This window comes from Lolium rigidum, chromosome 5, assembly GCF_022539505.1.
Source record: "Lolium rigidum isolate FL_2022 chromosome 5, APGP_CSIRO_Lrig_0.1, whole genome shotgun sequence".
NCBI lineage: Eukaryota > Viridiplantae > Streptophyta > Magnoliopsida > Poales > Poaceae > Lolium > Lolium rigidum.
In genome coordinates this window covers 76879495-76950774 of record NC_061512.1, presented here as the reverse complement: position 1 = coordinate 76950774, position 71280 = coordinate 76879495, and the positions used below count along the sequence as shown (strand labels likewise).

At 46.0% G+C, this 71280-nt stretch overlaps 5 protein-coding genes across 5 annotated transcripts; 3 read left to right on the top strand and 2 right to left on the bottom strand.

Moving 5' to 3' along the window:
- The first annotated feature begins 18381 nt into the window (after window positions 1–18381).
- On the top strand, window positions 18382–24761 carry LOC124651696 (protein STRICTOSIDINE SYNTHASE-LIKE 10-like). Its single transcript, XM_047190740.1, has 2 exons — window positions 18382–18760; window positions 24100–24761. Exons 1-2 carry the CDS (start codon window positions 18382–18384, stop codon window positions 24759–24761), a joined length of 1041 nt encoding a protein of 346 aa, XP_047046696.1.
- Window positions 24762–26961: 2200 nt separating this feature from the next.
- On the top strand, window positions 26962–27841 carry LOC124658370. Its single transcript, XM_047196719.1, has 2 exons — window positions 26962–27071; window positions 27275–27841. Exons 1-2 carry the CDS (start codon window positions 27031–27033, stop codon window positions 27543–27545), a joined length of 312 nt encoding a protein of 103 aa, XP_047052675.1. The 5' UTR covers window positions 26962–27030; the 3' UTR covers window positions 27546–27841.
- Window positions 27842–28081: 240 nt separating this feature from the next.
- Window positions 28082–29890, bottom strand: LOC124653205 (protein TRIGALACTOSYLDIACYLGLYCEROL 5, chloroplastic-like). The gene is made up of 4 exons (XM_047192273.1): window positions 29756–29890; window positions 29595–29639; window positions 28530–28562; window positions 28082–28432 (listed from the first exon to the last, which is right to left on the bottom strand). Exons 1-4 carry the CDS (start codon window positions 29793–29795, stop codon window positions 28254–28256), a joined length of 297 nt encoding a protein of 98 aa, XP_047048229.1. The 5' UTR covers window positions 29796–29890; the 3' UTR covers window positions 28082–28253.
- A 2166-nt stretch (window positions 29891–32056) lies between these two features.
- Window positions 32057–35085, top strand: LOC124656127 (protein TRI1-like). The gene is made up of 2 exons (XM_047194929.1): window positions 32057–32392; window positions 34789–35085. The coding sequence occupies exons 1-2, from the start codon at window positions 32057–32059 to the stop codon at window positions 34906–34908; spliced, it is 456 nt and encodes a 151-aa protein (XP_047050885.1). The 3' UTR covers window positions 34909–35085.
- Window positions 35086–50031: 14946 nt separating this feature from the next.
- Window positions 50032–54824, bottom strand: LOC124651843 (probable WRKY transcription factor 3). Its single transcript, XM_047190873.1, has 4 exons — window positions 54264–54824; window positions 52412–53064; window positions 52194–52334; window positions 50032–50697 (listed from the first exon to the last, which is right to left on the bottom strand). Exons 1-4 carry the CDS (start codon window positions 54672–54674, stop codon window positions 50412–50414), a joined length of 1491 nt encoding a protein of 496 aa, XP_047046829.1. The 5' UTR covers window positions 54675–54824; the 3' UTR covers window positions 50032–50411.
- Window positions 54825–71280: the final 16456 nt, after the last annotated feature.

The following is a 71280-nucleotide window of genomic DNA, read 5'->3' as shown; positions in this document are numbered from 1 at the left end:
CTCGGGTGTTACGGAAGCTTCGTGAAAAATAGGATCTCGGGCGTTGATTTCGTCCAATTCGAGAATATTTCCTTACTAGGATTTACGGAACCAAAAACAGCGAGAAAACGAGAGCTGGCCCTTCGGCATCTCGTCAATAGGTTAGTTCAGGAAAATGCATAAATATGACATAAAGTATGCATAAAACATGTAGATATCATCAATAATGTGGCATGGAACATAAGAAATTATCGATACGTCGGAGGCGTATCGGCATCCCCAAGCTTAGTTCTGCTCGTCCGAGCGAGTAAGCGATAACAAAGATAATTTACTGGAGTGACATGCCATCATAACCTTGATCATACTATTGTAAGCATATGTAATGAATGCGGCGATCAAAACAATGGTAATGACATGAGTAAACAAATGAATCATAAAGCAAAGACTTTTCATGAATAGTACTTCAAGACAAGCATCAATAAGTCTTGCATAAGAGTTAACTCATAAAGCAATAAATCAAAGTAAAGGTATTGAAGCAACACAAAGGAAGATTAAGTTTCAGCGGTTGCTTTCAACTTATAACATGTATATCTCATGGATAGTTGTCAATGTAAAGTAATATAACAAGTGCAATATGCAAGTATGTAGGAATCAATGCACGAGTTCACACAAGTGTTTGCTTCTTGAGGTGGAGAGAAATAGGTGAAGCTGACTCAACATAAAAGTAAAAGAAAGGTCCTTCAAAGAGGAAAGCATCGATTGCTATATTTGTGCTAGAGCTTTTATTTTGAAAACATGAAACAATTTTGTCAACGGTAGTAATAAAGCATATGTATCATGTAAATTATATCTTACAAGTTGCAAGCCTCATGCATAGTATACTAATAGTGCCCGCACCTTGTCCTAATTAGCTTGGATTAACACGGATTATCATTGCATAACATATGTTTCAACCAAGTGTCACAAAGGGGTACCTCTATGCCGCTTGTACAAGGGTCTAAGGAGAAAGTTCGCATTTGGATTTCTCGCTTTTGATCATTCTTCAACTTAGACACCCATCACAGGGACAACATAGACAACGAGATAATGGACTCCTCTTTTAATGCATAAGCATGTCAGCAACAATTAATATTCTCATATGAGATTGAGGATATATGTCCAAACTGAAACTTCCACCATGATTCATGGCTTTAGTTAGCGGCCCAATGTTCTTCTCTAACAGTATGCATACTCAAACCATTTGATTGTGAAAACCGCTCTTATTTCAAGACAAGACGAACATGCATAGAAACTCACATGATATTCAACAAAGAGTAGTTGATGGCGTCCCCAGGAACATGGTTATCGCACAACAAGCAACTTAATAAGAGATAAAGTGCATAAGTACATATTCAATACCACAATAGTTTTTAAGGCTATTTTGTCCCATGAGCTATATATTGCAAAGGCGAATGATGGAAATTTAAAGGTAGCACTCAAGCAATTTACTTTGGAATGGCGGAGAAATACCATGTAGTAGGTAGGTATGGTGGACACAAATGGCATAGTGGTTGGCTCAAGGATTTTGGATGCATGAGAAGTATTCCCTCTCGATACAAGGTTTAGGCTAGCAAGGTTATTTGAAACAAACACAAGGATGAACCGGTGCAGCAAAACTCACATAAAAGACATATTGTAAACATTATAAGACTCTACACCGTCTTCCTTGTTGTTCAAAACTCAATACTAGAAATTATCTAGACTTTAGAGAGACCAATTATGCAAACCAAATTTTAGCAAGCTCTATGTATTTCTTCATTAATAGGTGCAAAGTATATGATGCAAGAGCTTAAACATGAGCACAACAATTGCCAAGTATCACATTATCCAAGACATTTTACCAATTACTACATGTAGCATTTTCCGTTTCCAACCATATAACAATTAACGAAGCGGTTTCAACCTTCGCCATGAATATTAAAAGCTAAGCTAAGAACACATGTGTTCATATGAACCAGCGGAGCGTGTCTCTCTCCCACACAAGCATTTATTCAAACATAAAACACAAAACAAAAACAAACAGAACGCTCCAAGTAAAGTACATAAGATGTGACCGAATAAAAATATAGTTTCAAGAGAAGGAACACGATAATGTTGTCGATGAAGAAGGGGATGCCTTGGGCATCCCCAAGCTTAGACAGCTTGAGTCTTCTTGAAATATGCGGGGATGAACCACCGGGGCATCCCCAAGCTTAGACTTTCACTCTTCTTGATCATAGTATATCATCCTCCTCTCTTGACCCTTGAAAACTTCCTCCACACCAAACTCGAAACAAACTCATTAGAGGGTTAGTGCATAATAAAAAATTCACATGTTCAGAGGTGACACAATCATTCTTAACACTTCGGACATTGCACAAAGCTACTTGGAAGTCAATGGAACAAAGAAATCCATCCAACACAGCAAAAGAGGCAATGCGAAATAAAAGGCAGAATCTGTCAAAACAGAACGAGTCCGTAAAGACGAATTTTAAAGTGGCACCAGACTTGCTCAGATGAAAATGCCCAAATTGAATGAAAGTTGCGTACATATCCGAGGATCACGCACGTAAATTGGCATAATTTTCTGAGTTACCTACGAGAGAATTAGGCCCAGATTCGTGACGGCAAGAAATGCTGTTTCTACGCGAGTAATCCAAATCTAGTATCAACCTTACTATCAAAGACTTTACTTGGCACAACAATGCAACAAAACTAAAGATAAGGAGAGGTTGCTACAGTAGTAACAACTTCAAGACACAAATATAAAATAAAAGTACTGTAGCAAAATAAACACATGGGTTATCTCCCAAGAAGTTCTTTCTTTATAGCCATTAAGATGGGCTCGGCAATTTTAATGATGCACTCGCAAGAAATAAGTAGTTGAAGCAAAAGAGAGCATCAAGAGGCAAATTCAAAACACATTTAAGTCTAACATGCTTCCTATGCATAGGAATCTTGTAAATAAACAAGTTCATGAAGAGCAAAGTAACAAGCATAGGAAGATAAAACAGAGTGTAGCTTCAAAAATTTCAGCATATAGAGAGGTGTTTTAGTAACATGAAAATTTCTACAACCATATTTTCCTCTCTCATAATAACTTTCGGTAGGCATCATGAACAAACTCAACAATATAACTATCACATAAAGCATTCTTATCATGAGTCTCATGCATAAAATTATTACTACTCCCCACATAAGCATAATCAATTTTATTAGTTGTAGTGGGAGCAAATTCAACAAAGTAGCTATCATTATTATTCTCATCATCAAATATAGGAGGCATATTGTAATCATAATCAAATTTATCCTCCATAGCAGGCGGTACTAAAAGACCAATATCATTATAATCATCATAAATAGGAGGCAAAGTATCATCAAAGTAAATTTTCTCCTCAATGCTTGGGGGACTAAAAATATCATGCTCATCAAAGCCAGCTTCCCCAAGCTTAGAATTTTCCATATCATTAGCAACAATGGTGTTCAAAGCGTTCATACTAATATGTTTCCATAGGTTTTTTAATTTTCGCATCAAACCATCCATGTCTTAAATCAGGAAATAGAATAAGAAGCTCATTGTTGTCCATTATGCCTAACTAGTGTAAACAAGAAACAAAAAGATGCAATTGCGGGATCTAAAGGAAATAGCTTCGAGCGCACACACAACGGCAACGAGAAAAGTACTTAGTACCGGGACCGGAGTATGAGTGCCTTTTACCTTTCCTCCCCGGCAACGGCGCTGAGAAAAGTGCTTGATGTCTACGGGTGCTTCTATTCTTGTAGACAGTGTTGGGCCTCCAAGAGCAGAGGTTTGTAGAACAGCAGCAAGTTTCCCTTAAGTGGATCACCCAAGGTTTATCGAACTCAGAGAGTGTTGACGTCAGAAACCCACCGGCGGGCAGCGACTGGTCAACACCGTAGAGCCGGGAACAACTAGGGCTGCGGCTGGCCCCAGTCCCTCAGAGCGACGGCCCGCAAAGCCTCCCCGGTCACACGTCCGATGCTATCGCAAGGGCGTGCCACCCGACCTATACCCGGTCGGGAAGGTGTGGATGATGCCTCGCTTAGTTTCCGCGGGGCATACATGTACACGTTAAATACGAGCCTCGATCGGCTCTCGAGTTATCTCGTGAATCGGCTCAAAGAGCCGATTCACCCATGATTCGTCCAAGGTGGCCGAATATATGGTGGTCCTGCTTGATCAAGATAAAGCTAATGAGATCTACGACGATTTAGGGTTTTCACCGCATAATCGGATCATCCTACTCACGATTGGGCCTCGCGCTCGCGTACGGTGATCGTAAGCCGATCCTAGACAGGGGCCTAAAAACCAACACGAGGTTGATCCTCGGAACGTCCTCGTCTAGGGCTAGCAAACTACACCCTACACGCCGCTGGATCCTCCAACCCTTTGTAAGGCCTAACTATTGCGGATGTTAAACTAATCCTTGAAGAATCAAGGAACAACCGTAACGGATCAGATCTACTAAATAATGACCAAGCGGGGTGCCGCCCCTACACCTAAGATGAGGTGTAAGGGCGGCTAGATGCGCAAGGGTTGCACTACTGACTGACATATGATGCTAAGAACAATGCAAACCCTAACACATCTAAGATAACTACGTTGCTCGCCATCAAAAATGCTTCAGCACGAGCAACGCATGAACAACAGGGGCAGGCTCGTGCTGCCTAGATCGCAAGATGCGATCTAGGCAGCATGGTGCTTGCCGGAGAAACCCTCGAGACGAAGGAGTTGGCGATGCGCCGAGATTTGTTTGTGTTGAACGTTGGTTGTTGTTTATTTCATAAACCCTAGATACATATTTATAGTCCGTAGACTTTCTAACGTGGGAATAATCCCAACCGTGCGCGAGGCGAACTCTAACTAACCGACACGGAATCTACTATGTTACAGATACAAGGGCAAACTAGCCCAAACTTTGCACGTAAGGCCGATTCACGTATTTCTTCCATATATCATCTTCAAGCCCATCTTGATCGCGGCCCACCTCTGACTTGGTCAAATTCTGGTGATAACACATGCCCCCCTGGTTTTGGAAATGACATTTCCAAAATCATTACGCCTTTCCTTCGTCGGGTCATGTCATGGCAGAACAGCACTGCCGCAGATTCTTCCATCATTTCATCTCGCCTCCTTGGCTTCTCTGCACGAATTGATAATTTCGGCACCACACCCTCGAGAATCGTCACGGCATTAAATCTCCACTACACCCCCTTCATGTATCTGTGCCGAACGGTTCGTCACTTCATCCCTTTGCTCTGTTCTTCCCACCAGCACCCAAAAAACCCTCTTCCCCTGTAGCAATGTCTTCCTCCTCTTCTTCCCCCTCAGGCCTCCCTCTCCAATCGTCGCCGAAGAACAAGAACGAGGACGACCTCCACTCCGGGGCGAACCCCATCTCTTCCGACAAGGAGAAGAAAGAAGGAGCAATGGAGAAGACCAAGGCCTCCCCCTCCGCCAGGCTCCCGCCGAAGAAGCGCTCCCGCATGTGGGCGGACAGCGAGGACGAAGATGATGACGAGGAAGGAGAAGAGGAGGAGGAGGAAGATGATTCCTCCTCTTCCGCTGGGTATCCGCCGACGAAGCGCTTCCGCGCTTGGGCGGACAGCGAGGATGATGATGATGACGAGGAGGAAGAGGCTCCGGCCAAAGGCTGGGACAACAGCGATGAGGAAGCCTCCGGAGGTAGCGCCGGTGGCAACTCCGATGCCGACGATGATGCTAGCGAGGACTAGCAATGTAGGACCAGTAACCCCTGAGCACTCGGCTCTTCTTTTGTTCTTCTTCGAGCAGTCGGCTCTTCATTGTAAGAAATGCCAATATTAACGAAGAATTTCTCTTAACTCGATTTCGCCGATTGTTAATTTGATCACAGCTCAACAAGCCGATGGTAACGCATCGGTAACATGCGGACCTTGCCCAAATCCAGATCCCCAAACCTCCGACCGAATAGGTCCAATCCGCAGTTACTGAACGTAGTGTAGCAAGGGGTCCTTCAGGGCAAGCTGCCCCCCGAGCCTTAGTCAAGGCGAGAAAGGTAGTGAGCCAGCCAAGTGTGTCGCCATTGGTCTCAAATCATAACGCAGAGCCAGCCGATTTCAACAAAAATCGGCTTCCCAAAGCAGAGAGCCTTCAGGGTGAGTTGCCCCCCGAGTTTCCTCAGTGCGCCTCTTCGTCTTTGCAGGTCAGATCGGCTCCCTTCCTTTGGTGGATCTGATGCAACCCACCCTTAACCTGATCTGTACACCCAATTCTGCTCTTGGCTTTGTTCTTGAAGAGAAGATCTGAGCTATTAAACCACTCCCTTGAGGAGTTCTTTCATTGGGGTCTCTCTTCGTAGCTCACTTCCTGTTCCACTGACCTTCTGGTTAGAACAATTGTACCTCTTGAGTCGATGGCCATGCATCGGCTTTATATTCTTCAGGCGATGTCTGCTGCATCGGCTGTGCTTAAATTTTTTTGAATTTTTTACGGCCGATTTATGTGTCGGCCCCCATACTTGATACTCCTACTGCATATCCTCGTGTTTTATCCACCTAGGTGCCCCCCGAGCCGATTCTGTCAAGAGAATTGATGGTATCGGCTCTTTAGGTAGTCCCTGTTGGGTCAAACGTTGAACCCAGGCAGAATGGATGGTGAGGATAATTTTGGCCGATTGCTGGAATCGGCCTCCACGTTGCTGGTTCGATGAAGGTTTTTGTAATGTTCCTCCATAAATCCTTGGGGCCGATCTCCTGGATCGGCATCGCCACGTTTGCTCGCTGATTTGCTCCAACTACATGGCTAGGCCAGCAGATACGACCAGCCTAACTTCATCCTCTGTCACACTGATGCGCTCGCTATCGTCCACTTTGAGTGTATCGTTTATTCCTCGAGCAGCAAACTCCGCCGGGAGGATGAACACCATGTTTGTGCCAGCCGATGTTTCATCATCGGCTTTCCTTTGCTTGGGGCGCCACTCTTTTCTTTGTGGCCGACCTTCTTCGTCCAGGGTTCGCTGAATTTTGGCGGCCAGGTCAGGCCGTGCCTTCCTCAACGTGTGCAAGTATAACCTTTCGGCTTCTTCTAACGCACGTAGTCGCTGAACCCTTCGCTTTTGGGAGCGGCTGAGACCATCAGGGCACCACCTTGGCCGGTGGTACCTGTCTTCTTCTTCTTCCCCCTTGTCTTCTAAATCCTCGAGATCTTCCAACCGAGGGGACTCAGCGTGTTTGCTTCGAGGCGGGAGAGGCCCTAAGCGTTGGAACACAGACACGTTGGCCGCCTCCTTCTTTTTCTGGTTACATTCTGTGCAATTGCCGATTGTAGGCAATCGGCTCATTCCTGAATCCCAGCAGTGTCTGAAGAAGGGGCAGTCCCAATGCCTGTCCATGTCGTCTTGCTCCCTCGACTCTTCCTTGGCGTGGCGCTCATATCGCTCCTCATCGCGATCATGCCGACGATGTCTCCTGTCGTCCCTAGTCAGACGATCTTTTTCATCATCGTCGCTTGTGTCGCCGGCGTTGGTCATACTGACTCACATACTTGTTGAGGAGGTGATCAGAGAGAGGTCGTTGATATCTTATGTTCTTCACTTCTCCCTCTGTGACGTAGCGCTTGCCGTCTTGGCGGAGCCGATCGGGTGGAGCGGCTTCCTCTGTGTCTTTGCTATGAGAGCAGCTGCCCTCATCCCCGTCCTTCTCGGAGTGGTGTCCAAGCCCTACCATGTTGATGTCGCACGAGAGATCTGGCTGGCACCCTCCATGGTAAGTATACTCCACCATGTTAACGGCGGGGAAGGGGTGTGTGTCGACCTTCATGGCGTACTGGTTGAAAATTAATCGTCCATTTTCTATCGCCATTTGGATCTGCTGACGCCACACCCTGCAGTCGTTAGTGGTATGGGTGAACGTGTTATGCCACTTGCAGTATGGCTTTCCGTTCAGCTCCTGCACCGTAGGAACCTTGTGGCCTTCGGGTATCTTTATATGCTTCTCCGTGAGTAAGAGATCGAAAATCTGCTCAGTTTTAGTCACGTCGAAGTCGAACCCTTTTGGAGGGCCTGGTGGCTTCACCCATTTGCAGGATACGGGGCCTGCCGCTCGAGTCCATTCAGCCACTGCGACCTCTCGTTCTCCCGCAGCACCTTCATCCTCGTCTGCGTCAACCATGGTAACCACGCGCTTGAATTTGTCCTGGTAAACATCTGGGTGGCGCTGTTCATACGCTGACAGCTTCTGCACCATGTGCGCTAATGAAGGATAGTATGCTTGGGAGGCCACGTCCTTAATCGATGATGATAGACCCACCACCGCCAACTCGACTGCTTCTTTTTCACTTACGTGAACCGAATAGCATCGGTTCCTCACGGTCCTGAAGCGCTGGATGTATTCTGACACCGTTTCCCCGCGCTTCTGTCGCACTTGTGCCAGATCGGCAATGCCAGCCTCGGAAGCCTCTGAGTGATATTGCTCATGGAACCGCTCTTCCAACTGCTTCCAAGTCCTGACTGAGTTTGGTGGCAGCGATGTATACCACCCGAAAGCCGATCCTGTGAGGGACTGTGCGAAGAACCTCACACGTAGCTCGTCTGACGCTGAGGCTGCGTCACTGACTGCGCCAAATATCGGCTCACATGCTCGATGGAGCTGGAACCATCTGATCCACTAAACTTTGTGAAGTCCGGGAGCCGATATTTGGGTGGTAGCGGGATCAATTCGTACTAGTTGGGGTACGGCTTGGTATAGCCGACTGTCTTCCTTTTCGGCATCATGCCGAACTGATCTTTCAGAATCGTACAAATCTGATCCGCGGTGATGGCTGAAGGTGTCGAACCACGAAGATTCGCCGGGGTGGCATACTTAACCAGCCATGCTTGTTTTTCCGGTTCGAGCCGATCGCGGAGTTGGGCTCTGGAGGTTTGTCGGAGTGGCGTATTTAGCTAGCCACGTACGCTTCGGGGTCTGCCCCCGACGTCCCTCTGTTGTTCCGAAGTCCCCGCCGTTGCGGCTCGGTTCGAGAGTGCCCAGGTACTGCAGTCTGGCACGTATGCGCACGTGTATCCGTGTGGGATCTCCTTGGGCGCCTCATGTAGAAATTGGTAGTCACTGGGGTCACCACCAATCTTGTAGACGACGTAGGCCGATGAGTTCGGCACTTCTGGCGCTGCCAAAGCGAACGGCAGCGGGGACGGGGCTCGGGTGGCACCTCTCCTTGGTGAGTCCCCGAGCTGGTCCCGACGGAGAGTACGATGGCTCATGATTTCTCGGATCACGCGAAGAGCGACACGCTCCAAAGTGTTCACCGAGGCTCTCGAGTGGCGGTGCGGCGAATGAGCCACCATGAAGTTGATCTCCTGACGCGGCGACTCGGTGCGTTCTTCGACGGGGTGGATAGGTCCACTCCATCGAGCGCGCCTTCAGGCGAGAACCCCTTCCACCTGATGCCATGGGAGCGGGTTCTATGGAAAGAGTCGATGAGGTCGGCTTCGAGGACTGCCTTGATCTCGTCATACTTCTTCTTGAGCTCGCCAGTCAGATCCTCGTAATTGACCGGAGTGCTTTCCGCCATCTCAGATGTAGATGGCGATACGGTGGATGTCGAAGATGTGTCCCACCGGGCGTGCCAGAATGTGTTGACGTCAGAAACCCACCGGCGGGCAGCGACTGGTCAACACCGTAGAGCCGGGAACAACTAGGGCTGCGGCTGGCCCCAGTCCCTCAGAGCGACGGCCCGCAAAGCCTCCTGGTCACACGTCCGATGCTATCGCAAGGGCGTGCCACCTGACCTATACTGGTCGGGGAAGGTGTGGATGATGCCTCGCTTAGTTTCTGCAGGGCATACATGTACACGTTAAATACGAGCCTCGATCGGCTCTCGAGGTTATCTGTGAATCGGCTCAAAGAGCCGATTCACCTATGATTCGTCCAAGGTGGCCGAATATATGGTGGTCTGCTGATCAAGATAAAGCTAATGAGATCTACGACGATTTAGGGTCTTCACCGCATAATCGGATCATCCTACTCACGATTGGGCCTCGCGCTCGCGTACGGTGATCGTAAGCCGATCCTAGACGGGGCCTAAAAACCAACACGAGGTTGATCCTCGGAACGTCCTGTCTAGGGCTAGCAAACTACACCCTACACGCCGCTGGATCCTCCAACCCTTTGTAAGGCCTAACTATTGCGGATGTTAAACTAATCCTTGAAGAATCAAGGAACAACCGTAACGGATCAGATCTACTAAATAATGACCAAGCGGGGTGCCGCCCCTACACCTAAGATGAGGTGTAAGGGCGGCTAGATGCGCAAGGGTTGCACTACGACAACATATGATGCTAAGAACAATGCAAACCCTAACACATCTAAGATAACTACGTTGCTCGCCATCAAAAAGGCTTCAGCACGAGCAACGCATGAACAACAGGGGCAGGCTCGTGCTGCCTAGATCGCAAGATGCGATCTAGGCAGCATGGTGCTTACCGGAGAAACCCTCGAGACGAAGGAGTTGGCGATGCGCCGAGATTTGTTTGTGTTGAACGTTGGTTGTTGTTTATTTCATAAACCCTAGATACATATTTATAGTCCGTAGACTTTCTAACGTGGGAATAATCCCAACCGTGCGCGAGGCGAACTCTAACTAACCGACACGGAATCTACTATGTTACAGATACAAGGGCAAACTAGCCCAAACTTTGCACGTAAGGCCGATTCACGTATTTCTTCCATATATCATCTTCAAGCCCATCTTGATCGCGGCCCACCTCTGACTTGGTCAAATTCTGGTGATAACAGAGAGGAAGAGGTCAAAGATATCCCTCTCAAGCAACCCTGCAACCACAAAGCAAGAAGTCTCTTGTGTCCCCAACACACCTAATAGGTGCACTAGTTCGGCGAAGAGATAGTGAAATACAAGTGGTATGAATGAATATGAGCAGTAGTACGGCGCCGAGAAAAGTGCTTGCTGGCGTGCGGTTGATGGTAGTAATATTGCGGGAAGTAAAGATGCGGTAAAACGAGTAAACAAGCAGCGATAGCGATATTTAGGAACAAGGCCTAGGGATCATACTTTCACTAGTGGACACTCTCAACATTGATCACATAACAGAATAAATAGATAGATGCTAGACTCTACACCATCTTGTTGGATGATGAACACCACTAAGCTGTGTAGGATTACACGAACCCTCAATCTCGGAGTTAACAAGCTCCACAATATTCAATGTTCATATTTAAATAACCTTAGAGTGCATAACAGATCAACATAACCAAACCAAGTACTAACATAGCATGCACACTTGTCACCTTCACACTACGAAAGGAGGAATAGATCACATCAATACTATCATAGCAATAGTTAACTTCATAATCTACAAGAGATCACAATCATAGCCTACGCCAAGTACTACACGATGCACACGGTGTCACCATTACACCGTGCGGGAGGAATAAACTACTTTAATAACATCACTAGAGTAGCACACAGATAAATTGTGATACAAAACACATTGCAATCATAAAGAGATATAAATAAGCACTTCACTATGCCATTCATAACAGCGAATAAGTATTCTGTGAAATATAGCCTAAGAGACCCACACGGTGCACACACTGACACCTTTACATACGTGGGACAAGGAGTCTCCGGAGATCACATAAGTAAAATCCACTTGACTAGCATAATGACATCTAGATTACAAGCATCATCATATGAATCTCAATCATGTAAGGCAGCTCATGAGATTATTGTATTGAAGTACATAGGAGAGAGATGAACCACATAGCTACCGGTACAGCCCCGAGCCTCGATGGAGAACTACTCCCTCCTCATGGGAGACAACAGTGTTGGTGAAGATGGCGGTGGTGTCGATGGAGAAGCCTTCCGGGGGCACTTCCCCGTCCCGGCGGCGTGCCGGAACAGAGACTCCTGTCCCCCGGATCTTGGCTTCGCGATGGCGGCGGCTCTGGAAGGTTTTCTCTGGTTTCGTCGAACGTGGTAGGGTTTTCGCGACGGAGACTTTAAGTAGGCGGAAGGGCAAGGTCGGTGGAGTCCTGGTGGGGCCACACACTAGGCCGGCGCGGCCAGGGCTTGGGCCGCGCCGCCCTACTGTGTCCCCATCTCGTGGCCCCACTTCGTTTCCTCTTCGGACTTCTGGAAGCTTCGTGTAAAAATAGGCCCCTGGGCGTTGATTTCGTCCAATTTCGAGAATATTTCCTTTGTAGGATTTCTGAAACCAAAAACAGCAGAAAACCGCAACTGGCTCTTCGGCATCTCGTTAATAGGTTAGTGCCGGAAAATGCATAAATATGACATAAAGTATGCATAAAACATGTAGATATCATCAATAATATGGCATGGAACATAAGAAATTATCGATACGTCGGAGACGTATCATCTAGCACTTAAGATTTGTTTGGTGATTGTTACTTCGTATTCGTTTATAGACGCTAGTACCGAAGGCTTCTGAGAGGAGGAAGTCTTCTACGAAGAAGAAGAAGAACACTTTAATCAGTACACCAACCAATGCAAGCTAATACCAATGCAAGCTCTACTATTGCCAAGTTACTACTGCAAGAGACTATGGCACTAGTATTGGTATTTAAAGTCTTATTCATCCAAACCCAAGTTTTGTCTTGCTTTAACTTTACTTTGATTTACCAAGGTATACTTGTTGTAGTAAATTTGTGTACAAGAGTAGAGTATCACCAGAGCTTCAAACTTAGTCTAGAGAGCTAAAACTTAGTTAGCACCCCTCATGATTAGTTGCTAGTGCTAAACTAAAATTGACTACTCTAGACGGGAACTTGTGAAGCAAATGATTTTGAAAACCTTGGAATGATGATTCATTCTTGAAAGTTTTGAAGGTGAATATGACTTTTGGTGAACAAGGTGACTCTTTGACAAAAACTGATGGTTGGGTTCGGATGCGATACCATTCCAATTTTCAAGTACCCCCACAATACCTGAATCTGGGTAGGGCTTAACTGGAAACTTATGTATTTTAGTATGGGTTCCCTCTGAACAAGCGTCATAGGGGTTACGCCGAGGCTGCCTCCGTTGAAAGTGAAATGACGTGAAATGAGGTGAATGTCCGACCCAAGCCCTGTGCAGTTCCCAGGATGGCGGTTTGTCATGGCTGGGAGGCCAAGCACATGGGGAGAGGTGCCTGTAGTAGGGTATGTAAATGAAAGGTTAGGATTGGTAGTCCGCACACTGAGTGTGATAAATCAGGGCCAGTTACCCCTGACGGACTATTACAATTATTGTGGCACAAGTGTACGACCTCTGCAGAGTGTAAAACTATTCGAATAGACGCATCCACGGTCATGGACAGTTGGAAAGGTCATACTGTTCCGCCATCAGAACTTTTCAAAAATGTGACTGGTGACTTGTGACTTGAACTTGAAAGGTGAATTTGACTTGATCACAACAGAGTTGTGGAATGTTCCCACTTGAGTTAGTTAGGCAAATAAAGAGTCTTTTACTACTAAGTGCTTATGAAATAAAACTGGGTGGATGCAAATGAACCTAGAGCTTAGAACCCCCTTACTATAGTTGATATTGCTTACACTAGTATTAGTTTGCGAGTACTTTAAAGTACTCATGGCTTTGTCCCTGGCTATTCAAATGGCCAGACTATGAAGAGGAGCACCAGTACCAAGAAGATGGACAACAGGACGTCTATGATAACTAGGACTACTCCTGACGTCAAGCGTTGCCTGTGGAGCAGATGGACCGCTACTACGTTTATTCCGCTGTGTGTCTTGTAATTGATCATTAGATCAAATGTTATTGTAAGACTGGATCATGTGATCCCTTGATGTAAGACCATTATGGTTTGTAATGAATGATGTTCTGTGATATCAATCTATTATGTCTCGCAAAAACAATATTCCTGGGATTGCGATGTATGACATAATAGGCATCTGGACTTAAAAATCTGGGTGTTGACAGTGCGCCTCTTACCTGCTTGCCGACGGGAGGAGGAGCTCGAAATTTGGGGGGACAGTGGAGGAGTGGGTAGAAATAGGCCAGGGGGCGCGACGGGAGGTGACGGAATCCTTCATGCCTCCCTTTTCACTTTTCGCCGATGCGCGTCGCAGCTCCCGCCATCTCCATTCTCATCTCCGCGCGTGCGCCGAAGATTTCTTTTTACATCAGCCGCCGTGAAAATTCGCGTGCACCGCTGGAAACTGCCGAACCGGGCATTACTCCAGGGCTTGGCCCGACGCTGCTTGAAGAAGCGGTTCGTGCAAGAACGCGGCTCCATCTAGGCAACCAAACGGGCCAAAAATTGCTCGATGCGAGCCAAGGGGCATGCATGCCACCAAACGAGCCCATAGCAGCCGAAACATTGATGGGCTGGATACGGGGTTGGCTAAACCTGGGTTCAACTACGCATTTTCCGGCAAAGCGGCTGATTGGGCCACAACACTTAAGCAAATCGTACACCATTCAAAAAAATGTGTATTTTTTCGAAACACGGTAGGCATGCTTCAGATTGAGTAAATCACCGCAAGCGTCTAGATATCGATGGAAATAATCAAAAAAATATTTCACCTTTATGAAATATCAAAGCATTAAACCTTGAGTTTAATCTTTTGCGAGCTAAGGGTGACATTGCTCCTTCTAACCATCCAATCACATACCAATAAAAGCATGTTTTTATTAAGGACATGGATTTTCTGAGTTTAGATAAAATTAAATCTTGTAAAACTTGACCAAACATACTAAATATATACATAAAGTTCTATAATACAAGATACATATAAGATATATATATATAAATATATATAGAACCCAACTATTCTCGAACCCCCCGTAAGAGTGGTTCTAGAATAGCTATTCTCGAACCCCCTGGCCCAACTCTAAAATCCGACCGATCCGGCAGAACCAACCAGCCGGAAAAACTAGCGACCCACCTTCGTACCTTATCCGAACTCCTCCACGCACCTACTTCACCTTCTTCCCAATCGACGGCAACCCGGCCGAACTCCCGCTTCAGCTTCTTCCTGCCGGAGGCAGCTACTCCCCGGCGCGGCTCCCAAACTCCTGCCCCGGCTTCTTCCCGTCGGCGAACTCCGTGGCGAGGCTCCCAGATTCCCGCCATGGCTTCTTCCCGTGCGGTGGTCGTGAACTCCCCGGCACAGGTCCCGAACTCAATGCAGATGAAGCCGGAGCAGGAGTTCGGGACCTGTGCCGGGGAGTTCACGACCACCGCACGGGAAGAAGCCATGGCGGGAATCTGGGAGCCTCGCCACGGAGTTCGCCGACGGGAAGAAGCCGGGGCAGGAGTTTGGGAGCCGCGTCGGGGAGTAGGTGCCTCCGGCAGGAAGAAGCTGAAGCGGGAGTTCAAATTATGTAAAGTTTTTTGTCAAGTTTTAAGAAAAATTATTAATATGTACAATACAGCATCATTATCGTTAGAAACATCATGAATGTACTTTCTCATGATATCTACATATAATTATTTGTTGATAGCTTTTATTTCTAAAAGTTAGGTCAAACTTTACATAGCTTGACTTTTAAAAAAAGTCTTATTAATTGAAATGGAGGGGGTACTTCAAATAATTATCATAGCATTCATTTTATACTGTGTATGGTGATCATTTTGCCTCTATGTTTAGTTAAAGTTTTCAAAGCTCAATTTTCGCAAAACCTAGAATGTATGGACAGAGGGATTCTCTCTGAGACCAACCTACTTGTATCACTTTTTATATTTTTGCAACTTGTTACATCACTATTGATATCCAATGGGAAAATATATAGTACTCTTGCTGCATATGATTTGGGTACAAAGAAGGAAATAGGGACTCCTAAACCAATACTTGATACTCCTTAACAGTTACTACCCCCCTCCAAACTCGAAAAAAATATATAAATTGGTCGTATCTCTACCAGCTCAAACTGGAAAAAAACTGAACATAAAATACAATTAAATGAGATTGTCAAGTTGGATACCATAAAATGCTCGGAATTGGATGAGATCTGGGCCACAAGTCACTAACAAAGTGAGCAAATTATCACGAAATTCCAATTGTCACACCTAACAAACACAAAGAAATAAAGAGAAATGCCTTGGTGTTTTTCGCTCTGTTGTATTTATGCATGGCTACACCGGCGTGGTTTATGCACAGCCCTTTGTTTGAGCCCCATTCTTCTTTTGCTGAGTGTGTTCCTCACCTTCACTCCGGAGGTTTCCTCTTCTTCGGTACACTTGGCCTTCTCCCAGAGAAAAACCCTGGTCAAGGGTCCATACTCATAGGTTCGGGGAAAGAAAACTGAAACCTCCAAGCATGTTGTTCCAATTTGGTATCTTCAAGAGTGCTCCTCTTCTTGGACATCCGACCAACTCGACTCCTGATTCATTATTGTTGAAAGAACGTTGTGTCATAAAAATATGCTTTCTTTTTGTGATGAAGGTGCATGCAGAATTCTTGAAAGATGTTTAAAAACTTATCGGGTTTGTATGGGATATTCAAATTTGACATGATGAATTAAATAGCTACCAGGTGTGGATGTTGTATTAAACATTTGCTATATAGTATGGCAGAAACATGATGAGGATATGACTGAACACAGTGAGAGAAAAACAGTAGATGTTGTTGTGCCATTGTTATTTCGGGAACTGATACATGCTGCATTCTTCAGTACAATTCTTAGCTCATCATCGATGCAACTTGCAGCATAGAATCGGTCTTAAAAGGAGCAATATTTAGCTAACCATGTGTTGCACATTTTCCAGGAAATATTTTTTTTACCATATACAGAAATCGATGACTTAATATTAGACACCAGAGGATTCGAGTTTTGGATCAAGCAATCACATTTCAGAATGACGAATGAAGATGCACAAGGGTAAAAGAAGTGAACTGTTTTGTTGCTGGCATGATTGGGGCCCTGACATGATGAGCCTCGGCGACCCACGAGACTTACGCCTTCATGTTAAAATGCTATGATCCCGCTTGTGATATACTTGTACATGTGTCATGTTGAACTTTCAGTTGTCCCAGGATGTTAGTTTGGTTATGTGCTATTGTTTAAAGTTCTGATCGTTTTGGTTTTGTAACAGAAAGTTTGGTGATGTGGTGTAAGGGTATTAAAGTCTGGAAGTTAGCCAGCTTTACTGTGATGGGAGTCTTGTAAGCAGGATCTGAACCTGACTATCTCAATTTCAGAAAATTGGGGCCGTGTGGCCCTTTTCTCGATTAAAAAAGAGAAGTGAATGTGTGAGGAGTTTTACTTCAGAAGCGGTGCATGACCGCCACTTGAGAATGAATGGGTTTCTTTGTCTCCTCTGGCAAGATGTGCAAATTCTCTTTAACCTGAACCAGAACATACAATTCAAATACATTTTAGTATAACCACAGTGGAGGCTTGTACATGTATAAGGCATAAATCGTGTTGAAAAGAGAGCAATCCAAATCCAAATAAATAAAAGAGAAGAGGCTGAGTCTAGACCCCCGTGGCAAATCGTCCTGATACCTGATAACGTGAACCAGAACATGGGCCTTATTCAGAATTACAGTACAACATATCATGCGACAGTGCTAATTTAAGCATGGTTTAAATCAGCATTTGCACGCATAGGGATTTGTTTCCACAAGAGTCATGGCGAGACAGCGCCTGGCTTTTCAGAGCCCCAATCAGCGGCACGGCGACGCCGGTACTGGAGAAGAGACGACGTGGTAGAGAAAAACTGCTCGCGGGCGTGCAGGAGCAGAGGACTTATGGATGCTCATCGGTACGATGTTCGTCGTCGTCCCCGTCGTCCGCCATGATCGCGCCTGGCTTTTCAGTGCCCCAATCAGCGGCGGCGATGTCATCCAGTCCAGACAACGCTGGTACCCGAGAAGAGACAACGTGGTAGAGAAAAAACTGCTCGCGCGCGTGCAGGAGCAGAGGACTTATGGATGGATGCTCGTCGGTGCGGTGTTCGTCGTCGTCGCCGTCGTCCGCCATGATCGCCAGCTGGCCACCTTCCGCATGTCAACTGGAAAATGACGGGTGAATAATCTGAAGCTGGAACTCGATGGTGCCTCCTGCGTGAGATTGGTTGCGTTGCGTACGTCTTAGCGCCCATCCGAATCCGGATTGCTGTGCTTCTCCGTCTTCGACTCCAACTCTATCTTTTTCCTCGATCAGAACATATGGAACTATGAATCCGGCTCGGCTCTGGCTGTCATGAATCCGACTCGGAGAATAGCAGTTCTCGATCAATATAAGGGGCAGGCACCCTTAGGCACCCACCCGTTTACTCTCCACGATTCCATCGAGCAAACCACGTCCGCTCCATCAGACAAACTCTTGATCGAGCTTACGTGCTAGCCAGCCAACAGCGCGAGATCAATCAAACCCATCGAAGAGCTAGCGAAGCAGCTAACATGGGCTGCAGCATGAGTCGTCTCGTGAAGGCCACGATCGCGCTGGTCATCCTGGTCCTCCTCTTCATGCCAGCGGCCATGGCGTCCACCGTAGCCAGCTTCGACGCCACACAGAGCCAGCACCTGCCGCTGCCTCGCGGAACTGTCCGCGGACCAGAGAGTGTCGCCTTCGACGGCCAGGGCCACGGCCCCTACAGCGGTGTCTCCGACGGCCGCGTGCTCAAGTGGAACGGCAGCAAGCTCGGATGGACCACCTACACGCACGCCCCCGGCTACGACAGCAAGCTCTGCACCGCGTCCAGGCTGCGCCCAGAGACCGCCACCGAGAGCCGCTGCGGCCGCCCTCTCGGCCTGCGCTTCCACCAGAAGACTGGAGACTGTTAGAGATGTAATAGGAAGAGTTCTATATTTGTGTAAACTGTGTAAACCGAGTCCTGTACGACTCTGCCCATCGAGGCTCATATAACGCGCAACCCCGTACGAGGCAAAGTACGGTTTCTAGCCATACGATTAATATGGTATCAGAGCCCTCCTCTCCCGACATCTAGCTCTCGACGAAAACAAAATCGCTGCCGCCGCCGCCACAGCTGGTCTGTCGCCGCCGCCGCTGCCACGAACCGTCGCTGCTGCAGCTTCTCTGCCGCCGACGACACACACAAGCCCACACCTACGACGCCCCAACCAACGATCCGACGAAAAACCTAGCCGCGCCCGCACCTGATCTCACGATCCGTGCCGCCGCCGCCACAACGACCGACGACCAACGACCTCGCCGCCGGTGCACCTGACAGCTGTGCCCCTGCCGCTCAAGATCCTGCTGCTGCCTCCGATCGTCTCGATCCGCTGCAGCCCCAAAACTCTGTCGCACGTCTGCCGCGACAGCAAAAAGAACCGAATCTCTGCCGTGGCAGGAGTTCGGCTGTTGATCAAGATCTACTCCAATGGCTTCTTCGTCGTCGGCTACCTCCTTGGCTGCTGCTCTCGGTGCTCCTCCCACTCAGCTTTTGACGCGTGAGAACGCTCTCGTATGGAAGGCACTTGTTGTTCCTGCCCTTCGTGGTGCGTGTGTTCTTGAGCTAGTTGAAGGTTCTGATGAAGCTCCAGTCAAGCTCCTAGAGACAGAGGATGTTAACAAGAAGAAGGTAACAGTGCAAAACCCTGAGTACACTTCATGGATTGCTCGTGATCAGCAAGTTCTAAGATGGCTCCTCAATGCCCTCTCTCCTGATGTTCTTGCTCATGTTCTTGGTATGGGGTCCTCGGCTGAGGCCTGGACTGCTATCAACAGCCATGTTTCTGGTGCCTCCAAGACCAGAATCCAACACCTCCGCACTGCCCTTGTTGAGACAAAGAAAAAGGATATGTCTGCTGAAAAGTATTTTGCTAAGATGAAAACTATTGCTCTTGAGCTTGCTTCTGCAGGAAAGCCACTTGATGATGATGAGATCGTTTGGTATGTTCTGCAAGGACTTGGCAGCCCTTACAACTCGCTCATTACTGCTGTCCGCGCAAATCCTGGGACATCTTTGTCTGATCTGTTCAGCCAGGTACAAGCCTTCGATCGCATGCACAAGGATGAAGATCCCGGTTTCTCCTCGTCTGCCAATGTTGCTCGCCGTGGAGGTGGTGCGCCCTCCCGTGGTCAGGATCGGTGGCAGGATGATCGTGGGCGTCAGGATGATCGCTGGCGTGATGATCGTCCACGTCGTCGTGATGATGATGATCGTGGCAGGCAGCAGGAGTATCGTGGACGCTATGATGACCGTGGTCGTGATGATCGTGGATATCGTGGACGTAATGGAGGTGGCTACCGTGGTGGCTATCAAGGCCGTCGTCAGGATGATGATCGTCCACGTGGGGACAGGCGTGATAATGGTGGAGGGCGTGGCCGTGGTGATCGGCGCCCCACTCCCTTTGTTGACACCACTTGTCAGATTTGTGATATACATGGGCATCCTGCAAAAGACTGTTGGTGGCGCTATGGAGATGATCAACGCGATAATGGAGACCGTGGAAACAAAGGTGCCAACTTTGCTGCTTATGGAGTTGACACAAATTGGTACTATGATACCGGCGCCATCGACCACATCACCGGACAGCTGAACAAGCTTTCCACACATGATACATATAATGGGCAAGACCGTGTTCGCACGGCTGAAGGTACAGGTATGCACATTAGTCATATTGGTCATTCAATTTTGCGCACCCCTCATAATTCTTTTGATTTACATGACATATTACATGTTCCTAGTGCTTCCAAAAATCTACTATCTGTTCATCGTTTTACACTTGATAATCATGTCTATATTGAATTTCATCCTTTCTTCTTTTTGATCAAGGACCAAGCAACACACCAAATTCTGTTTAGAGGCCCATGCTATGGAGGTCTTTATCCCTTGATGCCTATCTCCAATGAGTCCTCCAAGCATGCTTTCGTTACAATAAAGCCGTCTTCCTCTACATGGCATCGTCGCTTAGGACATCCATCTTCGTTCGTCGTTCAACAAGTTCTTAGAAGAAATAAAATAGATTACACTCCAGAGATTACTCCATATGTTTGTGATTCTTGTCAATTGGCAAAGAGTCATCAGCTACCATACCCCATCTCCACCAGTAGATCCACTGTTCCTTTGGAACAGATTTTTTCTGATGTATGGGGGCCCGCACCTCTTTCTGCTGGGAAACATGCATACTATGTAAGCTTTATTGATGATTTTAGCAAGTTCACTTGGATATATTTGCTCAAAAAGCGTTCTGATGTTTATCAAGCTTTTCTTAATTATCAGCAATATGTCGAGCGTAAGTTTGATAGGAAAATTATTACTATGCAAACTGATTGGGGTGGTGAGTATGAGAAACTCAATGCTTTCTTTCAAAAACAAGGGATCACACATCATGTCTCATGTCCTCATGCACATCAACAAAATGGTTCTGCTGAGAGAAAACACCGTCACATAGTTGAAGTTGGTCTTGCTTTACTTGCTAATGCATCTATGCCTCTCAAATATTGGGATGAAGCCTTCCTCACAGCTACTTTTCTCATAAATTTGCTTCCTAGTAAAGTTATCAATCTTGACACTCCCTGCGAACGTCTTCTTCATGTCCCACCCAATTATGATGCTCTTCGTGTTTTTGGCTGTGCTTGTTGGCCAAATCTTCGTCCTTATAATGCACGGAAACTTGCTTTTCGTTCTACACGGTGTGTTTTCCTTGGCTATAGTCCTCTCCATAAAGGTGTCAAGTGTCTAGATATGTCTACAGGACGTGTGTATATTTCTCGTGATGTTGTGTTTGATGAAAATGTTTTTCCGTTTGCCTCTCTTCGTCCTAACGCTGGTCCTCTCCTTAGGAAAGAAATTCTTCTTCTCCCGTCATGTCAAAACACTTCCTCTGAGGGTGCACAAAATATTGATGATCATATGCCTTTTATTGTGCCTGTTACTAATGCATTGCAGGGTGGTGATTCTCCTGTTGAAAATTCTGTTCAAAACAGTGAAGAAATCAGTTCACAAAATGATGTTGAAATTAGCTCACAAAATGCTGAAAATGGTGCTGAACACGAAGCAGATTCCCAGGAACATTCTCTGGCTCACGCTGATCCCGACGCGCCCGATCCCGAGGATACGCCTGCTGTGTCGCCCGTTCCGTCGTTGACCAGCAGGGACAGCAGCACTGGGCCCTCTCGCGCGGGTGCTGGCCACACGCCCGGCCGACCGCGCCCATGTGCGTCCGTCTCGCCCAGCAGCGTCGCGCCAGCTGGCGCCGCGCGGTCCCCCGCCCCGCACGCTGCCCCGCACGCATCAGACGCGGCAGCATCTGCCCAGTCAGCTGCTCCCTTCTCTCCTGCAGGATCTTCTGCGGCCAGTTCAACTGCGGATGGTTCTGCCGCTAGTACTGATTCTGGCCAAAATGTTGCACATGCACCTGCTTCCTCGCCTCCTGGTGTTCGCACTCGGCTTCAGAAAGGTATACGAAATCCCAAACAATATACTGATGGTACTGTTCGCTACGGTATGCTCTCGTCCACAGGTGAACCATGTTCTACTTCTGAGGCACTCCAAGATCCAAATTGGCGTCATGCGATGCAAGATGAATTCAATGCACTCATTGACAACAAAACTTGGCACTTAGTTCCTCCCGGTCGTGATAAAAATCTGATTGCTTGCAAGTGGGTTTATCGTATCAAGAGAAGATCGGATGGTTCCATTGACGGATATAAAGCACGTTTGGTTGCAAAAGGCTTTAAGCAAAGGTATGGCCTTGATTATGAGGATACTTTCAGTCCTGTCGTGAAGATTGCTACTATCAGGATTGTGTTATCTATTTCTGTCTCTCGTGGATGGAGTCTTCGACAGCTAGATGTCAAGAACGCGTTTCTACATGGTGTTCTGGAAGAGGAGGTCTACATGAAACAACCCCCTGGTTTTGAAGACCCTCATGCTCCTCATTATATCTGCAAACTTGACAAAGCATTGTATGGATTGAAACAAGCCCCTCGAGCATGGTATTCACGGTTGAGTTCTAAGCTCTGTGATCTTGGTTTTACACCATCTAAGGCTGATACATCATTGTTTCTGTTCAACAAGTCTGGTATCATTGTTTTTGTCTTGGTTTATGTTGATGATATTATTGTGACTAGTTCCTCAGATCATGCCATTACAGCTCTTGTTCAGAGTCTCAACAAGCATTTTGCCATCAAGGATCTTGGTGATCTACACTATTTTCTTGGTATTGAGGTTAAAAAGGTGCCTCATGGTCTGTTATTGACTCAGGAAAAATATGCCTCAGACTTAATTGCTAATGCTGGTCTGCGCTACTGTAAGTCAGCCCCTACACCATTGTCCTCTTCTGAGCAGTTGTCTCTTACTGATGGTACACCTCTTGGTCCTGAAGATAGTACACAATATAGAAGTATTGTTGGAGCTTTACAATATTTGACTTTAACTCGTCCAGATTTGGCTTTCTCAGTCAACAAAGTATGTCAGTACCTTCATGCTCCTACTACAGAACATTGGACAGCTGTGAAACGTATTCTACGATATGTGAAGGATACGGTGAAACTTGGGATCACCTTTTCACGGTCCTCTTCTACGTTCCTCAGTGCCTTTTCTGATGCAGACTGGGCTGGCTCTCTTGATGACAGACGTTCCACTGGTGGTTTCGCTGTTTTTGTTGGACCAAATTTGGTCTCCTGGAGTGCTCGTAAGCAAGCTACGGTGTCTCGTTCTAGTACTGAAGCTGAGTACAAAGCCTTGGCTAATGCCACCACTGAGTTGATTTGGGTTGAGGCCCTTCTCGTTGAACTTGGAGTAAAACTGAAGGAAAAACCAAGTCTCTGGTGTGACAATCTAGGTGCTACCTATTTGTCTGCAAATCCAGTATTTCATGCTCGTACTAAGCACATTGAGATTGATTTTCATTTTGTTCGTGAACGAGTTGCTAATAATCGGTTGGCTATAAAGTTTGTGTCAAGCAAGGATCAAGTTGCTGATGGTTTTACCAAGGCGCTACCTGTCAAGGGCTTAATAGAATTCAGGCGTAATCTCAACCTGTCCACAGGTTTAGATTAAGGGGGGCTGTTAGAGATGTAATAGGAAGAGTTCTATATTTGTGTAAACTGTGTAAACCGAGTCCTGTACGACTCTGCCCATCGAGGCTCATATAACGCGCAACCCCGTACGAGGCAAAGTACGGTTTCTAGCCATACGATTAATAGAGACCTCTACATCGCCGATGCCTACAAGGGGCTCATGCGGGTCGGGCCAGGCGGCGGGGAGGCGACGGTGCTGGTCAACGAGGTCAACGGCGTGCCTCTCCGCTTCACCAACGGGGTCGACGTCGACCAGATCACCGGCCAAGTCTACTTCACCGACAGCTCCATGAACTACCCCAGATCGCAGCATGAGATGGTTACCAAGACTGGGGACTCAACGGGACGTCTCATGAGGTACGATCCACGAACTTCAGATGTCACGGTGCTCCAAGCTGGCCTAACGTACCCGAACGGCGTCGCCGTCAGCACTGACCGGTCGCACCTCGTCGTCGCTTCTACCGGGCCATGCAAGCTCCTCAGGCACTGGATCAAAGGGCCCAAGGCAGGCACACATGAGCCTTTTGCAGACCTACCCGGCTACCCTGATAATGTGAGGCCCGACAGGAGAGGAGGCTACTGGGTGGCGTTACACCGTGAGAAGAATGAGCTGCCCTTTGGTCGAGATAGCCATCTGCTCGCTGTGAGGATCAGTGCCAACGGGAAGATAGTCGAAGAGATGACAGGGCCAAAGAGCGTGAGGCCCACTGAGATTATGGAGAGGGACAACGGCAAATTCTACATGGGTTCTGTCGAGCTACCATATGTTAGTGTAGTCACACGCAAATAGACAGTTGATTCAGGATGGCTTTTGGTTTATCATTTGTACCCTTCATTGTAATTTTTTTTTGGTCGGACTGCCAGATGTAATTCACACTAAGTGTATCAACGAATTATTTGTTCTATCCTTCATGTTCTTGTTACCATGTTACCCTCCCACGGATGAAGCTTAAGATGGTAGCTAAACAGACTGGACATTAGTCAACTAACAAAAACCAAAGAATCAGCAAAATATTAACATGCACGAAGAAACGTTATGAGATTGCCTACACTGCAAGAGTTTATTCTGGTACATGATCTCAGATAACATGAAGGATATGAAAAACTAAGTAGCTGATATGGCGATGTGCAAACTGCAAGCATGCAGAAACACAAATCTAGGTGACAGTTTTACCAGGTGAAAAGTGAGTGCAAGAAAATCCACTCAAGTTTAAAATAGCAGGAGCTACAATATGTCATGAATTAAATGAAATGCCTAAAGTAAATTAAGAATAGGAATTACAACTAAGAGCGCATACCTTTTTTTTGCAAGAGTAAGCCAAAGATTAGCCAGCGGTAATAACTGAGCTTTCAAGTGAAGCCAATAGCAAACAGATATTTTGCAGAGCAAAGCTTCCTTTTCAAAGCCTCAGGGATTGACTATTTGATCCAATGTTCAAGAAATCGCTAATCGTTAACTTATCGGTCAACCTCAAAATGGAGATGCGTCACTTATCGGCCGATTAATCGATTTTATCGGTCGGTCATTTATCGGCTTATATTTTTTGCAAATCCTAATTTTTGGCACTAAATTTTCTATAATATGCTATGTAAAAATAATATTGGATCATTGACTAGAAGTATTACCTTAATTCCTTGCATCTGAATCAATAAAAATGGAAAATTTGAGCTAATGCACAGTTTTACAAGACTATAGGACTCGGCCAAAATATCGGCTGTCAGGCCGAAAATCGATCGAAAATCTTATCGGTTACCACCCGATTCACGATAAATCGGTATCTCGGCCGATATTTTGAACAGTGATTTGATCACAATTTCGGGAGCGTAAGCAATTGAGATCCACAGGCATATAAGATGTTACGCTATATACCAACAGACCATCCTATACCGCAGCTTTCCGCTGAAACCAAAAGAAATCCAAAAGAGAGAACAGAAGAATCAGAAGCGGCCGGAATAAGATCAGGAACATTATTCTACTGTTACAACTCTAATAGTAACACATCAAGCATCTAATATCTAAAATGTAAGGAAATCTTTTTTGTTATACAATAATTCCATGCTCTGTATGACTCTAATGTCAAATCTGGAGGGAAAAAACTTACTTTTCAGTCTGTGGCAGGAAGAGACGACAAGGAATTGAAATGCTTCATCTTTAGTTTTGCACCACAGCTATGCATCCCACAAGGAGAATCAGATCCCATGCTCTCCATTATTATGCTAAAGGCTCATTGATGATGCAGATCAGGCTGAAATACGGGGAAGATGGATCGGGTTATGAAACAGCGTATGTGGTAGTTTTTCTGAGGCCACATACCGCACAATATCCACGTGCAGGCAAACACATCTCTGCCATGGGAATTTCTAGCTCGAAATCAGTGATGAAAGCCAGCAGAAGATGTACAAATTTTCTGAATCCAGCAATCAGTGGGTTCATATGTCAATTTCTTCTCACACATATTAAGGAGTGCATGGCAGTTTGCAACGGACAATGTCCTTTGCAACAAGGCAACCATAGGCTTTAGCACATAAATTCTGGAAGTACTTTTCTTCTAGTTGTTTTCCCATCTCCCCTACCCTTTCCTCATGAGAAGTGTATTCCCACTTTTGTTAATAAGGTACAACCAATACCAGCAGGGCTGTCTCATGATTCTCCAAGTAGTAACAGTACTGTCATAGGACTGTACTTGGCCAGATTAGACTTCAGATTCTGGGAGCATCAGTTCTCGTGGTGTTTGGTCCAAAAGGGTCCAATCAAGCTCAATACCTCTGCTCAAGTAGAAGCTAGCGACTGCGAATCAAATCATTCATAATCCTATGTAGTAGCTCTTCAAATCATTCATATCCTACCAGATGTGCAGTCTATCTTTATAAAAAAAAAGATGTGCAGGCTATGGACACTAACCATTCATTCCACTTACAAAGCTACAACTAGTGTATGTATAAATACAGGGGCTGGGAAGGAGGGAGACACCAACCAAGAGGGGGCTGCCATCAGCTGCTTGATACCAAGGGGAAAGAACATCCAGTAGCACATTTTGGTGCCTCTCCAGCCTGTGTTGATGGGCCGCAGTGCAATTGCAAAATCGACTGGTCTTCTCCGGTAATAAGTTTCTAGCCATCCCTCTAAACCTGCAACAACAAGCCTGCGATCAAGATTTCAATGTGTAGATTCCAGCAAGACGATGTTCAAGCATTGCTGAAATCTAATGATAAATGCTCATATTCTGATGCAATGAAACTTCTAATGCAACATCATTCAGCTCCGTGAAGTAAATGCTTAGATAGTTAGAATGCCATATGCAGGGAAGTTAAGAGCAGGCAAAGCTCTTACCTCACGAGCAGGGTGCAACCTGTTGAAGCAAGGCCAGCCTTGTCAGCAGAGACAGCATTGTGGGTGCCAGACCCAAGGACAGGGATCTACTACCCCAGGGGCTTTGAGTGGGTCATGGAGGATGTCCCAAAGAGCGCAGCATCATTCCAGCAGACATACTGGCACAGGAGTGGCGACACAGAAACAGCAACCTCTCCAATGTCGAACGACACCGCTGCTTCCTTTGATCATCCATTTGTGTGAAAGCTTGAGGCTTTGCACTGGAAGAATCACTGATAGCTGCAGTTGTACAAGCCACTACCAGTTGGCAGGTCCATACATCATATGATAGACCAGCTGCTCAGATTCCCAGTGCATAGGCACCGCACCGACCAACAGATAGGGACCAAACTCTGAATTTATCATCTCTATTGTTATCGGTTTCGTTGGTTCTACTAAAATAAAAGGTGCACCTGATTGTAATATTTTGCACAATTTGAGCTAACAGTTTTAATTTCCATGCTTACTGGAAACATGATCCTACTGATTATGATCTTCATTAAAATGATACAGATTTCAGTTTTGCTCCCATTCTGGGGAAGTGTGTAGGCCAGAATCGTGAGTTGTAACAGTGCTCGATATTGCATCTTCTACTCCGTTAGTCATTAGACTGTGTTTGACTAGGTACTTAACAAGAGTAATAAGAACAAAAAATTCTCAAGGTGGAGTCAACCAGGAGACGATTAATGGACATCATATTAACCAAATATGAAAACCACTTTCCAAGACAAAAAAAAAAAAACATGTATTATCATCTCGAACCCATTGCCGTGGATTATTCTCATTCTTATTACAAAGGAAATGTCTGAGTTAACCAAAATGCTTCCAAAGAACTTGCAGATAGATAATATAAACTACAATTAAGGGGACAATAGTAACATTGCTTGCCCCAGTTACATGATAGCACCTATATTATCCATAGGGACGAGATTTTTCAACAAGCCCTGACGAAACAATCTTTGGTGCTTCATCTCCTTCAGACTTTTTCTGAAATTCAATGCCCTGAAACTGGACCCTTGAAGATCGATATTGACAACCATAAGCGTTGCCAAAGCCCCATCCTAACCCGAGACCAACTCCGCATCCCCCACCTATTAACAAAGATAAATTTTAATTCAGCGCCAACCGCCAATTTGCTAAAGATAATTTACATATATATATATATATAGTGATTGGTAAGCTTAGTACCGAATCCCAAGCCAAACACGTTCAGAGGCATTCCTGTGGTAGAAAAGCGGAACAAAAACATGTTATTATCTTACCATGAATGAATGGATGTAGTGAATGAAATCACATAACAGGGAACAGCTACTTAGGTGTAATGAAACCATAACTCTCAAAGTAAGTCTATCCAGCAAAATTTCATCAAGACAAAAGCCAGTTACAAAAGTCAAAACCCCCTTTCAGCTGGGAATACACAATGTTATCGGCTGTATGGTTCTGGATCATATTCCCCATCAATATGGAACATAGAATTATACAAATTGAAGCTTGGATTCTTAACACAAAATCAGAAAAATAAAATAGTTAAATACTACTTTCTGGTTGATGATTTAGTTTGTCAGGACAGTATACAGATTAAATAAAATGCAGCGGCGCTACTATTCCCATATAACTTTGTGGCTCCGTATTTAACAAGAATATGTACTTTATCATCATATATTAGGATAATTAAGAGGAGTCATGTATAGGAAGCATCCATGTGATGTGGTATTTAAATATATTTTTTATATAAAAATGGTTATCTAGCTGAGAGATGTGGACCTGAAAATAGATGGATAAACAATTGTTTTCAACCTCAGAACAAAAATTATTTTCAACTGCTCTACGGCTCCAGCCCAGGAGGTCAAATGGTTCTAGATTTCGTTGTTTCTCGCAATTCTATGTACGCGGTAGGCGGTTATCCTCCTTTAAATGTAAAGAAGCTATATGTAATTTATAATCAGTTCTACAGTACAAAAACATGCTTCTATGGAAATCTGGCTTCATATAATTACTATTGAACGTTGGGCCGTTGCCACATGAATCAGGTAAACATAATTCCTTCTGTAGAGAGTGGGGCTGCCAAACAGATACCAATACAGCTCAATATACCAGCAAAAATCAAAAGCAATTCTTCCGAATATGCTTGAATCATCATACATAGAAAACAAAAACGTTTCCTAGTTCACGCCCCCGACGCCTACAACTTTCTTTTGCAGTGTAAAAAAATGCTCGCGAACAAAGGAAGCGAAAGAATGAATCATTCCGTACCTCCGAACCCCCATCCGACCCCGAATCCGCACCCGACGCCGAAGCCTGCAGCGATTTCAACAGACAGAGACGGCAAGATCAGGAAACCTAGAACGAAGCGAGCGCCAAATTGACGGCAGGATCCGCAAATTTAACGAATCCATCCGTGGTCGGCCGCTCACCGAGCCCAATCCCGGGACCGCTGAAGGTGGCGACCACCATCGGTGCCTTCTTGCTCCGCCGGTAGTGCTCTCGGGTGGATGAGACGAGGAGCCGAAGGGAAAGCAGCTTCGCTTCGATGGTCAGGCCCACACGCCGACGTCAGCGAGTTAGCGGGCTACGCCGGGTCGGGCCGAGCTTTGGGCTCCACGGCAATCTCACGGTGCTTCGAAAACCAAAATAAGTATCATTCCATAATTTTTTTTAAAGAAATTCTGAGAATGATACAAAAAAGAACTTAGGAGAATAGTTCATGGCATACAAAGATTATGAATCTAACATGCCATAAAATCGAAAATTTAAATTTGATTTATAGCTTCAGGAACTAAAAAGGAAAAAATGTGTTAAAAGTGCTTGCCGCAAAATTCATAACCTAATTTGAATTACTACAATTCACCACATAATTCTTTATTATCGAGCTCTTGTCTTTTAGAGTTATGGTGGGTGCATGCTTTACGTATATGCGCTAAAACTTATAGTAAGACTTTTTTTTCACAGCTAAAACTCTTAGTAAGACTTTTTTTTTCACAACTATTTCTAGTGATTTAGGGACTAAGAGTAATGGAAGCATTCCTCGTGGCAGCGACGGAACCAACTCGCCGTTTTATCCCCCTCACGCTCGTGGACTCATTCTCTGCCAATCGTTTGCATCAGGTGTCGTTTCAACCGACCCATTCATATTTCCCTTGTTTTCGTCGTAGATTCAGAGGTTCGATGGTCAAATCCGGCCATCCTAATGATGGATCTAGACATCTCGGTGATGGATATCTCCATTCCGAAAGCCCCCACTCAGGCGTGGGGTGGTTCCTGACTCTTCTGCAAGTCAAGGCGGAGGTTTGGTGACATCCTGCCTCTCCATCCATGTTATGGCTAGCTCATCACTGGTCTAGGTCAGGTGATCTAGGGCGTGCTAGGTTTTTGGCCCACTACTGGTTGTTGCCTGACGTCTCCATTTGGGTTCCTTCTCCCTTAGAGTGTTGTCATCAGGCTCCTAGAACAGCCATGTCCTCTCTGTGTTTGGATCTTTGGTGTTTTAGAGTCTCAGCTCAGATCCTTTTGATGCCTATCTCCTTCGATGTCATGTAGCACCGTCATGTAAATGATAGGATTATCACTTTATGTGTTCGATACCTATGTGTTTTCTTGGTCGGTGGTATGCCATGGTGGCAATCGGTCCTTTCCCACCCTACCCTGCCTTGACTCCTTGATTCGCTAGGTTGGAGTTGATTTCCACTGGACTAGAGTAGGAGGGAAATAAAATCTTTGTAAGATATCGATCATTGCTGGAGGCTACCACACCCTTGGGTGTTGTTTTCCTCCTTGGACGTGTTGCATGTTTCCCTCTCCTTCGCTAGAGCCTCATTTGTTTGAATCGACGCATATAAAGAAAATGGTGTTGCGTGTGTAAGATTCTAATAAGTTTCTTCGGAATTGAAATCGTTCTGCGTCTAAAGCCTCTTACTTGGATACTCGTCCGGCTAGTGCTTGTAGGTGCATGCCCTATGTATATTTTATGTCTTTAGTTATTTACCTCTCTCGCTTTATCTCGAGCTTGTATCCCCATTTTTCCTTGTTTTTTTATTTGCTATCTTGATCGTGGCCATTGAAGAGAAAGAAACCCACCACTAAGCTTGTACTGAATTTTCTCTTGTCTCTGACGAAATCTAGTTCGGCATTGAAAGATGGGAACCATGGATAAACGTTGTGAAGTACAATTGTAATTTTTTTATTAGGTTCCTTTTCGTACCTCGGCGATGGTGCCTTGATGGTGGAGGCGATGACATATCCTACTCCATCCGATCTAAATTAATTGACTCAACTTAGTTTAGATACGGACTAGATGCATATGTATCAATATGTATATAAAGTTGAGTCGAGGGGTATCTCTTCTTGTTATTTGTGTTTCTCTAGTTTTTTCCTACAATATGATGTATTTTCTTCAACCAAATTAATAATTGCAGCTAGTAACCAACTGCTCACCGACATACGGTCCCACATGGCTGCGAACGGGCGTACAGGTGGGGCCATTCATTCAGTGACTGTGTTCCATTGCCGTTGCCTCCCACGAAGCGGATAAGGTTTTCAAACGCACAAGCCTGCGCCAATCCAGTCCGTCCAATCACTCCTCATCACGCATCGGACGGCTGTAACCTTCCCTACGCCGCGTCATAGTCCCCCGAGCCGACGCCGCTCGCTCTCGCAACCTCACCCATTTCACCACCACCGTCGGCAAACCCTTATCCCCCAAAACCCCGCCAACGGCGATGTCTGCCACCGCCATCCGCATCCGCTCCGGCGACCTCCTCGCGTTCCCCGCCTCCGCCAGGCGGGCCGTGGCTGCCGCCTCGGTCGTCTCGTTCCGGACGAGGGCGCCGGCGGCGGGGCGCGTGGCGGTCAGGGTCGTCGCCGCGGCCGAGGGCGCGGGGGCGGAGGCGGAGGCGGAAGGAAAGCCCAAGCCGAAGAAGAGGGCGGCCAGCGGCATCATGAAGCCCAAGCCGATTTCGCCGGAGCTCAGAGAGTTCGTCGGAGGCGCGGCCGAGCTGCCCAGGACCGAGGCGCTCAAGATCATCTGGGCGCACATCAAGGGGAACAATCTCCAGGTAAAACCCGCTCCCCCCGTCGCCCCTCCGCGCATCCGTGCAGTATGCTAGTTTTGTGGTTGCGACTTCGACGGGTTTGGTTTTGCCGCGCGTACTGCATTGGTTAACTGTATGCTTCATGGCTGCGGTTTTTGTGGCTGTATTTTTTCAGCTTGTGGATAGAGGTGTTTTGATTTATTTTATCTGCTGGTTATGTGGCCTCTGAATTTGATTGTCAATTGTGTGTTGATGCTTGTTCTTTCCTGATATGAGGCAGAAGTAATGTTGTCTATGGTCAAGACTGAATAATAGGTGGAATTTGGTGAGGGCGTGTGTTGAACAACTGCCCACCCATGCTTCTATGTTGCCACGGGCCCAGATTTCAAGCCAGCGCTGGCAGGAATGCCAGTGTATTTAGCTGTCTTGTTTGATTCAGGCATGAATGTACAAGCCCTGAACTTGGGATGTAGCTCGTTGTCGCGGATACATCGTTGGCCAGTGCCCTTGTCTAACCGCGTAGGATCAACCTGACAGTGATATGCACATCTGCTGAACATAATGAGTGGCCAGGGTTTAAACTCTGAAATGTCCGTAATCCTGGTAATTTCGAAATTATTTAGGTTTCATCAGCAAGTTGATGATTCTTGACTGAAGTTCTAAATTAAATTTGAACTTTTCCCCAAATTTTGAGGTGCAAATATTTTTTTGTACCGGCTTAAATCGCTGGAACTTTCAGTGAAATTTTGATGTAATTGTAAACCCTGGCAGCAGTTTGGAAATAGCAAAAGTATGGGCTATAAAGAACTGCAAAGGTGCACTCTGATATGTATGTGAACTACAGAGCTGAACTCTTCTCTATCATATTTTACATAAAAACTGCTAAGGATTACAGAGTGCACAAATCACATCCAGTGCATGGGAAATAGCCATGGTCCACATGAAGTCTAATATTTTTAAATATGCACCTGCAGAACATCAGTTTTCTGTGCACAATTACATAACATATTAAATATAATAAATGTCCGACATGAGGATTTTGCACATGTTAGACCGTTGAGATGTGGCACCCTGCCCAGCTCGATTCCCAGATAGCCATGCACTACAGCACTAGCACCTTGCGCATAAGTAGCTCAGTTGCAGACAGCATGCTTACCAGATACATGGCACATTGGCCAGCTCAGCAATTAGCTTCAAGTGACTGAGCCATTCGATTGTACCGGAATATTTATGACCATGCCATTTCTTACTCTTAGTAATACAGAAATTTGAGGCAGCCATTGCTTTGGAAACTAGTCATAATAAAAAGGATTGTAATACCATACAGATTCTATAGCAGTACATCGACACTTTTTATAGTGTGTACCACCTCTCTAATATAAGCTTAAACTTGAAGGGTTCAATCTCCCAGTTTCAGTGTTTGTTTGAATCACTATAACTGCACATGCATATGGTTGCCCCATACCTGCTCGGACCACAATCAAATAGCTGTTTGCTGTTAGCTTTAGGTTCTAGCATGGCCATCATTATCTTTTATAATTGTATGGCCTACATAAAAAAACTCAGACCTAATTGCCAGTGCTATTCTACCTATTCATGTAATTTCCTGTTGCGCATGCATTCTGGAGGTGGACCTGCAACTGCAGGCCCAGGACCAGCCCAGTTGCAATCTCTTCAAGATTACAGAAGATCAATTTAAATCAGTCAAATTCATTCGCTCAATAAGCTGCCCAACAAAACCTTAAAGCTCAAAAGGTTGTGTGCCACGGCCAGGGAGAAACTCCGCTGTGCGTCGGAGGATGTGCCTCTTCACTATTATTTGCGCTTTTGACCAAGTTCCAGATTCTTCATTCATCGGTTCACCCATCCTGGATTCAGAAATACCCTATTTTTATCCAAGTGTTGTTTATGCATTAGTGGAATGATCATTGTGGGTTGAAGTTTAGTATATCTGCTTGTATACTACTAGCACCAGAACCAAGATTGAATTGTCTGCTGTCGAAGAAAATGTTTATAGTATTACCTCATAATATGTAGCCTATCCCAACTTGCTTGGGAAAAAGGCCTTGTTGTTGTTGTATTACCTCATAATATGATCACAACCTAGTTAATGATTATTTTTCTAGATCATCCTGTTGTTTTCATTGTTCAGTAAGGTACTGCAAGAACTAAGATAATTGTCTCCCACTAAAAAAAAGGGACTAAGATAATTGCCTCCCACTCAAAAAAGGGACTAGGATAATTGTTGCTTTCTTGTTTCTAGATAATGCATGCCTTGTTACATACCATATTCCTGTCATTATGCAGTGCAGCTCTTTTTGGCACAGAAAATGTCTGGCTTAACCTTGCAAATAATGCTTTCTGTTTCCAACTTCTCATCGAGCAAACGGTAAACTTATTCTTTATGTTTTTGCAACCAGGATCCTGCGAACAAGAAGATAATAGTCTGTGATGATAAACTGAAGAAGATATTTGGAGGACGTGACCGTGTTGGGTTTCTTGAAATCTCTGGGCTCCTCAATCCCCACTTCCAGAAATGATAGGATTTATGTAGATCTTGCTCTTTTTTGTATTAGCTAAGACCGTTGTGTTGGTATCTTTAGCGAACCTGGTATGAGAGTTCCATGATTGTTGACGAATGGTACATGTGTTCTCTGAGTGCATGTTAATCTAGTGTTTGCAGCAAATGTTTTGCTGGCTTTTGGCTCGTGATTAAATGTTTGTCCTTGATCATTTCTATTTACATCCTATTTGCGTACCATATTAGACCTGGATGGTGGATCATTATGTTCTCCCATTCTCTATATGATATTTGCAGTTTTCCAGATTGCAGCTGAAAGCCAAACACTCATCTATGATAATCAGGGCCTACAACAAAGAAAGGTATGATTCATTCGCTTTGGATTACTAATCATTGCGCTACTGAACTGTCGGCTAGCAGCGGTGATCTATGATTACCGCTGAAACTGTGAGTTTAGCAGGATAGGATACTGAACATTTCTTGGTACGAGCTGCTAATTCAGATCAAGAAAGAGCTCCGTGCTTTCAGGTCGACATGAACCGTGCTGTCAGTCTCAAGTTGGTTGATACCTTTGACGATACCGTTTGGTGCAGGGGCTCCTTCCTTGGTCACCTCATTCTAGGCATGTGGATGGCTGGCAACACGAATGCGAGACACCTGTGCAGAATCGTTGGCCGTGCTTGGACAGGTGAGCTACTGCACATGACTAGAGCTGATGGTTCCCAACAGCTCCCATGGCACTGGTGTCAAATCCTGCTTACGGAGGGTACTGACTACTCAGGCTCGCTGTTTTGTCAAGGGTAGATGACCACTCTACCTTTCTCAGGCTCGTGCACCTCTTCAGATAGACAACTCACCTGATGAACAAGCCTCCCTCCCATAGTACGTTCCATGTCCTGTCATCACACCAAACAAAATTTGGGACATGATTTGGGAAAAAGGCGTGTTACCTCATATGTTGGAGGGTTATTCTTGGGGACTTGATAGTTCTCCAACTTCGTGCTCCATCAAGTTTTACATCATTTGATTTACATCGTGATTCGTGCTAGTTATGAGTTGCAATCTAAGTTGTAACTGAAATTTGATAACATCATCTAATTGAGAAATCGACTGAAAAATAGTCACACCTTTATTCTAGCAATTTACTTGTGCTCAAATGATTAGCAGCTGGGTGATGGGTGATGGGTGAACGAATAATGAATGCACCTAGATAGATTATGTGATGACTCCCCTTAGCTCACTTTATCTAAACAAACAGAGTGTGTAATAGACCAGAATAATCCTTTTCTTTTGCCGACGCATAAATTAATTAGTGCGTAGATTAGCGGAGGCAGAGCACATGTCGGCCGTGGTCGCGTACTCGCGTAGGAGTTGAATAAAGTTGGTAGTAGCCTTTTTTGCTTTTAATACCAGTGGCCGTTGAGAAAGGCTGGTTATGAATTCGTGTTATTTTGTGTTTGGGCCTTAGTAACGCATGTATACTATGTACTCAACACATCGGAGCCGGTTCCTCTTCAACCTTCATACAAGGGTTGATTGGATAAATGTCACTTCAATTCTTGCATACGTTAATGCATGCCATGGAGTGATAATTTCGTCCTGGACAAAATGCAGTATGAACAAAAACGAGCCCCAATGGGTGAAGTTGTCTCTATAGACATATGCGAGAATTGGAGTGGCAATTCTGGAAGTTTGATTATTGTACTAATGACATATTTCAAAATCACATTATTTAGGGATCCGAGGTGACATTTATATAATTAACCTTGATACAATCAGGGATCCAAGGTAGCGAGTTGAGTTACCTTGACTCGGCTATCGACCATAACGTGTGTGAAAACACAATCTTGGCTCGACTCATGTGGCATTCTATTCGATTTGCATAACTCAGCTATACAAGTGAATAGCAATATGCATGAAGGAGAGTGCATCTTGCTAGAGCATGTCCACTAGGAGCTCTAAATCGCTTGCTGACGTGATTCCGGAACCTGCCAAGTGAGAGTTTAGATAGTTCACGTGGCACTCCCTATACGAAATCCACATCATCGTTAGCCCAATAAAAGCACCGACGAGCCCTAACCGAATCTTGTGCGAATGGAGGCTATCAGGGGACGCCAGTGACACAAGCAACAAAACTCCATGTAGGAAGATTCCTGCAGACCCACGCGTCAGCCTCACTCTCTCTCCTCCCACCTACCACTCTCTCATTTTAATTCTTCACTTTATCGAAGCTACTACTTTCTCTAACTGCCAGTGCTACCTATTCTAGTTAACCGGTGTGAAGTCTAACTGATGGACGGTATTGCTATCGACGGCATACCATTACGTAGCTACATGTCCGTTACAGCTAGCATTTGGAGGTCACTGAATGCTCTTTCCTACGGACTGCGATCATAGTTTACTTTAGCATCTGATAACCGATATGTCCTGTGTTTCTAGACTTTTTTGTCATGTCGTACCCCGAAAGGTCCTGTTCACAAACGAACATTCTCTGGTGCTGCTTTTGTGTACGTGACGCCTCGTCAATCTGCTGCCAAGTACTACTACCAGCCACGGGGATTGTTGGATTCCAGTGATCGTTATGAACTCCAACGATTGCTGTATGAAAACCATAACCAAGAGCTCAACCCTATATTGGTTGTACTAGTACATTGCCATAGGAGTACACACAAATTTGTCTTCTTTCTCCTTTTGAGACTGTAAACGCTCATCGGAGTTGGTATATTCGTGCTCCTCGTACATTGGTTCACTTACCTAATCAACATGGTTGGGCGGTTCGGGCAGATCAAATAAACCTAATTACACTGACCAAGTGGCTAACTACACTACGTGATCGAGTACCGTGCAATCTACTCCAACATTTCTCTTAGATGGAGGCACTTCAATATTTTGTTTTTTGAAAGAAATGAAAGACAGCTTTGCCTTAATTTATGAATGAATAGAGAAGAAGTAACAAGGCCTTAAGGTTACAGGTACGCCCCAAAATGTAATACAAATGCCTAATCTCCCAGAAATAAATGGCCAAAATATTTTGCCCCGCCAGGAACCCAAGTTCTGAGCACTAGCTAGTACGGAGACGGGGAAAAAACCCCTCCCCTCTCCCGCGACCCCCCCCCCGCGGTGGCCGGGCCGCTCCCTCTCCCCGGTCGGCCTTCCCCCTCCCCTCGCGCTCCCCCTTGCCGCCGCCGGGCCTTGCCTGGGCGGTGCCGACAGTGGCGGAGTCGGCTCTACCCGTCGCTGCGCTGGGGGCGTGGGGACCCTGGCGGGCGGCGGTGCACTTCGGCGGCAGCGGTCCGGCGCGGCGGGGTGGTACCCGTGCGTCGGGTGGGTGGAGGAGCGGCGGCACGACCCTTGGTGGCGGAGCAGCGCAGGCAGACGGCCATGACAGGGCCTGCTTGGCCCAATCTGGGCCCAGTTTGGGGCCCGGAGGGGATGGGCGGGCTGCGCATGGCGCGCCGGTGATGCTCCCTGGAGGTGGAGTAGTTGCGACGGCGGTGGCTAGGTGGCGGCGGTACTCCGGCCTGCTGCAACGTGGTAGTGAGGTCTTTGCGGGTCTGTTTGGGCCCGGCCGGGCGGGTTTGACCTCGCTGCCATGTCCGGTCGGCTACCGCGAAGGCGGTGGAGGTAGTTCCCTCCCGCTCGGCTGAGGTGCTGCTACCCCCGACCCGGCTGTCTCTCATCTCTACGTCTAGGCCCTACTCCGGCGACCACAGGGAGACAACGAGGATGGCTTCAAGATCGCGGTGGCGTGTGCTGGTGGGCGGCAAGTCTGGTGGAGCACGTCGAATCGTCCGGGTTTGAGGGTTGATGGACGAGAGAAATCTTGTCGGCAGGCCCGACACTGACGCGGTGACGCCTGCGGGTGTCGTCTTGCCTTCCTGAAGGGCGTCGGTAGTCCCTCCTCCCCAATCCCTTCCGTTTATCGGGGGAAACCCTAGGACTAGTCCGGGCAGCAGTGGCGTCGTTGTCACTTTCCTTGTTGAAGGTGTTGCTTGATATGCGGCGCTTCGGCGTGCTAGGAGTGTGGTGGTATTCTCCGGAGGGCGCAGCGGTTGCGAGTCATTTTTTGTTCTTGTCAAGCTGCCGGTGTCGGCATTGTTTTCTATTTCTTTTCTCTTGTGTTTCCTTTTGGGCTTGGTTATGCTGCAGCCCCAGCATGCTTGTTGTATCGGTTGGTTGCAATATTAATATAGCGGGGCAAAAGCCTATTTCGAGAAGGAACCCAAGTTCTACCATCCAACTTGATCTTCTGGAAATAAATGACTCAAATGTTGGTGTGGTTTTTCTTTTCCTTTTTTCCCTGCCGTGTGTATCTTTGATGTCTCGACATTATGTTGTTGCAAATGCCGATGTAATTGATATCACTTGATATTAACATATAATAACTTTGATAAAAAAAACTTGACCTTCGAGAAGACAACGGGGCCATGGTACGTGGAGGAGTACATTGTTGCTCCACCAAGATTCCACGTTGTCGAACACAATCCAAGAAGAGGAGTCAAAGTCCTCAAGCCCAATCCAAACTCTAAGAGCATCTCCAGCCGCGTCCCCCAAAGCGTCCTCCAAACCGCGCCGGATTGAGCGTTTGGGGAACGTGTTTTGTTCGTGTCGCCTTTGGGGGACGTCGCTCCCCAGCCGCGTCCCCCAAACGCCGCCCCCAAACATTTAAAATACTTCTTTTTAACACAGAACCATTTATCAAATATAGCATATGAATAAAAATGTTTGCGAGGATTGTTTTCAAATTAAATTACAACAAACAATAAAACAAGTAAACAAATATAATAAATAGGGCTAGATGCTACATCAAGGTGCCACGGTATTTCCTTTGATCCTCCACAAATGCTCAACGAGATCAGCTTGAAGTTGCTCATGCACATTGCTGTCACGGATCTCTGCGTGCATGGCGAGAAAATCAACAAAATTTGCAGGCAACTCATGATCAACCTCCGCAAGAGGGCCTTCACACTCATAGGGACCAACATGTGACCTAGCATGATTCTTGCGGTCATCCTCGATGATCATGTTGTGCATGATCACACAAGCCTCGCATCACCTCCCACATTTGGTCGTGAGACCAGCTTAGAGCAGGTACCGGACAATGGCAAATTGTGCTTGAAGCACACCAAATGCACGCTCGATATCCTTCCTGCAAGCCTCCTGTCGCGTAGCAAAGTGAGAATTCTTCGGACTCGATGGATTCGAGATTGTTTTGACAAAAGTGGCCCATTTTGGATATATACCATCGGCTAGATAATAGCCTTTGGTATATTCTTGGCCATTGATCTCATAGTTGCATGGTGGAGCATGCCCTTCCACTAGTCTCGCTGAACATCGGAGACTGCCGCAACACGTTGATGTCATTGTGTGATCCCGCCATGCCAAAGAAAGAATGCCAAATCCACGAGTCATAATCTGCCACAGACTTCAAGCACCACACCTGCAATATCCATGACGGCCTTTGTATATACCTTGCCAAGCAAACGGGCAGTTCTTCCATGCCCAGTGCATGCAATCGATGCTTCCAAGCATTCCAGGAAATCCTCTGGCAGCATTTTGTGCCATGATCCTTGCAGTCTCTTCCTCAGTTGGTCCTCTCAAATAGTATTTGCCAAACTTTCCCACCACAGCTCGTGTCAACACCCGGATTTTTAAGTCCAGATGCCTATTATGCTGTACATCGCAATCCCAGGAATATTATTATTGCGAGACATAATAGTTGAATATCATAGAGTCATCATTTATTACAACACATAATCGTCTTACAAAGGTAGATCACATGATCCAATATTACAATAGTAGTTGATCTATCGATCAACGAACATCACAAATAGCGGAAGCGAAGTAGTAGTGGCTATCTAATCCACAGGCCAACGCTTGACGTCAGGAGCGGTCCTAGTTGTCGTAGACGTCCTGCTGTCCATCTTCCTCGTACTGCTGTTCACCTTCATAGTCTGGCTATTTGAATAGCCAGGGACAAAGCCATGAGTACTTTTAAAGTACTCGCAAACTAATACTAGTGTAATCATTACTAATTGTAGTAAGGGGATACTAAGCTCTAGGTTTATTTGCATAAAGCCAAGTTTATTTCATAAACATTTAGTAAAGATGCTTGAATCATTAGACTAACTCAAGTGGGAACATTAGTGTCATTCCCACAACTCTGTTGTGATTCCATTCAAAATCACCATTCACCTTTCAAATTCAAGTCACCATTCATATGTCACCTTTTTTGAAAATGGTCTGATGACGGAACAGTATGGCCTTTCCAATCGTCCGTAACCGTGGACACGGCTATTCGAATAGTCCTACACTCTGTAGAGGTCGTACACTTGTGCCACAACATTTGCAATAATCCGTCGGGTTAACGGCCCTGATTTATCATACTCCGTATGCGGACTACCAATCATAACCTTTCACTTATATACTCTAGTACGAGCACCTCTCCCCATGAGCTTGGCCTCCCGGTGAAGACAGACTGTCAGCTCGGGAACCGCACGAGGCTTGGGCCGGACATTCACCTCATTCACGTCATATCGTATCATTTCTTTTGTTGTAGAGGCAGCCTTCGACCTAACCCCGATGACGCTTGTTCAGAGGGAACCCATACTAAAGCACATAAATTTCTAGTTAAGCCCTTACCCATGTTGGGTATTGTGGGGGTACTTGCAAAATTGGAATGGTATCGCATTCGAACCCAACCATCAGTTTTTGTAAAATTCACCAAGTCATTCATAAGTCATATTCACCTTCAAAATCTTTCAATAGAATGAATCATCATTCCAAGGTTTTCAAAGTCATTTCATTTCACATGTTCCCATCTAGAGTAGTCAATTTTATTTGTTTAGCACTAGCAACTAGTCATGAGGGGTGCTAAACAATTTGTATTGCTCTAGGCTAAGTTTGATACTCTTGTTCTACTCTATATCTAACCAAGTGAATCATGAATCAAAAAGTAACTTTGATAAATAAAAATCAAGTAAAGCTTGTACAGTAAAAACTTTGGGATAGGTTCATAAAGTAAAATGTAATGATGCCTTGCTCTGGTAGAGCTTTGCACCCTGATGGTTAACAAGTTCATTAGCTTGCCTTGATTGGTGGGGTGATCAAAGTGTTCTTCTTCTTCCTCTTGGTAGAATACCTCCTCCTCTTGATAGTCTCCGGTACTAGCGTCTATACACGAATACGAGGATACAATCACCAAACAATACTTAAGTACTCTTAATTAGCCTTAATGGCCCACACAAATGATCTAGCATCACTACTTAACATTTATCCAACAATTATTCTAGGGTTTCCTTATTTAATATTAGGAAAAATACTTTCCTCTCATTAAAATTGGAATTAGGGTTTCTCTTTGGTTTGGGAGAAATAATTTCCTCTCATTGAATTCTTCTTAAGATTTAATCTTCTCAAATAACCAGGGATGATCCCATGTTGACCAAGGTCAACACTTCACACTTATTATTTGAGAGAAAGGATTTAAATGAGATTCATCATCTCATGTGATTTAAATAACCATGGCAATATTAAATACTATTTTGATTTAAATTCTATAAGTGAGCAAATATGAACCTAGGCAGTAGAGGTCATCATATTACTTCATAATACTTGAGAAAATGATTTAAATGAGGTGCTACACCTCATAGATTTAAATTCCTAAAACTTGAAATAGTTTTAAATGAGCTAGTATTGACTACATAGCCAATATTTTGATTCTAGCCCATGATCATGCAAAACAACTATGCTGTATTTTTGCATAAACAATTAGATTATGTCAAATGTGATTTATTAGAGTTGGAAACAACTTAAAATCATTTATAGATAATTTCTAATATTTATTTGAAGTCAGAAAAGGCCCTGCCTTGTTATTTTTATCATTTAAATTTTATTTCGAATTTGGACATGAGGCCTGTGGCATTATTTAGATAATTTCATGAGCTTTCCAGAAATATAAAATTGGTTAAATTTGGTGCAGTAGATTTCAAACTATTAAATTTTGAAGTTGGCACCAGTATTGAATTTAGCTAAAAGGATTAAATCGAATTTGAATTCTGGGCTTTAGGCGGGAAGGTAAACGGGTCAAACTGAGGAAAACAGCGCTGGGCTGGCCCGGTAACGCTTCAGCGCGCCGCGGGCCAACTGACAGGGTGGGACCTGCGTGTCAGTCTCACTTTAACACCGAATCGGTACCTGGCAACGTCGACCGTTAGATTAGGTCGTGGATCGACGGCCGAGCGTCGTCGTCGTCGACGGGGGAGGAGCCGCCGCGCCGGCGAGGTAGGGGGTCGGAGAGCGCTGGAGGTCGCCGGCGCTCGAGGGCGGTGGTCGAGGCGTCGTTGGCGAGGGTGAATAGGCCCCTGGTACCGTGGCGGAGCTCGGGGTGGCGTGGATCACTGGATTGATCTGCGGCGGCTCCGGCGATTGCGAGCTCGTAATTGGAGCGTTCTACTGCGCAATGTGGGTGAGAGAGGGGTTGAGGAGGTCCAGGAGAAGGAGGGGAGCAAGTTTGGTGTGGAGCTTGAGGCACGGGAGAGGCTCTATTTATAGGCGAGATGGCGACCGGCGGGTGCTGTGAGAGGTCATCGACGGCGAGGGCTGTCCAGGGCGCGAAGGGGCAAGCTAGGGGGTGCTTCGTGTAGGCGACGGCTAGGCGATGCTCAAGGCGTAGCTGTTGCGTCCAGGGCGCGATAGGATCGCTCGGGCGCGTGCGGTTTTTGCCACGGCGTGCTCGGCCAAAAGCGGAGGAGGACGGTGATGATGGTGCCTGCGCGGGCTAGGGAGCTTGTCTACGGGGTAGAGGCGAGGGAGGTGGTGCTCGATGCAGACGTAGGGATGCAGGAGGAGGACGAGGGCGACGGGTCGCGTGGTTGTACTGCGACGTCCAGAACGGCGTCTGGGCGTGCTCACCGCGCGCCTGGCACGTTCTGGGCGTGTCTGGGCACGCTTCGTTCGGCCAATGCCGTGCGTTGGAGAGCTCCAGCTGGGTACTGGCAGGATCGTGGTGATGAGTAGATGCTTCTAGGCAAGGTTGTGCTGAGAGAGAGAGGCTAGAAAGAGAGTGACCAAAGGTGGCCGGCATGGCATAGTTTGGCATATTTTAGGGTTTCTCCTCGACTTTAATCAACCATGCAAGTACTGGGCTAGAGGCAGGGGGTGTAGGGGAAGCTGATGATCACATTTCAAAAGTGGTTTAGGCTCAAAACTGCTGGACAATAGCAAGTGTGCAAAAACCAGAATCATGCCTGCAAGGTGTTTGTGAAAATGGCCGCATGAAACTTTTTGTGGAATTTTGCAATTCTTTTTGGTGCACTTCATTCTTATATTTAAAGTGATGGAATGGTGGTGGTGGTGTCCATTTTGGTGAAGATTTGCAAAGTTTCAAAAAGTGGATCATCTTCTCTTTAATTCAAAGTCTCCACTTGGCAACTCCCTACTGGTCAACCTGGTCAACATCAGCACTAATGGTCAACATGAGAGTTGTTCACTTTCATGTGGTCTTGGATGACATGGAAATGTTTGACCAAGTTTAGTTTAAGAAATGAGAAATACAGAGGGGTAAAGTGGGGAACATTTTATAAAATGGCCAAATGACCATTATCACATGTATGTTGATTTTGAGATTTGCTTGTGTTTGATTCTTGATCCAATGATGCATTTGTGTTAGTTTATCATATTTAAGTATTACACAAGCAAGAGATCAAGTAATGGTGGCCTTTGGTGAAGATTTGCTATTTGGCATAATGTGTATGTGAGTAAAAAAATGGAATTATCTCACCATTTGAATTCTCTCCAATGAATTTGACTTTTGTTGACTCTAATGTGGTTCTTATTAGTTTAGAAACATTTTAAGATCATTGAAACCAATTCAAATGGTCTTGTTCAAAGATTTGCAAAAATGGCCATAACACATAAGAGGTGATGTGTCAATTTTTATTAAACTTGTAAATTGTTGATCTTGCTTTACTTGGACATGGGTTAGGGTCAATTTAGTGTTATATTAGGTTGAGAGATGGTTTCACCTCAATTGGTCAAGGTTTAGAGTCATAGGGCAAAAATTGATGAAATGGCTATGTGCCACATATGCTTCTATGCATATGTTGCATTTGAATTTTAATTTGACTTGGATTGGCCCAAATGGTGTGGTTGAGTGTTGAAATGTTATATGGAAGTGATCCCACCATTCACAACATATCTTAGGGTCAATTTTCTTAAATTCACATATTTGCTATTTTACTCTCATATGCCTCTATGGCATTTTTAATTTCTTTTTATTTTCTTTGGTTTCAACTTGGAAACGATTTAAGAAGTACTATATAAGGTTTATGAAGCATTTCCAATCCTCTAAATAAAATGGAAAAGTCTAGGGTAAAGATTTATAATTATAGCCATAGGCACATATGCCTTTTTCTTATTTAATTTCCTTTTATTTTATTTTAACTAGGTTGGTGATAAGAGGGGTGAGGTTTAGGGTTTAAGATCACTTCAAATACTAATAACAAGCAATCATAGCAATAACACAAGAATTAAGCAAGATCACTATGTATCATACTCTATTTAATAAAAAGTTTTTGTTGGTTCCAAAATTTGGAACTAGAGAAATTCATTTGTTTTATTTTGAAATTCTTGGGATGTTACAGCTCGGCAAAACTTGTACATGCACTCAATGGCAGTAGACTCACTCATGCGAAGGTAGTCGTCCTGTGTATCGGCAGGTGCTCCGTATGCAAGCATCCTCATGGCGGCGGTGCACTTCTGAATCGACGAGAACCCGACAACGCCTACGGCGTCGAGCTTGAGCTTGAAGTAGGGGTCGAACTCTCGAACGCCGTGGAGGATATTCATGAACAGCCCCTTGCTCATCCTGTACCGGCGCCGAAAATTGTCGGCATGTGTTTCCTCGTCGGCGAAGTAGTCGTTGTGCAGCATGGCCTCTTTCTCTTCTCCGCCTCAGCGTCAAGCATGTCCTGGAGGGACGCGATGATCAGCAAATGCTCCCGCAGGTCGTCGTCGAAGGCTTGCTCGTCCTCCAGCAGCAGGGCAACCATCTCATCGTCGCTGTCCATGGCTAAAGCAAAATCAATGGTTAAAATTGCGCCGAGGCGAGACGACGCAACAAACAGCGGCCAATCGCGCCTACACGGCAAGTCGTCGAGCACCTTCGTGCGCGGAGGTGGGGCGGATTTGACGACGCGTTCCGGGACGCGCCGGCGACGCGGCGGCGGCGGCACGACCGGCGGGAGCCCCGGCCGTGACAACGGTGCCGACTCTCGCGAGAGATCGGACGCCCAAACGGCCGGGAAATCCGGCGGCGGCGGTGGGGTGGGAGGCGCGGGAAGGAAGGAGCGACGAGAAAAGAGGCGCGAACCAACGGTTTATGCAAATAGTCGCCGACATGTGGGAGCCCGCCTCGCTTTTCGTTGTGTCCAGCGTCCCCAGTGCATCCCCTGTGGGACGGGGACGGGCTCGGGGCGCCGGACACCGTATCGGACCGCGCCGGATAAAAATGGGCTTTGAGGGACGTGGCTGGAACGCATTTTTTGTCCGGCGCGCCCCAAATCCCTTTGGGGGACGCTTTGGGGGACGCGGCTGGAGATGCTCTAAGCTAGCATAGACCAAATGCGGATAGAGGAGCGACAACGGAGAAGAAGGTGACAAGCCGACTCGTTGACACGACAGCAAAGGGGGCAAATCCTCGTGTGAACGCATGATATAATTTTCACTATCTTTTGTAGTACAATAAATTTCTAGCAAACCACACTGCATTGTGCAAGTGCCAAAGTGCTGCATCCCACCCTCCTTGCAAACCAAATTCCGAATATAAGAATAGACTGCATGAGTTGTTGGACCAGCTAGCTGCTAGCATAGCAGGTGGGCAAGACTATCACATCATACCCAACATGGCAACATGCAACAGGAGAGAAACCATACATCAAAAACCCAACCCCTCCACATTCAAACACTCTTATACCACATCGGTCCAAACCCCTCCACAAAACACTCCGCAAGTCACAAGCCCAACACCCGAGAACAAAGCACGATCTCAATCAACAGAGCGAGCTCGGAGCAATGGGGAGCGCCACCAGGATCATGAGGACGGCGCTCCACGCATTCTTCACGCACTACCACCCGGCGGCCTCCGCGGCGGCGCTCCTCGCGCTGCCCTTCTCCGCCGCCGCGCTCCTCTCCCGCTCCCCGGCGGCGTCGGCATTGCTCGCGCGCCCCTCGCTCCTCCCGGCGCTCTCCCGCCGCCTGCGCCGCGTCCTCGTCGCCGCGGGGTTCCCGCCGGCGTCTCAGCTCCTCTTCCTCCTCAACCACCGGCTCTCGCAGTCCGCGCTCTCCTTCCTCGCCACCCTGCCATTCTCCCTCTCCTTCCTGCTCCTCGCCAAGGCCTGCGCCGTGCGCGCCATGCAGTCCCCGTCGTCGCCGCGGACCCAGCACCAGAAGCTGCCGCTGCCCACGTCGTCGTTCCCGCGCTACCCGGCCATGGCGCGGACGCAGCTCGCCAACTTCGCGGCGCTCCTGCTCGCCAACGCGGCGGTCTTCGCCGCGCTCCTCGCGGCGTTCAACGCCGCGGAGGCGCTGCGCCTGGGCTCCGACGGCAGGGCCGTGCTGGCCCTCTCGGCCGCCGGCGTCATCGTCTACTCCGTCGCGCTCGCCAACGCCGCCGCCGTCTGCAACCTCGCCACCGTCGTCGCGGCCGCCGAGGGCGGCCGGGGCGGCTGCCACGCGCTGCTCAAGGCGGTGCTGCTCGTCCGGGGCGACGCCGCTACCGCCGTCGCCGTGGCGCTGCCGGCGAGCCTGGCGACCACCGCCGTCGAGGGGCTGTTCCAGCACAGGGTCATGAAGCTCTACATTGTCGACGGCAGTGTAACCTCGGCGATGATCTGCGAAGGGTTCTTGATCGCCTACATTCACTCCATGATCTGTGTTCTTGACACTGTCATCACCTTCATGGTCTACCAGACCTGCAAGGCCAGCCACTCTCGTGATCTCTTGGAATTGGAAGGGAAAGAGGATTTCTTTGCCTAAAACGGTTCAGAATCTCAGTTACTCCACTACAGAGGCTAGAGCATAAACCTCTTATGATCATGGTGATGCTCATTCATGTTTTTTTTCTTCTTTTTTTAGTTTTCTTTTACCCATTGGCCAATGCTTGTTCTGGGGGCAGCTGTGATGTTATGTTAGTATAATTAGGAAGTGCATCAGGTCCATCAGATTGATCAATCTGTAAATAATTGGAGACTTGGGCTTACTATAAAGTCATATAAATAGATAATTCAGTGTAGTTTTGCATACACTGCATACTTGCGTCTTTTGGTAGAGGGAGCATACGCCGCCCGGGAGCTGAATCGAATTTCCGGTTGAACTAAACAATCTCATTTGCTAATATCAAGGTTGTTTGGTTGTTCTGCTGCTGTTGACATACCTGAAGTAGCACCTCAGCTAAGTGGTCAAGAAAGAATGTTATTTTTATCCAGATGAAACATTCTGCATGAGAGCAGCTTTTCACAATGAATTATCAAGTACTCCTACATACATGTTCCAAATTCATGCCATGTTCTGACAATTTTGGAAACAAATATTTTAGCTCACTCCAGCGCCTGCAGCTGTATTGTCTATGGATAAGATCCACATCCTGACACTGCCACCCAAAGTTGCCAACAATTTTTGGGTCACTTGTTCGGATCATGAGCCCACCATTTTCCTTGATTCGAAAGCAAAGCAACAGGCATGCATACTTACTACTGCTAGTCTAGTGCACATCCACATCAACTTGGCTGGCCTGGTGGTGAGTGAGTTGTAAAAAAAAAAAACTCAATGATTTCTACCAGCTTTTTGGTAACTTTTCTCGGCTCCAATCCATTCCATGCTCTCAGATCTGGGAAATATGGCTACCGCTAGTCTGCTACAGTACCACTTGCCATATGGAGATTCCCAGTGACACAACACTACAAGAACATTCTTCCATTAGAGTGTTGGGACTTCTTGTGCTACCATTTTTTGGACCAAAATTGCTGGGCCAGGGGACTAGGCTAGTACATAACAAATGGTAAACACTAAAAGTTAGGGCATAATAAAGTATCTAAGCTTTTGGAATGACCAACTGGGAGACAACAAAGGTGCACAAAGGGTCTCTCTAATTAATGCACTAATGGACTATGGGAGGAAAGAACAGTGCTTGTAGCCTTCTAGGACCTTAAATTGCCCCAGATTCCAACTGCCAAGATTGCCTTTGGAGTGAGGTGCAGATGTGATAGGAGAGTGCACATACTAGCTAGAAACGGACATGACATACTTGCAATCAGTGAGATTACAGCTTGATTGCAAACAAAAATTTAGAAAAGATAGCCTAGATTGATGCAGAGGCTGGGGGCCTGGGGCTGCCCCATTTGGGGAAAAAAAAAGAAAGATAGCCTAGCTCAAAACTCAAAGATGCTATGAAACATGAATCCTACTACTTAGGTTATAATATCATGTTAGGAGAGAAGCATTTAGCCAAAGCAAAACTTTAACGTCAAGCATGGTTGAGAAAGCTGATATCTCCGATAAATAAAATAAGCTAAGACGCTTCTTGCCGTAGGATGGAATGTCCTTACCAAATTTCATTCTGAAATCATTCATGGAGGGTATGACCTGATATTTCTTCCAAAAGTTTCAAGATCAACCAACCAAATAGTGCCCAAGATTCTCACTAGAGGCAACAGCATTAGATTAGGACATTCTGGCTGATATTGACACTGATGTGCCTGAAATTTTGCAATGACAATGCTCTCCAGCGATATAGTTAGGTAGAAAATTCTGAAAAAAGTCCACATATTTAAGGGTATGAAAGTTCTAAAGTTGAGAAAAAGGTAGTGTACCGCATAATAAGTGGGAGGCAGGGGTGCCAATATTTAATCTGAAGCTCTAAGCAGATTTAGAGTGCTGTCTCCAAGTAGCAACTGCAGCTAGAAAACGAGCTTGAAATAACTATTTACCGAGGAAAACCAAAGAAAAATGTGACAAGGGATTTCATTTACTATGATAACTCAAATTTAAACTGTGGAATTAAAGGATGATGAATATCAATCAAAATATATTGTCTAGATGATCCCTTGTGCTGATTTCATCTTCTACAAATTATCACAACAAACATATAGAGACACCAGAAACATCTGTACATTCAGTTACCCTTTTAATCTTATTACAATACAAACAAAAACATGCCATGGAATAATTATTCTAAGTTACAATGTGAACATGTAAACAACTGACACTTCTACATAAACAAGTATACATAGCTTCCACCTAGCCAGTATTATACTGCACTTGCATCAATTGGCAATTCCGTTTATCTGTGCTGTATGAGCAATTCTGTGTATCTGTGCGAAAACTGCAAATAATGATATTGTTGTATTGTGTGACTGTAAGAACGTCTGGAGCAATATGACTTCAGGGATTGCACACATCCAATCTTTGCCAGAATAAAGCGAACAAAATACCACTGTTACAACTCTGCATCGAGAGTCCAAACAGAGTCTATTCTTCCCTTTTAAACTGTAAAACCCCAACTTGCCTCTGGTTACTGTTGCTAAGGTCTGTCCTTGTAAGCGAACCTTGATTGATAGACATGCTGTTTGGCCCTTTCTGTTGTGACCTGTTGGAAGATGCTGAATTTCCACCATTCTGGTTGTTGCCCCTACCAACTGGCGGTTCATGGTTATGTTTTCCTTCATAAGTTGTTATGACAGCCTTGGGGTCTGATGAGGCTCTCTCGATGTGCTTCCTGACACTGCATCCAGCAAAGGTGCACTTATAGTAACTCCTACAAGTAGAAAGAAAGAGATCATGGATGTAGTACATGAGACAAGTAAAGCAAGAAGTACATGAATCTCATCTAAACTGCTTAAGTCATTAGAAAGTGCATAAACAGGTAAGTATTTTAAAGAAATTTTGATTATATTCAGACATGATTAAATATTTGGATGCAGCAATATTACTACAACTTTCAGGAAAGGCCATTTGACAGAACCAGAGCAACACATGAGGATATTCCTTTCGCTTTTGACTATCTTCTTTTATATTCTACAGCAATCAACCACGACTTCTACTACCTTTGTATTCCTGGTTCACTTTATCTTGCTCTTCCTTTTGCGCAGCTAAGATGGTTCTTTTTGGGTATATAGAAATATTTACAATCAGCTGTAAGGTCACCCGTAGGCAGCACTACCACATCCTGCTGACTAGGTTTCAAATCCTATTTAGGAGAGCCGCGAGTATGAAGAAAGCTACAAGCCTGATACTGGCCCAGCTTTTGATCAAGCTGCCAGTAAGGAAGCATTACATCAAGTTCTTATTGTTCGCCAGGTATTGCAGTCGTTTGGGTGTCCCTCCGCGTTTTCTGAGGAGCAACATGAGACTTTCTTTTGATTTCCAAACTCAGTAGAGACAGGCCACGAAGGGGTCTATTTCTTGGTCCACCTTTAGCCCCCATAGCCTGGTTTTAGATCATGGTTTTGCTGGTGTGAACCATGGTATTGCCTACAAGGCAGCAGTGTCACTAGCTTTTGCCACGTGGGATCACATACAGATAATGGCATCATCAACCTTTGGCCCACTGGCAGACTGCCAGCGCATAATTCCTTCTATTCCAAAGATGCTCATGGGTCCTGCACCACCACCAAACTGGTCGTCACACCGCAACAGTGATATGGAAGGATTGAAGAGAATCGATGGGGCCACATGGACTTCAAAATGGTGATGAGGATGGCCACGTGGACAAAACGACCTAACCATTGTCCAGATCAGCAAAATAACGATAAAAACTGAGTATTGATAGTTAGCTATCTTTTTAGGGCAGGACTGATAGTTAGGTTATGTGCACTAGCAGTTGTTTATCTCTGTGTTAGGGACAAAATATAGATGTAGCATTGCATAGTCTGTTCATTATTTTTATACTCCTGGCTATATTCATTCAGAAGTGTATTCCTTTGATCTGCCATCAGGTAACAACTAAGGAATCATGCCACGGAAAATGAGGTACAAATTCTTGTTTTAGTGAAGTGAAATTTTGTTTGGGGTACTAAAGCATGCAAGGTTCGAGCAGAGTAAATAGCTTAAAGTTGCTGAACACATGCATCAGATAACATACAATATATGTGATCTATACCTCAGTCACCATTTGGAACTCTCAAGAAAATAAATTGAGGTGAGAAATGGAAGAACACAAGGAGTTGGAGGAGTGAAGCATGCCCAGCCGATTATGATATATGAGCCATAGTATATACTATATGAGTAAAAGAGAACAGCGTAAAGAAATACCTGGGATGAGGATTTCCTTTCACCACCTTCTGCCCATACTTGCGCCATCTATAACCATCATCCAAGAGGTCAACTTCACTGGTTGTTTGCACAATGATCTTAGACTCCGTCAGGGTCTTCTGTGAAGAAATTTGTATATTCCTACGCAATGGAAGAATTAATTTTAATAACGCAAGAATATAATCAGACAGTGGAATTTTATTGTCAGCTAACAGCACCTTCTTTTGCAGTCACCCTCCCTATCATCAACTTCATTTGGCCTAGATTCTCCATCATCCCTATCATCCTTATCGTCCCCCTCACTTAAACCAGATAATTGCTCAGACATTCCATATACAGCTTCCTGATCTCTCCTAACACCTGACAAACCAGATGCTGTGTCATTGGATTGTTCGTTTTGCTCGGCTGCTGAAGAGCTGCCATCTTTTGGCCGCTTATTTGGTGGACGTTGGTGATTGTGTTTCCCTTTATATATTATCTCAGATATTTGACCATCTTCTGCATGCTCGACTTTTTTCTTCACAGGACAATTGGCATGAGTACATTTGTAGTAGCTCCTTGGGCAATCACTGCCCTTCACCACCTTCTGACCATATTTCCGCCAATTATAGCCATCATCGGCAGGCTTATCAACAGGGGCAGGAACTTGATACCTGTGAGATGCCTCAGCAGATTGAAAGACTGCATTGTCATTGTTCGATATTGTCACCTCCATGTTGGGTGCGGAGCTCATATGCTGTAGAGCTCCAGATGATGCTGCAGCTGCTGAAAACGATGGTTGTTCAATGTGATCAAACCTTCTGAGCGGAGAATGGCTTGCTTGGGCTGTGACTTGGGCCAGAGCCTGTTGGTGCGACATGCCGAAACCCCCCTGTAAAATTGAGTAAAATTTTGGTTTTACTTTCTTTATTGGAAACTAAAACAGATGCTCCAGAGTTGTGGAGTGATAGAAGAATTGATTGTTCTTCCCCATGAAACGGTAAACTACATATCTTGCTGGTACTGAATGCGCTTAGTTGAGAACTTGTCTCAGCAAGAGGTAAACTTCACAGACAAAATGTTTATATGGAACTACAGCTTCACACAGCATGCACCAGCCATTGTGAATAACAAACACACACACACAAAATGTGAAGTGCTAAAACTGAGTAACATGTTGGGGAAGGACCTTATCTAGTATGAACAGGTCAGAACCATCGAAAGCTAGAAACTAACAGTACTGTTTCACCAGAAAGTTGCCATGTCCCATCTGTATCAAATATGAAGCTATCATGCCAACTAGTAATTGCATCATGATGGGGAAATGATATGATAGTAGTACAATTATTGATACTGGTATGGCAATGTGATAGATCACCACTTGCTGCATCAAAAATATCAGAAACTATTATCTCCCGTTTGTAGGTTAAGGTTCTCCATTGGCAACAAAGTGCCACAAACAAATAAGGTAAAGTGCCTTTATGCGTTATCAGGCAAACAAATAAGGTAAACTAGATGTTGTCACCTCACTAAAAGTAACAAAGCAACTGTAAAGTAAAATTGCCACCTCAAGTTCCAGATTCCCTAATTCACAAGCTTTAGAATACCATGGAATATATAAGTACATGATTCGCAGATCTCCACTCATGTCAGCACAGAAGAAAAGACGAGAAGCTTAACGAACTAAAGGTTGAAGCTTAACCGATTGATGGTGCCAAACTGATGATCAATGTTGAATTAACAGGTTTACAAGGCAACTGTGAAGTAAAACTGCAACCTCCAGAAGCTCTAGATTCCCTAATTCACACTATTTTACAAGCTTTAGAAAACGCCATGGAAAATCAGGACTACATGCTTCCCAGATTTCCACTCGCTAAGGAACAGATGATGCCGATCAAGGTTGAATTAATAGCTCTACAAGGTACAGAACCTTAATAACAAACTAAAATCAAACATCCTATAGTGATCATTCGTCGTTTAGCTAAGAAGATCAAAGTTGAATTGGTCAGAAAGAGAGGAACCAAGAGCTAAAAGTACAACCTTGGCAGCAAAAAAGAAAGAAAAAAAGGTGTTACGAAATGGAGTACGTACCATGGCCGGCGAGAAGATTAGGCCGGGGGAGTCGAATAAGCCGGAGGGGCTAAGCCCAGGGGGCACGGTGAAGACGTTCGCCCCCGGCGGCGGCGCCACGGAGAGCGCCGGGCCCGGCCTGGCGACCCCGCCGCCTCTGCCTCTGTCCTGCGCCTGCTGATTGGGAGGCGGCTGCGAGAGGGAGCCGATGAGCAGCTGGGTGAAGCTCGTGGGCCCCGCGCCAGAGGAGGCGCCGCCGCCGCTATCGCCGCCGTTGCCGCCGCCGGCGTCGGCGTCGGAGGGGAAGAGCGCGGAGGCGAGCGTGAGCGGGCCGGGGCTGGCGTCGCCGGTGCCGGAGAAGAGCGACTCGGCGTTGGAGCGCGGGGGCAGCGAGAGGCGCGGGCGCGGCGGCGGGGGCGGGCGCGCGGACATGGTCGCGGGAGCCTCGGGAGACGGAGAGAAAAAGGAATCGATTTGATTTGGTTTGATCCGCTTCTTGGTTGCTTCTCGGCGTTGACTTTGGTTTGGGTTAGCCTTGACCTTTTGGTATCCTCCTCTTGGAGCGGAGCAAGGAAGATGGGAATGGTGGGAAATTGTGTTTTTTTGCTTTGCTTTTATTTTCCTTTTTTTTCTTTTCAGGAAGTAGATTTTAGAAATGCACATCAAAATTGTGTGTGCAAATAAAATAGATTAGTTCCTTCAGTAGTACAAATAGTTCGTTCAGTACTAATAACAAAAAAACAAAATGTAAATTTACACGCTATCAGGAAGTACCAAATGGGAGCAGGCACGAGGTTTCTGCCGATCGAGCTGCCCATAGTCTCCACATGGCCACATGACGAAGCTAACACCAGTTGCTACAATAATTATATTGTTTTCTTAGATGGATAATTATATTGTTGATGACAGCAATGTAGATTTTCTTTTGTGAGCATTAAATGCAAAAAAATGCATGGTTGAGAAGCACGGTTGCATGGTTGTCACACGGACAACCGCTCAATAGCCCTATGGATGATCAACTAAACCTTAACTATATTAGTTGGAGCGGAAATTCATGGGTGATTGATTAGCTTTGTTTATTCTTGTGTGGTGTTTATCCCAATTCATATCGGTGTTTACGAATCATGATAAACATTAACAATCCTACAAAAACATGGCCTAAGCGACAAAAAAGAAAGTTCAGACAAATTGCATGTTTCATCATCAGAGCAACTTAGCCGATCATATACGAATCTGTTATTGACATGCTTGCTTGTGAGAGGAGATAGAGCGAGAAAACTCAATGCCTTTTTTCCTACCGTGGTGGCTCCTAGGGAGAGCAACAACCCATTCACAATTTCACACAAAACAAAAACAAGAGAGGGAGAGGAGAAGTTATGTACAATCAAGATTGTTAGAATCACGATTCTGAATCGGATATAGACCCCCTTCTTTTGGGCTCCTGCTTTTGGAGAAGCTAGCTTTTAGAAAATGGTGGGAAAAATCTGTGGTGGAGAGAAGCTCAAAGAAGACAATCCCTTCTATTCTTTTTGGCTTCTAAAAATTTAGCTTGTTGATGTGTTGAGTTGTGAAAAGCTTGTAACGCCCCTAAATGCCGGCGGATGGAGGACCATGGGCAGAGGGGAATGGGAGCTCGAGGTCAGCGGCCATCGGCGACGGTCCTTGGCGGGGTCGGCGGTGGAGCTTGCGAGCCTAGGTCGGTGATGCCGTTCCTTGGCAGAGCGGTGAGCCGAGGTGGCGGGCGTCGGTCAACGGCGGCGGAGTGGCGGGCCGAGGTGGCGGGGCGTCGGTCAGCTGTGGCGGAGTGGCGAGCCAGTGGTCGGTAGGTGGCTGCGAAGAGTCGATCAGGGGGCGGTGGTCGATTGGCGGCGGCGGGGCGTCGAGCCAGGTGTCGAGGGCACTCCTCGGCAATGCCCTCCGATTGGGGCTTAGGGTTGATGGAATCCTGCAAGCTGACACGAGACATCGGTTCACAGACAAGCGGGGAGAGCGATTTACCCAGGTTCGGGGCCCTTGATGAGGTAAAACCCTTACGTCCTGCCTGTCTGATCTTGATTATGAAGATATTGGGTTACAATGGGGTACCGAAGGGTTCGGCTGTGTTTTCGTCGAGAGGCTAAGTGCTATGTTGACCTAGCTCTAGACTTTTGGTGGCTAAGATTGATTGTTCGTGTCCCTCGGCAGCCCCTCTCCTGGCCTTTATATAGGTGGCCAGGTCTCAAGAGGTCTCACCGAGTACGACTAGGTTTACAATAATTCTAGCTCTAGACTTTCCTTGTTCGGCTCCTTCCTTGTCTTGCCCGCCAAGGAATCTTCTGCTGCGACATCCAAGTGGCCCATCTTTCCATCGAATACCTTCATGGGCCTCCAGTTAGATCGTATAGGGTAGGGCAATGTCGGTTACCCGAAGGGTAATGCCCACGTCAGTAGCCCCCGAGTGTCTAGCCGAAAATAGTTCGGGTAGAGACTGAAGCATGCCTCCTCTTAATGTTCTTCTCCTTGAATCAACATTATCTACTTTTGTCGGGTACGCGTCAGCGCTCCCGATGGGAGTAGCCCCCGAGTCTAGGTACAGATACTTGTAATCCGTGCGTAGACTCAAGTTGTGCCACTCGAACGTTTTGCTCTGCCGAAGTTTTTCTGCAAGTCTTCATAAGTCATCCGATATATTCGCCGTACGCAAGGGATAACGAGTAACGTGCCCAACTTTTGCTGGTTAACTACCGATGGCAAAACAACGTTACCCTACACAGAATCAAGTCCCCGGGCATGATTCTGGAGTGCAAAAAAGTTCTGTCGGGTGCGCATCCAGCGCTCCCGATGGGAGTAGCCCCCGAGTCTGGGCACGGGTGCTCGCAAGTCGCAACCGGGTGCGGACTCGAGCTGAGCAATCATCTTTTCCTTCAGTCTCTTTCTTTGAGTCCTCATTCTGTCGGGTGCGCGTCCAGCGCTCCTGATGGGAGTAGCCCCCGAGTCTAGATACGGATGCTTGCAATCTGTGCATAGACTCAAGTTCACCATCCGATATCTTTTTTATTCCTTCGAATGCTTCGAGCATTCCTCACGACGTCATTGATGACGTTTATCGACACCTTGATTTTGGATCGACAAGACGCGACCCGCTGGGTCCATTCTTTCTCTGTCTGGCCCTATTTTTAAGTAATATCCGTCCTTCTCGTACAGTTACCAAGGTGCCTCCTCGATTTCCGCAATCATCAATAGAAGAAGGCCCCCTTGATGAACCGGCAGTAACGACGCGTGCCCACGCAATCCTCAAGTTCTCCCTTTCTTAAAACCTTTATAAAGGACAAAACCTTTTTGGTTTCCTCTCATACTCACCATAGCATCTTCCTGTCCTTCTTCTTCCTCTCTATTTCGCAACCGTTGCGCCGCCACCAGGGATTTCGGCGCCAACGTGGAACCTGCACAACACAATCAAAGTACTTTTCCCCAACGTAATAGTGAGGTTGTCAATCTCACCGGCTTGTTGTAAACAAAGGATTAAATGTATAGTGTGGCAGATTGTGTTTGTTTGCGAAGAACAGTAAAGAACAGAGTTTGCAGTAGATTGTATTTCAGATGTAAAGAATGGACCGGGGTCCATCACTAGTGGTGTCTCTCCCATAAGATAAATGACATGTTGGGTGAACAAATTATAGTTGGGCAATTGACAAATAGAGAGGGCAACTACTATGAGATTTAATCAGGGCATTACGACAAAGTACATAGACCGCTATCCAGCATGCATCTATGCCTAAAAAGTCCACCTTCAGGTTATCATCTGAACCCCTTCCAGTATTAATTTGCAAACAACAGACAATTGCATTAAGTATGGTGCGTAATGTAATCAACACAAATATCCTTAGACAAAGCATTGATGTTTTATCCCTAGTGGCAACGAGACATCCACAACCTTAGAACTTTCCGTCACCGTCCCGCATTCAATGGAGGCATGAACCCACTATCGAGCATAAATACTCCCTCTTGGAGTCACAAGTATCAACTTGGCCAGAGCCTCTACTAGCAACGGAGAGCATGCAAGAACATAAACAACATATATGATAGATTGATAATCAGCTTGACATTGTATTCCATATTCATCGGATCCCAACAAACACAACATGTAGCATTACAAATAGACGATCTTGATCATGATAGGCAGCTCACAATATCTAACATGATAGCACAATGAGGAGAAGACAACCATCTAGCTACTGCTATGGACCCATAGTCCAGGGGTGAACTACTCACACATCAATCCGGAGGCGATCATGGTGATGAAGAGTCCTCCGGGAGATGATTCCCCTCTCCGGCAGGGTGCCGGAGGCGATCTCCTGAATCCCCGAGATGGGATTGGCGGCGGCGGCGTCTGCGGAAGGTTTTCCGTATCGTGGCTCTCGCATCGGGGTTTTCGCGACGAAGGCTTTAAGTAGGCGGAAGGGCGGAGTCGGAGGGCTGACGAGAGGCCCACACCATAGAGCGCCGCGGGCCCCCCTCTGGCCGCGCGGCCCTATGGTGGCGGCGCCTCGTCGCCCCACTTCGTAACCCTTTCGGTCTTCTGGAAGCTTCGTGGAAAAATAAGACCCTGGGCATTGATTTCGTCCAATTATGAGAATATTTCCTTTGTAGGATTTCTGAAACCAAAAACAGCAACTGGCTCTTCGGCATCTCGTCAATAGGTTAGTGCCGGAAAATGCATAATAATGACATGAAGTGTGTATAAAACATGTGAGTATCATCATAAAAGTAGCATGGAACATAAGAAATTATAGATACGTTTGAGACGTATCACTTGGCTGCTATTATCAAGAAGAAGGGTGAGATTGCGGCCGAAGTAGAGCGGTACGCTCTTACTGAACTGCAAAAAGCCACCGAAAGTTTGAACTGTAAGTTCTCTGGTCCTTGCACTCATTTTTCTTTTGTCAACAACGCATTGTCTGATCCTCTATTGATTCCTTTGCCGGTCATAGCTACGAACCGTCTCGAAGAGAACAAGCGGATTCACGAACGCGTGAACGCATTAACCCAGCTGTCATCAGCTGACGAAATCTTCTGGAGGGAGCACTTGAAAGCTTCGGCTGTTGCTCAGTTCCAAGATCGGGTCCAGCAAGTCCACCACTTCTTCGATAAGTGTTACAAGGGACTAAGAGTAATATGGAAGACAATGTTTCCGTTGAACGCAGTTCCTCCCACGCTGTTGACTTTAATGTCAGAATTCAGCAATGCCAAGAAGGTCAAGAACCTGGTACGTGCCCAAGTGTTTGCGGGAGCTAGGTTTACGATTGCCCTCGTCCTTGCACGGTATCCTTCGGCAGACTTGCTATCCATTGCCAATGCAACAGGTGATTTGGAGTTTCTGTATCCGAAGGTTGTACTACCGTCCAATGTAATTGTCGATAGGCTAGAAAGGGACTCAAATGTACCTGAAGAACAAGACACTCTGCAAGGGTGATTCAGGGTTAAGTTTGTTTTGTAAATAGGTATTTTGGCTACTTCATCCAAGTGTTTGGATTGCGTAATTGAGACCTTTTGTTCGGTAGATACATGTATATGTATTTTTACCGTGTCAATGCCGTTGGCAAATTTTGAAGGAGCAAATCTTAATTGCCCGTATGTGTATTCGTTGGTCAGCAAATTATTTGAGTGATCAGCTTGTGTTGCAGGTCTTGCTAAACCCGTTGTATGTGCAACTTTTCTTTCAACCGATGTGTGTTTTGACAGCGGCTCCTGAATATATCGAGTGCGATAACTTCTGCCAATGAGCCTGTTGTTCTTTGATATTTCCATAAGTAAAATATCGAACGTGGGTGGTGTTTATATGTATTTCCAAACTCTTGCTATTTACGGCACTCGTAGAGGCATCTATAGCAGAGGGAAGGGTTAGTATCCTTGTTTATTTTGCATCCTTTTAGCACTCGTAGAGGCTTTTTTGGAGCACGATCTTTTGCCGCATACTACGTTGCACCGTTGTTCGCCAAGGGGCGTAGGCAAGGTTTACGATGGTGCGGTTTAGATGCTCCGAATTACTGCAATGCTTATCAAGGGATTAAAACTTAAATTCTCATTAATAAAGTAAGCACGGGACTAAAGGGCGAAAAAGGAAGGCCCTATTGAAGGTAAAGGGAAAAACTAAACGCTGGTAAATTGCTTAAGCAAGGAAGGGGTTCTTCTCATCTTCTGGCTTGTTCACCACGTTAGTGGTTACCGAAGCGTTTTTGATTTCACCAGGGGCCTGGACAATGGTTGCCAATGTCTTGCTGTCTCCTATGTCTTCTGTGCCATCAGCTGCCGAAGCTTTTGCTGCCGAAGCTTTATCTGCAGAAGTTTTATTTGCAGAAGTTTGTGCTGCCGAAGCTTTTAGAGCAAGGTCGGCTGGCATCTTCTTTGCTCCTCTGACGCGTTCTTCTTCCTTATAATCGCGTGACGATGACTTGGAAGGAAGGTCAGTAATTTCCTGCTTCAGCCCAAACTTTGCAGCAATCCTCTGAAAATCGCGGTCACAATTGTCTGAGCGTGAAAAACTTCCATAGACTGTGATGTTTGTCCCATTGCACCCAGGCATTTTCAGCTTGAGGTATGCATAGTGCGGTACAGCCATGAACTTGGCATAAGATGGTCTTCCGAGTATAGCGTGGTACTGTGATTCCCAGTTCACGATCTCGAACTCGATCTTCTCCTTCCTGAAGTTGTCGGGTTTGCCGAAGACGACGTTCAGGTAAACTTTGCCAAGAGAGTACGCCGGCGAAGTAGGGAGAATTCCATGGAAACAGGTGTCAGAATCCTCTAGCATTTTCATGGTGATCCCCATACTTTTGATTGTGTCAACGAATATCAGGTTTAGCCCGCTTCCACCATCCATGAAAACTTTGCTCATCTTGATGCCCCCGATTTGTGCCTCGACTACTAGGGCAGCGTGTCCTGGTTTTGGTATGGTCATCGGGTGATCTGCTCGACTGAACGTAATGTTCTGAGACGACCACTCGACATACTCAGGGATGTTTGCCATGATACTTTCTGCCAGCATTGATTTCCCGGGTAAGCTTCTTCATTTCTCTTCTGGAGACACCCGTTCTATGGATCATGCTCATCTGCCCACGTGGTGGTGGAAACGCCTCGTTGGGTTGATGAGGCTGCGCCTGCTGGACCTGGTGCTACGGTGGTGGTGGTGGTGGTTGCTGCGGCTGCTGCTGCATGAGTTCCTGCATTTCAATGAACTGTCTACAATCTCTGAGCAGGTGGCTTGACTTTACTTTGTTATCCTTGGAGTCGGTGTACGAGTGCAGGTAGCAGGGAGCGTTTATCCGTTCGGCGTAGGGTAACTTGGGAGTCCTCTGTGGTCGTGGCTTGTAGTTACCACGGTTTCCAGAGTTGTTCCGATTGCCGTCCTGCCGATCGTCTCGCTTGTCGTCGTACCGATCATCCTGTCGATCAGAGTATCCTGCGGCTACTAGGTTACTGTCGTTGTAACTGCGGTTTTTCCTCTTCCTATGGCGATCCCTTCGTCCACCCGAGTCGTGCTTCGGCTGGTCGTCATCTTCGTCGTCACTGCGCTGTCGCGGCTTCCGTACGTTGTCCTCGCCATCAGCCCAGTTGTTGGCGATTTCCATTAACTTGGTTATGGTTTTTGGTTTTTTGCACCCGAGTTCCTCTATGTAGCTTTCTCGTCCGATGCCATCGCTGAAGGCGTCGATTGCTCTGTCGATGGAAACATCTTCGCGGCGTTTAAGAGCTTGGTGAATCTCCCGATGTATGCGCGCATTGATTCCTTCTGCTTCTGCTGACAATGCCGTAATTCCTCAATCCCGACGGGTCTTTTGTACGTTTCTTGGAAATTGGCGACAAAAGCGTCAACTAGATCGTCCCATGACTTGATGGAACCCTTCGGTAGGCCTCTTAACCAAGCGTGTGCTAAATCCTTCAGGTAAAGCTGCAAGCATTGCATCGCTGCTATCTGATTTCCTTTGTGCAGAATCACAGTCTGCAAATAGTCGTCTATCCAGGACCTCGGCTCCTGTTGTCCATCGTATTTGGCGGCATCAGAAGGGGTAGGTTTGAACTTTCTAGGTGGCATCGCCTCGCGGATTTTGTAGCTTAAACAGTCGGCTCCCCTTAGCTCGCCATCATTCTCCTGGCTTTCATCCGAAGAATCACTGTCATATTCCTCCCTAGCGGCGCGTCGTCGCCTTGCTTTGTCGATTCTGCTCTGGGTGATTTCATCTCGGGCGTCTCTCGCATGATGCTTCGAGCCACTAGCCTGTAATGTGGTCTTTTCCTTCCGCGGGACCATATTGTCTCCCAATATTGCGAGGCTTTCCAGGGCACCTCGATGGGCTTGAGCCATGGAACCTTCAGGGCGCTGATTGATGAGGTATGCAGCGAGGTTGGCGGTCGCTCCCGCGACGGTTTTTGGTCGTGGCATGCCCGCGGTGTCCGTGGTCATAAAGGATTTGGTCAGATTCGACGTTATTTCTCTGGCGTCATCCTCCGAGAGTCTGGATAACCCTGATCGGTGCTTGCCTGCCCCTTGAGTGCTTCGAGAGGCGCTCCCTCGCGAGCCTCTCCGTCGTTCACTAGATTGGTCTGCAGCGGATAGGCGTCTCTCGAGGGTGGCTTGTTCTTTCGACAGGCGCTCCCGGTTTTTCTCCAATATAGAGCGATAAGCGTTGAGGGTTCCAACCGAGGTTCCTGCGGGGAGCGGTGTGTTGTTAAGCACGGCTGCCTTGGCTGCTGCCCACTCCTCCTCTGCGATGGTGTAATCACTGTTATTGTTACTAGCACTGTTTGCAAAACTTGCTCGTCTGCTGGAGCGGGGGGTGTAATCTTCGTCTCCCCTGTTCCTTGCGTCTCCCGTGTTGTTGGCGACATAAACCTGGTGATGTGCCGTTCTTCGGGTGATGCCTTGGACGATGCTGTCGACACTGTCCTCTCCCGAGGAGTACTGGGCATTGCAGATGAACAGCGTGTCGCTTGATCCTAACCCGTGCCTGGTATCGCAGTTCAAGCAGTAGTACGGGGTCATCTCCGAAGATGTGGAATTGTCAGATCCAACCGACATGGGAGACGTCGAACGAGGAGTCGATGGCGCGGGTGAGTTCGTTGAGTTCGTCAGACCAGCCAAAATGTCGATTGATGACGACGTGCTTGGACCTATCGACCTGGAGGCGAGTGGTTCCAGCTGTCGAAGGACTCCTTCCGAGTTGACGTTGTAGTGGACGCTGCCGAAGGTCATCTCCATGTTTCCTTGTAGATCAGAAAAGGTCGAGCGAGACGAGTCGCTGTGCGGGGTGAATTCGTAGGAGCCGAATCGAATCGGGCTTCCCGGAATTGGCGATGATGGTGTCGATGAAGCTGCCGATGACATGACCGGATCTCGCCGATGACCGATCTTGTGCCGACAGGGTTCCCACAGACGGCGCCAATTGTCGAGGGTACTCCTCGGCAATGCCCTCCGATTGGGGATTAGGGTTGATGGAATCCTGCAAGCTGACACGAGACATCGGTTCACAGACAAGCGGGGAGAGCGATTTACCCAGGTTCAGGCCCCTCGATGAGGTAAAACCCTTACGTCCTGCCTGTCTGATCTTGATTATGAAGATATTGGGTTACAATGGGGTGCCGAAGGGTTCAGCTGTGTTTTCGTCGAGAGGCTAAGTGCTATGTTGACCTAGCTCTAGAATTTTGGTGGCTAAGATTGCTAAGATTGTGCGTGTCCCTCGGCAGCCCCTCTCCTGGCCTTTATATAGGTGGCCAGGTCTCAAGAGGTCTCACCGAGTACGACTAGGTTTACAATAATTCTAGCTCTAGACTTTCCTTGTTCGGCTCCTTCCTTGTCTTGCCCGCCAAGGAATCTTCTGCTGCGACATCCAAGTGGCCCATCTTGCCATCGAATATCTTCATGGGCCTCCAGTTAGATCGTATAGGGTAGGGCAATGTCGGTTACCCGAAGGGTAATGCCCACGTCACCAGGGGCTCTCGATGCGATGCGGGCCAGTGTTCGGCTGAAACGATGCTTTTTTTTTGCATCTCCAACTATTTTCTCTACGGTTGCAAAGTTCTGTAATTAAAGACCAACGATAGGGGCAGCTTTGGCTATCGTTTCGGTGTGTATGGGAGAAGCTCGGGAATCCGACCGCTTCTCGTTTTACACACGATTTGCGGTGAAAATAAGCGGTCCAGGCTGTACACTTCATTTGGGCTTGTGATGTAGTGGACCGTGAAGCTGTCCAAGAAACCCAAAAGAATGGGGCCATAAATCCCTATGGTATGATCTTAGCTCTAATAGTGGCAATCCACTCATTTTGGATCAAAAGTGTGTACATAATCGCGATTCTCACAACTTTGGTCTAAGCAAATTATCATATGAATTAATCTGAACTAACAGTTGATAAATCATGACTATATAAACAACAGATGAACTAATTATGCAGATCAATAGAGTAGATGAACATATAGCATCTAGACAAGATAAACCTAAGGCTGGCAATCTGGTCGGGTTTGACCGGGTCGACCTCTCCCAGACCCATGCCCATTTAACAAACGGGCGAGGTTTGTGCCCATGACCCTACCCATGGATCTAAGCGCATACCCATGCCCACACCCATCGGGTCACCCAACCCAACCGGGCACCCATCGGGTCTGTAGACAACCCATCAAATAGCAACATCTTAACTTTGCAAAGCCATCAGGTGATTTACAAAACATTTTTCATTATAGACCACTGATACGTCCCAAAAGTATCTATAATTTCTTATGGTCCATGCTACTTTTATGATGATACTCACATGTTTTATACACATTATATGTCATTATTATGCATTTTCCGGCACTAACCTATTGACGAGATGCCGAAGAGCCGATTCTTGTCATTTTCGCTGTTTTTGGTTTAGAAATCCTAGTAAGGAAATATTCTCGGAATTGGACGAAATCAACGCCCATGGTCCTATTTTTCCACGAAGCTTCCAGAAGTCCGAAGAGGAAACGAAGTGGGGCCACGAGGTGGCGACACACTAGGGCGGCGCGGCCCAAGCCCTGGCCGCGCCGGCCTAGCGCGTGGGCCCCTCGTGACGCCCCTCGTGACGCCCCTTGACCTGCCCTTCCGCCTACTTAAAGCCTTCGTCGCGAAACCCCCAGTACTGAGAGCCACGATACGGAAAACCTTACTGAGACGCCGCCGCCAATCCCATCTCGGGGATTCAGAGATCGCCTCCGGCACCTCGCCGGAGAGGGGAATCATCTCCCGGAGGTCTCTTCATCGCCATGATCGCCTCCGGATCGATGTGTGAGTAGTCCACCACTCGGACTATGGGTCCATAGCAGTAGCTAGATGGTTGTCTTCTCCTCATTGTGCTATCATGTTAGATCTTGTGAGCTGCCTATCATGATCAAGATCATCTATTTGTAATGCTACATGTTGTGTTTGTTGGGATCCGATGAATATTGAATACTATGTCAAGTTGATTATCAATCTATCATATATGTTATTTATGTTCTTGCATGCTCTCCGTTGCTAGTAGAGGCTCTGGCCAAGTTGATACTTGTGACTCCAAGAGGGAGTATTTATGCTCGATAGTGGGTTCATGCCTCCATTAAATCTGGGACAAGTGACGAAAGTTCTAAGGTTGTGGATGTGCTGTTGCCACTAGGGATAAAACATCGATGCTTTGTCTAAGGATATTTGTGTTGATTACATTACGCACCATACTTAATGCAATTGTCCGTTGTTTGCAACTTAATACCGGAGGGGGTTCGGATGATAACTCTGAAGGTGGACTTTTTAGGCATAGATGCATGCTCGGATAGCGGTCTATGTACTTTGTCGTAATGCCCCGATTAAATCTCATAGTACTCATCATGATATATGTATGTGCATTGTTATGCCTTCTTTATTTGTCAATTGCCCAACTGTAATTTGTTCACCCAACATGCTATTTTTTATCGGAGAGACACCACTAGTGAACTGTGGACCCCGGTCCTATTCTTTACATCTGAAAATACAATCTACTGCAATTGTTCTTTACTGTTCTTCGCAAACAATCATCATCATCCACACTATACATCTAATCCTTTGTTTACAGAGAAGCCGGTGAGATTGACAACCTCACCGTTACGTTGGGGCAAAGTACTTTGATTGTGTTGTGCGGGTTCCACGTTGGCGCCGGAATCCCCGGTGTTGCGCCGCACTACACTCCGCCACCAACAACCTTCACGTGCTTCTTGACTCCTACCGGTTCGACAACCTTGGTTTCTTACTGAGAGAAACTTGCTGTTGTACGCATCACAGCTTCCACTTGGGGTTCCCAACGGGCGTGTGCTTTACGCGTCATCAAGCTAAATTTCTGGCGCCGTTGCCGGGGAGATCAAGACACGCTGCAAGGGGAGTCTCCCACATCCAATCTCTTTACTTAGTTTTTGTCTTGCTTCATTTTACTTTATTTACTGCTTTGTTTGCTCTTATATCAAAAATACAAAAAAATTAGTTGCTAGTTTTACTTTATTTACTGTCTTGCTCTCCATATTAAAAACACAAAATAATTAGTTACTTGCATTTATTTTATTTACCTTTTGTTTATTTCATCATGTTTCCTCCTAAGTACACTCTAAAAGACATACCGGTAGGACGAGGGTCTATAATTGGAAGAGATAATATAGAAGATTTTTTCACTCATGTTAGTACAGCTGAAGATTTTGAAGATAGACACTTGGTAGAACTTGCTCCTACTTATGAAATTGCTGTTGCTTCTTTAGTACAAATGTTGGAAACTAAATTTGTTAATCTCAATCCTATAATTCAACACATGTTTCTTACACTTTGTGATATGGAGGAAGGAGAAAAGAAAGATTTTGTCTTAGAAACCCTTCTTAAAGAATTTGGTGGTGTAGCAAGAGAGGCTAGAAAAGTCTTTATTAAATATAAGATGCTTGGCTCTTATACCAACTTTGCTAGTACCCTTGAAAAGATGGACATGGATAGAATAAGGTACACTAATAATGTTAATGAAGGTGGGGAAATTAAGACAACAGTACCTTGTAAGCTTCTAAGAATGCATGAAGCTCTAGAAAATAACTATGGTTGGCTTGTTCCCGAAAATTTGTTTGATGAGGATAGCAAGCCTAAGAATAATGAAAAAAGAGCCTCTGAAACTTATATAGATAAGATAAAATGCATAGTTGAGAAAACTCCAAACCCCTCTGTTGATGCTTCATCTCTTGATAATACACACTTTCTGCGCCTAGCTGAAAGGCGTTAAAGAAAAGCGCTTATGGGAGACAACCCATTATTTTACTTCTGCACTTTTGTTTTATATTTGAGTCTTGGAAGTTGTTACTACTGTAGCAACCTCTCCTTATCTTTATTTTATTGCATTGTTGTGCCAAGTAAAGTCTTTGATAGTAAAGTCAATACTAGATTTGGATTACTGCGCCGGAACAGATTTCTTGCTGTCACGAATTTGAGCAGTAGTCTCTGTAGAAAATTTATAAAAATCTGCCAATTTACGTGCGTGATCCTAAGATATGTACGCAACTTTCATTAAATTTGGGAATTTTCATATGAGCAAGTCTGGTGCCTCTAAAAAATTCGTCTTTACGGACAGTTCTGTTTTGACAGATTCTGCCTTTTATTTCGCATTGCCTGTTTTGCTATGTTTGATGGATTTCTTTGCTCCATTAACTTTCAGTAGCTTTGTGCAATGTCCATAAGTGTTAAGAATGATTATGTCACCTCTGAATATATGAATTATGCACTGACCCTCTAATGAGTTTGTTTTGAGTTTGGTGTGGAGGAAGTTTTCAAGGGTCAAGAGAGGAGGATGATACAATATGATCAAGAAGAGTGAAAAGTCTAAGCTTGGGGATGCCCCCGTGGTTCATCCCTGCATATTTTAAGAAGACCCGAGCATCTAAGCTTGGGGATGCCCAAGGCATCCCTTCTTCATCGACAACTTATCGTGTCACCTCTAGTGAAACTATATTTTTATTCCGTCACATCTTATGTGCTTTACTTCGAGCGTCTGTTTGTTTTTGTTTTTGTTTTTGTTTGAATAAAATCGGATCCTAGCATTCTTTATGTGGGAGAGAGACACGCTCCGTGTAGGGATACGTTGCATAGAAAACAAAAAATTTCCTACCGCGAGAACGCAAACCAAGCCAAGATGCAATCTAGAAGATGGGAGCAACGAGGAGATGATCGAGACTCACCCTTGAAGATTTCCAAAGCCTACAAGATGAGGCTACTGTTGCTGCGGTAGACGATCACTTGCCGCTTGCAAAAGCGCGTAGAAGATCTTGATCACGGTGCCACGATCGGGCAGCACCTCCGTACTCGGTCACACGTTCGGTGTTGATGAAGACGACGTCCTTCTCCCCGTTCCAGCGGGCAGCGAAGTAGTAGCTCCTCCTTGAATCCGGCAGCACGACGGCGTGGTGGCGGTGGCGATGGAGAACTCCGGCGGAGCTTCGCTAAGCTTTGCGGGGAGAGGTGGAGGAGGTGGGGCGGCTAGGGTTTGGGAGAGGGGGCGCCGGCCACTATGGGGTGCGGCCACCTTGTGGTGTTGGGGTGGCCGGCCCCCTCCCCTTGTCCCTCATTATATAGGTGGAACACCCAAGAGTTGGTCTACAAGTCTTCGAATAAGACCCCAAACCAAAACCTTCCATATGACATGAAACCTACCCAAGGTGGGATTCCCACTTGAGGTGGGACTCACACCTTTCCTTGGGAGGGGGTGGTCGGCCACCTTAGGTGGAGTCCACCTGGGACTCCACCCCCTAGGGTTGGCCGGCCATGGTGGTGGAGTCCCTTCGGGACTCCGCCTTCCAAAGTGATTTCTTCCGGACTTTTCTAGAACCTTCTAGAACCTTCCATAAATGAACCAGATCATTTCCAAACTTGGAATATGACTTCCTATATATGAATCTTATTCTCCGGACCATTCCGGAACTCCTCGTGATGTCCGGGATCCCATCCGAGACTCCGAACAATATTTCGAACTCCATTCCATATTCAAGTTCTACTATTACAACATCAAACCTTAAGTGTGTCACCCTACGGTTCGTGAACTATGTGGACATGGGTGAGAAACCTCTCCGACCAATAACCAATAGCGGGATCTGGAGATCCATAATGGCTCCCACATATTCAACGATGACTTAGTGATCGAATGAACCATTCACATACGATACCAATTCCCTTTGTCACGCGATATTTTACTTGTCCGAGGTTTGATCATAGGTATCACTCTATACCTTGTTCAACCTCGTCTCCTGACAAGTACTCTTTACTCGTACCGTGGTATGTGGTCTCTTATGAACTTATTCATATGCTTGCAAGACATTAGACGACATTCCACCGAGAGGGCCCAGATGTATATCTATCCGTCATCGGGATGGACAAATCCCACTCGTTGATCCATATGCCTCAACTCATACTTTCCGGATACTTAATCCCACCTTTATAACCACCCATTTACGCAAAGTGGCGTTTGATGTAATCAAAGTACCTTACCGGTATAAGTGATTTACATGATCTCATGGTCGAAAGGACTAGGTAACTATGTATCGAAAGCTTATAGCAAATAACTTAATGACGTGATCTTATGCTACGCTTAATTGGGTGTGTCCATTACATCATTCATATAATGATATAACCTTGTTATTAATAACATCCAATGTTCATGATTATGAAACTAATCATTTATTAATCAACAAGCTAGTTAAGAGGCTTACTAGGGACTCATTGTTTGTTTACATATCACACATGTATCGATGTTTCGGTTAATACAATTATAGCATGGTATATAAACATTCATCATAAACATAAAGATATATAATAACCACTTTTATTATTGCCTCTTGGGCATATCTCCAACAGTCTCCCACTTGCACTAGAGTCAATAATCTAGATTACATTGTAAGGTACCTAACACCCATGGCATTCTGGTGTTGGTCATGCTTTGCCCTAGGGAGAGCTTTAGTCAACGGATCTGCTACATTCAGATCAGTGTGTACTTTGCAAATCCTTACTTCTCCATCTTCGATGTACTCGCGAATCGAATGATAACGCAGCCTTGATATGCTTCAGCCTCTTGTGTGACCTTGGTTCTTGTGCATTGGCGATGGCACCCATGTTGTCACGATAGATGACTAGTGGGTCCAATGCACTAGGAACCACATCGAGCTCTACAATGAACCTCTTCATCCATACCGCTTCCGATGAAGCCTCCGAAGCCGCTATGTACTCCGATTCCGTTGAAGACTTCGCCACCGTGCACCGCTTCGAGCTTGCCCATCTTATCGCAAGCACCATTCAATATAAACACGTACCCAGACTGTGACTTAGAGTCATCAGGATCAGTGTTCCAACTTGCATCGGTGTAACTGGTTACAACGAGCTCTTGGTTACCTCCATAACAAAGAAACATATCCTTAGTTCTTTTCAAGTACTTCAGGATATTCTTGACCGCTGTCCAGTGTTCCATTCCTGGATCACTTTGATATCCGCTAGTTAAACTAACAAGCATGTGCTATATCCGGTCTAGTACATAGCATGGCATACATGATAGAGCCTATCGCCGAAGCATAGGGATCCGACTCATCCTTTCTCTTTCTTCTCGCCGTAGCCGGCCCTTGAGTCTTACTCAAGACCTTGCCTCGGTAACATAGGTAAGAATCCTTTCTTACTTTCGTCCATTCTAAACTTCTTTAGAATCTTGTCCATGTATGTACTCGTGATAGCCCTATTAGGCGTCTTGATCTATCTCTATAAATCTTGATGCCTAATATATACGATGCTTCACCAAGGTCTTTCATTGAAAAACTATTATTCAAATAACCTTTTACATCGCTTAATAGTTCTATATCATTCCCAATCAGTAATATGTCATCTACATATAATATCAGGAATGCTACAGAGCTCCCACTTACTTTCTTGTAAATACAGGCCTCTCCATGACACTGTATAAACCCGAAGTCTTTGATCACCTTATCAAAGCGTCGGTTCCAACTTCTCGATGCTTGCTTCAATCCATAAATTTTTTTTTTTTTT

Bases quoted from the DNA above. Each gene is read 5' to 3' on its own strand.
- LOC124651696 (XM_047190740.1), top strand. From the start codon at position 18,382: ATGGGCTGCAGCATGAGTCGTCTCGTGAAGGCCACGATCGCGCTGGTC. The intron at 18,761-24,099 runs GTTAGAGATGTA...CGATTAATAGAG, and splicing joins CCACCAGAAGACTGGAGACT to ACCTCTACATCGCCGATGCC.
- LOC124658370 (XM_047196719.1), top strand. From the start codon at position 27,031: ATGGGCCGCAGTGCAATTGCAAAATCGACTGGTCTTCTCCG. The intron at 27,072-27,274 runs GTAATAAGTTTC...TGCCATATGCAG, and splicing joins AAATCGACTGGTCTTCTCCG to GGAAGTTAAGAGCAGGCAAA.
- LOC124653205 (XM_047192273.1), bottom strand. From the start codon at position 29,795: ATGGTGGTCGCCACCTTCAGCGGTCCCGGGATTGGGCTCG. The intron at 29,640-29,755 runs GTGAGCGGCCGA...AAATCGCTGCAG, and splicing joins CGGTCCCGGGATTGGGCTCG to GCTTCGGCGTCGGGTGCGGA. The intron at 28,433-28,529 runs GTACTAAGCTTA...CTTTGTTAATAG, and splicing joins CGTGTTTGGCTTGGGATTCG to GTGGGGGATGCGGAGTTGGT.
- LOC124656127 (XM_047194929.1), top strand. From the start codon at position 32,057: ATGTCTGCCACCGCCATCCGCATCCGCTCCGGCGACCTCCTCGCGTTC. The intron at 32,393-34,788 runs GTAAAACCCGCT...TTTTGCAACCAG, and splicing joins TCAAGGGGAACAATCTCCAG to GATCCTGCGAACAAGAAGAT.
- LOC124651843 (XM_047190873.1), bottom strand. From the start codon at position 54,674: ATGTCCGCGCGCCCGCCCCCGCCGCCGCGCCCGCGCCTCTCGCTGCCC. The intron at 53,065-54,263 runs GTACGTACTCCA...TCAATTTTACAG, and splicing joins TAATCTTCTCGCCGGCCATG to GGGGGTTTCGGCATGTCGCA. The intron at 50,698-52,193 runs GTATTTCTTTAC...TTCTACTTGTAG, and splicing joins AAAGGAAATCCTCATCCCAG to GAGTTACTATAAGTGCACCT.